We start from the raw sequence: 72,089 nt of genomic DNA, 5'->3' as shown, positions 1-72,089 counted from the left end.
TGTCTTACCCCTTTAACTAATTCTCTCCTAGAAAAGTAGGATAAGGAGATTTGGGTTAGTAATTTATGACATCAGTGATAACAACTTGCTATTGGATTTGCCTTTGTCTTTCTCAGAGCTGTCCTCCTCTCTTGTTCCCCAGTGAGTGAATTCTTTTTGAATTTCTTCTCTTCAGAGTAGCCCTGCTGTGACATCCATGAGGTGTGCCTCTAACCACCTATCTTCCTCCACAAAAACCCACCTTGCGTTTGGAGACAGTTTAGGATTTTGACAAACTGTTCTACAAATATTCCATTTTTCAAGCAACATATAAAAGTATTCTCTATTTTCCACACCACAGACTGCACTCCTGTGACCTGATATAGGCACTTGCCTATAAATTTGGTTTTCTTCTCAGCTCTGACCTTCCACATGGTGAGCACACTAGAGAAGCCTTATTTCTGATCTCCTAATATTCAAGCGATAGAGGGATGTGCTTTCTTTGCCAAGTAAGGTGATATTTGTGATAGTTAATTTTATGAGTAAACTTGGCTGGGCCAAGGGGCTACAGGGTGCCTAGATATTTGGTCAAAAATTATTCTTGGTGTTTCTTTAGGAGTGTTTTGGGTGAAATAAACACTTACACACTTAATTTTGTGGACTTTGAGTAAAGCAGATTGCCCTTATAATGTTGATGATCCTTATGCAATTGGTTTATGGCCTGAATAGAAAAACTACTGGCCTCCCCAAAGAAGGCAGTATTCTCCAGCAGTCTGCTTTTGGATTTCATCTGCAACACCAGCCTTTCCTGGACTGCCTTTAGACTCAAACTGGAACATCAGCTCTGCCGAGTCTCCAGCCTGCCACCGGGCTGGACTTGATTTTGGACTTGCCAGACTCTGAAATCATGTGAACCATTTTCTTAATATATCTCTTTGATCACATATTCTTTAACAGATCATAATATATCTAAAAGTGTCAACAGAGTTCAAGTATTCATGTCACATAGAAAACTACTATATATTATATATTTCCATCTATAAAATTTTTAATATAAAATTTTGTGTTTATTATATTAGGGAAACCACAAATAGGACATATAATAAGTTTTAATTTTATTCATTGGTATTTATTATTCTCTATTTCTCTAAGTTCTCACCTACTCATTTTATTGATTTTTTATAAGTAAAAATAGCATATAGTTGGTTCAATGTGACATTTTGATATATGGTTACATTTGAAATTATTACTAGAAATAAGTTAGTTAACATATCTATCACTTCACATTGTTACTGATTGTTTTGTTGTTGTTGTTGTTTTGATGGTGAGGATATTTGAGATCCACTCTCTTAGCAAACTTCAAGTATACAGCACATTATTGACTGACGATAGTCTGAAGTTTGTACCGATGATTCACATCTTCCTTTTACCCCTACACTTAGCCTTAGTAATTATGTTACCACAGTTACCAAACTCTGTTGCTATGAGTTCATGCAGTGTTTGCCTTTCTGTGTCGGGCTTATTCACTTAGCATAATGGCCTCCAGATTCATCTTGTTGCTCATGGCAGGGTTGCCTTCTTTTTGAAGGATGAATAATATTCTCTCTTCTAATATAATAGAGTATATACATGGAATAGAATGTATGTGTGTGTGTGTATATATATATATATATTTACTACATTTTCTACATTTTCTACATTTACTATATATATGTGTGTGTGTGTGTGTGTGTGTATGTATAGAGTATATACATGGAATAGAATGTGTGTATATATATAATACATATATATATATATATATATATATATATATATATATATGTATTTACTACATTTTCTGTATTCATTCATCTGTTAATAGACACTTAGGTTATTTCCATATCGTGGCTACTGTGAATAATGCTGCAGTGAACTCAGAAGTGCAGATATCTCTTCCAGACAATGATTATATTTACTTTGTGTATTTATCCAGAAATGGAATTGCTGAATCATACAGTAGTTCTATTTTTAAATTTTTGAGGAACTTCCATACTGTTTTCCATAATGGCTGTACCAATCTACATTTCCACCAACACTGAACAAGGATTCCCTCTTCTCTACATCCTTGCTGACACTTACTATTTTATTACTTTTTGATAATAGCCATTCTAACAGATATGAGGGGATGTGTCCTGTGGTTTTGATTTGCATTCCACTGATAATTAGTGATGCTGATCATCTCTTCAAATACCTGTTAGCGATTTGTATGTCTTCTTTGGAAAAATATCTGTTCTTGTACTTTCCCCATTTTTTAATTGGGTTATTTGATTTTGCAAATGAGTCACATAAGTTCCTTAAGTATTCTGGATACTAACTCCTTAACAGACATATGATTTACAAATGTTTTCTTCCATTCCGTAGGTTGTCTTTTCATTTTGTTGATTGTTTCTTTTGCCGTGCAAAAAGTTTTTAGTTTGATGTAGTTCCATTTGTTTATTTTTGCTTCAGTTTGTGTTTCAGTGCCAAATCCAAAAACTCATTGCCAATGCCAGTCAAGGAATTTTGTCTTGTGTTTTCTTCCTGGACTTTTATGGCATTGTGCTTTCAGGTTTTCTTTTTTTTTTTTTTTCAATTTTTTGAAAAATGCCATTGGAATTTAAATAAGGATTGTATAGAATATACAGATCACTTTGGGTACTCTGGATATTTTAACAATATCGATTTTTCCCATCTATGGAATATCTTCTATTTGTTTCTTCTTCAGTTTCTTTAATGATTAAAAAAAAATGTTTACTTATTTATTTTGAGAGAGAAAAAGAGGCAGATATCAAAAGTTACTCGCTTAACTGACTTAGCCACCCAGGTGCCCCTTTAATAAATTTTATATAGCTTTTACTGGATGATCTTTTGCCTCCTTGATTAAATTTATTCCTAAATATTTTATTCTTTTTCAGATCATCATTAATGTATAGAAATGCAACTCTATTTTATATGTTGATTTTGTATCCGGCAATTTTACTGAATTTGTTTATTAGTTTTAATAGTATTTTGGTGGAGTCTTTAGGGTTTTCTATATGTAAGGTCAAGTCATCTACAAACAGACAATTATGCTTTTTCCTTTCCATTTAAAATGCCTTTTATGAGTTTTTCTTGCCTAATTGCTCTGGCTAGGACTTCAATAGCATGATTGAGAGAAGTGATAAGGCTAGACACTCTGTTGTGTTCCTTATCTTAAAGGAAAAGTTTATGATTTTCACCATTGAGTAGGGTATTAATTGTAGGCTGGTCGCACACTCACACACACAGACACACACAGACACACACACACACACACATTCACCTTCCTTATATTTACCTAATTTGTTGAGGGTATTTATCATGATGGATGTTAAATGTTGTCAAATGTTTGTTTGTTTGTTTTTTTCCATACCCACTGAGGCAGTCCTGTGATTTTTTTCCTTCATTTTGTTAAAGTAGTGCCTCACATTTACTGATTCACATGTGTTCAACCACCCTTGCATCCTGGGGATAAATTCTAAATCCACCTTGATCATGATGTACAGTCATTTTAATGTGCTGTGGAAATCAGTTTGCTAGTGTTTTATTGAGGAATTTTGGACTTATCGTCAAGAAAGATACCAGCCTGTCATTTTCTTTTTCTTGTAATGCTGAGATATCTGCTGATATCCTACTGGGGATTCCCTTGTATGTGATGAGTTTATTTTCTCCTGCTGCTTTAGAAATTTTGTCTTAGATTTTTGACAATTTCATTATAATGTGTCTGGGTGAAGTCCTTTTTGGGTTGAATCTGTTTGGAGATTTTATGAGTTTCATATAATTGAATGTCCATGTCTCTCCCCAGATTTGGGAAGTTTTTAGCCATTATTTCTTCAAATATACTTTCTGCTCCATTCTCTCTCTTTTCTCCTTCTGAGACTTCTTTAACTCATCTATTGCTAACTTGATGGTACCAAACTCTTTTTCAGCCTTTTTCTTTCTTTTTGCTCCTCTAAAAGTATAATTTTAAATGAGCTGTCTTTGAGTTCACAGATTCTTTCTTTAGCTTGATTAAGTCTTTTGTTGACACCTCTACCATATTTTTCTTTCTCTTTTCATTTTTTGTATTCTTTTCTTTGGTAATCTTTTTTTAAAAATTTTTTTTTAACGTTTATTTATTTTTGAGACAGAGAGAGACAGAGCATCAACGGGGGAGGGGCAGAGAGAGAGGGAGACACAGAATCGGAAGCAGGCTCCAGGCTCTGAGCCATCAGCCCAGAGCCCGATGTGGGGCTCGAACTCACCGACCATGAGATCGATCGTGACCTGAGCCGAAGTCGGATGCTTAACCGACTGAGCCACCCAGGCACCCCGGTAATCTTTTTTTGTTGTTGTTGTTTTATAATTTTTATCTGTTGAAAATATTTTGTTTGTGTATTGTTTTCCTAATGTTCTTGAATTATTTATTTGTGTTCTCTAGTAGCTCTCTGAGCCCCCTTAAAACAATTATTTTGATACTTGGTTAAGCCGTTCATGGATCTCCATTTCTTTGGGATCAGTTAGTGGAAAACATGTGTTCCTCATGTGGTGTCATGTTTCCTTGGTATTTTATGTTTCTTGTGATTTTTTTTTTTTTTTTTGGTAATATCTGTACATTTGATGAAGTAGTCACCTCTCTTAAGCTTTACAGATTGGTTTTCTACAGGTGAGTGTGAGGGGCTACCTATGTGAAGTGTAGCAGTTCTGGTTCCAGAGAGGGTATAGCAGTGTAACCTCTGTTCAGCTATACCAGCGGATCTTAGCATCAGTGAAAATTGCAGTGGCCTGTGGTGGCCAAGACTGGTGGTATCTGCAGCAGGGGCAAGTGCAGTTAGGTGTTCAGTGGCAAAGCCAGCTGGAGTCCTCCTGATGTCTTTTACTTCCATGGAAGCAGTCATGGCTGGAGCATTCTGTCTTAAACTTGGGTCCAGTTTGCAGGTGCACCTGCAGTGGCAGTGGTAGTAGTGTCTAATGCACAGGCACCTGAGGAGTGGCCACAGAACTAATGTTTGGAACATGAATATCCTTGGAGCAGCCATGTATCTGGGGTCCAGAATGCAGGCACACATTGTTGCTCCAGGGTCAAAGGCATGGGCACTCTCACTGTGGCAGATACTTCAGCATCTAGGTGCAGGGGTTTACAAAACCATGGAAACAAGGGCTAGAATGGGAGCTCGCCTACAGTGGCGGTGGCTCCAGAGTTTAAGATGTAGGAGTGCTTGAAGTGGCTGTGAAGCTGAAGTCTGAAGCCTGGTCATATGGTACTCAAACAGCAACTTCCTTGGTTAGGGGGAGTGGTTCTACAATGTCTTTTTCTTTAGGGGTCAGTAGTGGTGACGACCATTGAAAGCTGCTGGTGTCCTCTACAAAATGAGCTCTTCAGATTCATGCTGGTGAACACTATGTGGGCATTCACTGTGCAAAATGTGCATAATCCAGGGCTGCTATCTGCCATGAGGGTTGTTGAGGTCCTCAGTAAAGGCTGCCAGGGTCTTACAGACAGTAGGCTACTAGGGACCATGGTGGCACCCACTAAATAGGCAGTTCTGATAAACTCTGCCCCTTTCTTTGTTTCTGACCACCCCTGACATCTCAGCTATGCCAGTCTTTCCAGCAATCCTTCATGTGCAGTGGTTCTCTGTTTTTGGCTCCATTGTGTTGCTGCAGGTTCTGAGTGGACTCTTGAGCCCTCCTGGGGGCTATTTTCATTTGTGGATGGCTATCTAATAGTGGTTGGTTTTTATGGGGGGCACAAAGTCTGATATCTCCTATCCCAACATCTTGCTGATATCACCTAAAAATTACACACACACACACACACACACACACACACACAAACACAGGTGTGCGCGCGTGACAATGAAATGCATTTAAAACAGTATCAAAAATATTACCAAGGGGCACCTGGGTGTCTCCGTTGGTTAAGCGTCTGGCTCTTGATATCGGCTCAGGTCATGATCTCATGGTCGTGAAATCTAGCTCCGCATTGTGCTCCGCACTGAGCACAGAACCAGCTTAAGATTCTTTTTCCTTCTGCCTCTGCCCCTCTACTGCTTGCATGCATGCTCACATATACTCTCTCTCCCCCAACCAAAAAAAAAATTTAAAAAATTTAAAAAAATGACCAAAATATCACAATACTCAGAACTCCTATTTTTTATATTTAAGTGTTACTTCATTTATAATTTAAAATATACATTTGAAGTTAGGATGCCAAGGTTTTATGACCGTAAATAGTTCTGTTAAGTTTTTATAACTTCTGATAAATTATTATAAATTTTCCTCTGAGCAACATTTTGGTTATATTTGATAAGTGTTAATACATAGGGATATGATTGGTTATTTGGTAAATAACCTTTTATTAAGGCTTTGATTTTTTTTATCTGGGAGTGTCCTTAATTCTTTTTTTCATTTCCAGTAAAGGGAATTTCTTTGATTCTAGTATTTATTGTGATTTCTAGTTTTGTTGCATTGATTTACTATCTAAAGTACTATCTAATCAATTTTTTAGATATTTAATGAGTGTGTTATACTCTTAACACTAATATTAGGATCATAATAAAACTGAAACCAAAAGTAAATTTGAAAACAAGTGGGAAAACTTTTTAAAAATAAAATAAGCTTAATTATGTTTATATAAATAACATAATAAGTAGAAGTATCAAATATAAAAAAAATGCAAAACTAAGTGGACAGGAATAAGACGTTATACTAGGCATCTTATCTCACCATATAAACTCATGAAACAAGTAGATAGAAAATAAATAATGGTGAGGAGGCTCTAACTGACAGAGCAGTGAAACTTGTAGTGATAATTCACATAAACTATTACTTTTTATAAAGGTAATATTTTAGTTATTTTTGTTACTTTATAATTTGAGACTTAGGCATAACACCATAAAAGTAGTGCCATCAGGCATATAATAATTGATGCCTAGTTATTTTAAAAGTAATATAAATAGTTTGTCTTTGTCAAGCAAAGATTAAATGGCATGCTGATGTGCTGCTTTAGGGAAGGACCTGCAGTCACTCAAATAGAGACCATTTCTTGGGGATTCAGGACACCAGACAGGAAGATGTTATATAACATAGACTTAGGACTGGGTGCTATAATATAGAATTAGAAAACTCGAGCGGAAAGTATGACTAGGATTTTCACAGCAGTGGGTCTGTAGTAACATTTAAACAAGCATAGTACACGGTTCATCTTTTGCACATATCAACATAAAAGAATTTATTAATAAAAAGGTTTAATATTTAATAATAACATGTTCACAAGGAAGAATATTGTGTAAATTATGTATTTAATGTTCAGTATTACATTTAGATTGTGCTCCTTGAAATAAGGCCTATCATTTTAAAAAATATTTACTGTGTGTTTCCTAAATACTGGACTATCTGTAAAACAGACCAAAGCCCTCAACTTTTGGGAATTGTATTTTAAGTTGGGTACGGATGAAGAGATTAAAAATAATAAATATCAAATTTGAAACAAATATTGACTAGGTATATCTTTTTCGTTAAATTAACATGAGTTATTTCTTATACTGTATCTGTTTGAATTATATTTTATTTTTATTTATTAAATCTTCAAATCTTTCAGTTTTAGCCAGTTTCTGAAATCTGGATAATCAATTTCATGAAATTGGTTTATCTCTTAAGTTTTCATGTTAGGGGACACTTTGTCACTTCTAGACCTTTTCCTCTTTCCTCTTTTCTTTCTCTTTAAAAAAATTCAATTCACTGAGCTTTGATACTGGGTATACATTATGATTATGTCAGATATTTCATGAGATTTTTTGAAATGGATTTAGGAGTCTATTTTGAATTCCATGATTTTTCCTAAAGCTCTATGTATTTGGATTTTGATTCCTATTTTGTTTCCACAGGAGACTGCTGTAGCTGAGACCAAAGAAGTGACTTCAGGATCAGCATTTTAGGTAGCAAAACAGGTGAGCTATAATTTCAACATTCTGATGCTTCCCAAACTACACATTAGCACTCTTATCAACACCAAGTATGGACAAAGCAGTTTGTCTTTGTGGTAGTGATGGTTGTCTGTTGGTCACAACAAACACATAATGACACAAGCCTTTGTCGTAATACTGAGCTATGTTCAGTTGCAGTGATTTTGTGAACATGCTGGAGTAAGGAAGAACAAAAACTCCATGTACCACAACCTCTTGTCAAATGCTTTTTTCCTTTATTAAGGTTTCCTGTAAAATGCATTTTGTAGCTGTTTGGTAAAATATGTGGCACGTAAAATTCAAGTACTAAAATATAAATCTTGTCAACTTACTCTGTTTTGATGGGGATTTGTATGTATGTTTACTAAAATATAGGCACAACACAATTTCCATGCTATCTCTAAAATGTTTTATTAATTTTTAGAGATAGCCCAATATTAATTGTTACATTTTATACAAAACTGTTTCTTTACAGTTAAAATTGCATAAATTTCTTGAAATCAATGAATTTACAAAAAAAATTACATTGTAGGACACACAAAAAGTCTGGGAACAAAGTGGTAATAGATATATAATCTAAATTAATATTTTTAATGGGCTTTTAAACTATATTTTTGTTTGCTGATTTTCCTTAGGAATTACATCTCTGCAACTTAGGAAGCTGGAATTTCTTCCCATTAGAGATACAGTAATAACTTTGTAATTAGTGAAATCATTGTCACACGGCATAATCAGCTCATTGAACACATACATTATAGTAAGAAAAAATAATAAAAAATCCTTGATAGTAACATAACTGTCCCATTAAAGTCTTGATTAACTTTATAACAATAATGTAGTATCATTTTACTTTTATAAATTAGCAGACAAATTGGAAATATATCAAACAATGCTTCTGTATCTTTACAGAAGGGAGGGATGCTTAATTAAAATAATATAATGCTGGCAACATTAATTTCTTATTGTGGGGATTTAGCAACTCATTTCAGAATGTGAGGCCAAAATTATATTTCAGCAGTTTTATGTTAAATGTTTCAAGGAAAGCCATACGGCCCCTGGGCACCGCATGACAGACAGTAGTATCAGAAACAATTGATGTGTGTAATGACAATTGCCAGCATCCTTTCCAGATGAGCTGACCCACCCTGATTCCACCCTGCTGCTCCTGTTTGGTCAGCAGGTACCTTTCACCATCTGTTTCTCTCATAGCAGCTGAGTTGTTTCTCTTATTGTGCACCTAGATGGTAAAGCATGTTGAGTATGAAATATAGCTTGTAGGTCATGGGATATTCTAAATATTTGTTTAATTTGGTAAGACTAATTTTAGCTTTGAACGCATTTTCCTTTGGTGGTAGGAAAAGAGTTTTGATTCAGAGCGTAATCAGACCAAGGCATGTAAATTTTTAATAGGGACCGTACATATAATTACAAAGATTGCTATAATTTGCTATTTGTATTATTAACATCCTTAGGACGATATAATAATCATTCCTTCTAACTAAGTACCTTGCATGATTACTAAACTGGTCATGAAAACTATAGAGCCTCTGAGAAAACACGTATATATTCTGTTGGCTTAAAATCTAGACATAATTTTTGCTTTGTTCTTGTATGTCTTCCCAAAAGATCAAAACTTAACATTAAGTTTTTTTTAAATCTTCTATTGAAATGAATTAATACTTCTTATATTTTAATAAAGCCCTGATTTTTAATATTATATTTAAGGGATTTAATTTACGCTTCCTTAAAACAATTCTTTCCTCTTGGTTTGAGTGAATGGGAAATAGGAAATTAAGTCATGCTAGGGGCAAGCCTACATTGGGATTCTTCTCAGGAGGGTAGGGTAGGGGCCCACGGAAGAGATGGGTAGAGGAATAGCTCACTTTTAAAATTTGTTTAAGCTTAGTTATTTATTTTGAGAGAGAGAGGAAGAGCAGGGGAAGGGCAGAGAGAGAGGAAGAGAGAGAATCCCAAAAGGGCTCTGCACTGTCAGCACAGAGACCTTTGCAGGGCTCGAACTCACGAGCTATGAGATCATGACCTGAGCCAAAATCAAGAGCTGGATGAGATCCTGGGTGCCTGAGCCACCCAGGCGCCAGAAATGGTTCATTCCTGAGAGAAGGAGAGTAGCTGAAATCTGAACCTAGTCATTATAATCAGCATTTCCAATAACATTGAATAACCTGACAGGCTAGTATTTTGAAAATGTTATTTTCATCACATTTGTCTTTATTTGTTTAATTATTTTAATATAATGACAATGCAGAGAAAATCAAGAGTGTTGGTTTTGAGTTATTCCATTAAGCTACTTCTATAACTCTGGATTGATAATTCAAACTCCAAAGTATTTACAGTGGCTTTCCAGGTCCGGAATGATTGGGGCTTTAGTAATTCTGTGAAGTTCCCATTACTCTTGTCCTTTTCATTTACTTGGCTCTGTCTTAGTAGCTTCATCACTGTTCCTTGAACTTGGCCAAATACACTCCAGCCCCAGCTTTTGCAGTTTCCTCTGCCCAGATCATACTTACTCCAAGCATTTTCGCTTCCTTCAGTTCTTTGATCTAAAGTAACCTTATGGGGCACCTAGGTAGCTCAGTCGGTTAAGGCTCTGACTTCAGCTCAGGTCATGATCTCACGGCTCATGAGTTTAAGCCCAGTGTAGGGCTCTGTGCTGACAGCTCAGACCTGGGAGCCTGCTATAGATTCTGTGTTCCCTCTCTCTCTGTCCCTCCCCCGCTCACACTGTGCCTCCCTCTCTTTCTCTCTCTCTCTCAAAAATAAGTATTAAATAAATAAATGAAGTAACCTTATCAAGGAGGCTTTCCTTGACCACTGAATGAAAAATTTATTCCATCCACAAGAACTTTTTCTCTCTCTTAAACTCCTTTAATTTTCCTCAAGTCCTTCCCAAGCATCTTGACCAAGTTTACATTTATTTATTTATTTATTTATTTATTTATTTATTTATTTATTTTCTCCTCCTCTTTCCTAGAATATAAACTCTAAGGGGCACAGGCTTTGTCTGCTTTGCCTGTAGTATAACCCCTAGACTTTAGAACAATGCCAGGCATACAGCAGACATTCAATAAATAGTTGTTGCATGAAGTCATTCAGCAACCACTTAATCAATAACCTTTTTGTACAAGCATTATACTACAAGTGGACTAGAGATACAGTGCTGAATAAGACACAGGACTGCCCCTTGTGAAGATAAATTCTTAGATACAAATAATTTATAATCTGTTAAATCTGCACTTTGTTTAATTTTTCTTTATCTATTGCTCATTAATGAAGGGTTTAGTTCAGTAATCACTAACGTTTCTTTTGGTTATAAAGTTTTATAATATTACTATTCTAAGGTCAAGTTAGAGTCCAAATCCTCCTTAATCTATCTTCATTTCACTGTTCTTCTTTATTTCTCTCTAAAGCCTCTGTTGTAAGCAGCAACCACTGTTCCTAAAAGTATGCCCTCAAAATGATCAACTCTGAACTTGTGTGAAAATTCTTCCTTGTACTGAGGGGCACTTGGGTGGCTCAGTTGGTTGTGTCAGACTCTTGATTTTGACTCAGGTCATGATCTCAAGGTTCGTGAGATCGAGCCCTGCATCGGGCTCCACACTGATAGTGTGGGGCCTGCTTAGGATTCTCTCCCTCTCTCTCTCTCTCTGCTCCTCCCCCACTCACATGTTAGCACTCTCTCTCTCTCTCTCAAGATAAATAAACATTAAAAGAAAATTCTTCCTTGTCCTGAGATCATTCTCTTTGCATATCTTTGTCTGTCTGAATTTTTATCTACTTTCAAAGGGGACCCAATTCCCTCTTATGTAGATTTAACTGAACCAACTCACAGTGGTTACAAAAAGAACCTGCTGATTCTTTTATTCAGTCTCACAGTGAAAAAATAAACTGAGAACTTGACACATTACTTCTTACTTAAAATTTATAGCTCATTGAGGACAAATTTTGCCTGTGTCCCCAGGCTTCCAACTCCGAAATCTTTTGCCTAGACCTGAATATCATGTATTCCTTTGTGTTGATGTCTTAGTCCTTTCAGGCTGCCATAAGAGAATACCACAGATGAGGTAACTTATACACAACTAAAATTTATTTCTCACAGTTCTAAAATATGGGAGGCTCCAGATCAAGTCACTGGCAGGTTTGTTGTGTGGCGAGGCTCTACTTCCCGGTTCGTAGATAGTCATCTTCTTGCTCTGGTCTCACATGACCCCTATCAGGGGTCTCATTATAAAGGTTCTAATCTCATTCATGAGGGCAGAGCCCTCGTGACCTATTCATGTCGCAAAGGTCCTACCTCCAAATACCATATATCAGGGACTAGGTTTTAACATAGGAATTTGGGAGGAATATAAACATTCAGTTTATAGCAACTGTTAGCTATCTATTTATTTATAATACCAAGTAAATACAAATTAACTGAAGTATATTTTATATTGGAAGGTGCAAGACTTTTGACTTATGATAATTCTCAGAGCTTTCCAAGCTTTTCAAAAATATATATCTGATCCTTGTGTACCATTTCCTGAAAAAGATGTGTTATTTAATGAGATCTCAGTTTATATAACAAATCACACTACTGTAATTTCTTCTAGAAAAACATATTTACACACCCTTATATGTGTATATATGGGCAAATCTGTGTTTCATCTCTGTTTTTCTAAATGTAAAAAAGAAGACAGTAGAGATACTTCTTAGATCTATGCATTTTTCACAATGCTTTTTGGAGATTTTTTTCATATTATATTCCTTTTTATTATCTAATGCTTGCAGACTATCCCATTATATAGAATATAATAATATAACTTAGTTAACTAAGTATCCAGGTATCTCTTAATAGACCCCTTAGGTATTTTCATTGTTCTGTTTTGCTATTTCTGATAAGTGTAATGAATGGAATATATATATTTATAAATTTTATACACACACTCCACCTAAATATAAATAGTTTCTCATAAATTTATGGGCCATTGACTCTTTTTTGTGAACTACGTGTTCCTATTTTTGGTTGATTTTTGTATTGATCCAGTCATCCGTTCCTTTTAAATTTGTGTGGGTTCTTTGTAAATTGAAGGTATTAGCTCTGTGTCAAGTGTTGTAAATATGTTTTGCCAGTTGTCATTGGTATTCACTTCTTTGAGATTTAAGACAACTCATGAAAGTAAGGCTGTGAAAGCTACTCAAAATTAAGTGGATATCCGAGGCAATTATTCAGCAGAGTCTATCCAAGAAAAAAAATGCTCAATCACTTTAATATTTCAAAAGGAAATGTTAATTTGGCTTATTTTTTAGGAAATAAAATAACTGGCATAGCAAAATAATCTTTTCTTTGGAGTGCAATGGTATAAATAATATTTAATAGCTTCTGCAAGACAGTTCATATATAATTTTAGATATGTTGTAGGTGTCATTTTCTCTTCTCAGTTCTTGGTCATCTCCTGAAAGTAGTTGTCTCTGGTCATAGGGACGTGTATTGTGTCTCTTCAGTGTTACCACGCCATTAATAATTCTAACATAATTTAAAGTAAAAGAAGATTACATCTTGAGAATTAAATATTTAGCAAAGAATGATAGATAGTGACAATAATGTTAACCAAAGCAGTCATTTAAGACACAGGAATAAGTACCAAACACAGGTAGAATCCTCCCCTCTTGCCCAACATTGAGAGGTCTGCCTAATCTCCTGTGTTTCTCTGTCTTCATTTTTCCCACCACATACATGAAAAACCACAGATCTTATTGAGAGAAAGTCAGTTGCATGGTCCCCTTTTCTGATCATTGTGCAGAAATTTTGAATCTTCCCTTTCTTATATAATGTTTTACATATGAAAAAATACTTACATCATCATTATTTTCATTTTCACACTTTCTGGCGTGGTTCAGCAAATATGGTCAGGTTTCCACGTGAGCTCACCTCGTACACTTTTCTTCATTTAAATCATGTTTATTGGTAGCATAGTGGTTTCGATTTTAATTTCTTTCTACTTGTAGTTTAACATAATTCTTCTTCCCATTTATTTGCTACATATGGAGATACCATTTAAAATGGTTTCTGAAAAACATTATTTATACACAGATGTTGTTACATACACATACAAAATCTTTTATCCACAATGCAATAACATAAATAATATCCAATAGCTTTTACCACAAAAGAATTAACTAAGAACACATAAATGTGTTCTAAATAAAAGTGGAATTCTTTTTCATATCTATCAATCATCTGTGTATCTATCCAGCTACATAACTAGATACATATAGATAAAACAAAACCAAGAAATACCTAAAGAGTATATGTATGTGTATTTATGTATATACTTTGTGTGTGTGTGTGTGTGGTGTGTGTGTGTGTGTGTGTGTGTATGTGTGTGTGTGTAAACAGAGAGAGAGACAGAGAATTTCACTTGTATTTGGTACATTTTTCATTATTGAAAATCCATTGAAAACACAGTGTTAGAGAAGCTATTATGTTTAAAAATATAGAGTATCTGGAACAAATCTCACAGTTTTCTATGGAGAATTGAGGTAAAAACAAAAACAGAAGCAAAACAATCTCTTTTAAGGGGTTATTTATTTATTTGGGGAGAGAGAGAGTGGGGGGGGGGGGAAGGAGGAGGACAAAAGAGAAGGAGAGAATCTCCACTCTCACCGCAGAGCTGGATACAGGGCTCAAACTCACAAACCTTGAGATCATGACCTGAGCCAAAATCAAGAGTCAGACGCTTAACTGACTGAGCCACATGGGCCCCCTGAAGACGACTTTCCATTACCTATAGCCAAGGTGTAAGCACTTTCCTGGGGGACGAGGGCCTGAGTGAGAAGTCACATGGTGCAGATGTTAGGAGGGTGGGCTCCTGATGCCTGGTGATTGGGTTCACTAGCAGTGTCTCATTAGCAGTGACATAACTGTTCTTTGTTTTCATACACTCATTTATAATATATGGCTCATAATAATCCCATCCCTTAGAGTGTTGTGAGGATGGAATGAGTTAATATATGTAAAGTTCTCTGAAATGTTTGGCATGTGGTAAATGCTGAATATCTGGTTGTGTTATTACTGTTATTATCCCATCTTAAGCCTGTAGAGAAGAGACTTTTTCCACACCTTCCTCACATGCAGCAGTCACCCCGCTTTATTTGAAGTTCAGCAGTGAGTTGGCTTTTAGAGGAATGCAAACCGAGTGGGAGAGTGAGGAGGGGGCATGCCAATTAGTGGATGGCAGCTGAAAAGCTTGGGCAGAACTGTTGCAATGAGACGGAAGCCTAGGGCACATGGGAGGGTTGGCAGTAAGGTGAGAAAGGTAGGCTGGCATCAAACTGTGACCAGCGTAATTGTCATATTGAAAACATTTAAAAGTCACTGAACCCCAGCTCCAGGGACAATTTCTACAATGTTCCCTGTGATAATAGCTGTCTTTCTTCCTGAACAGTCTCCTGATCAGGTACTATAGATCTTATAATTTTTTCCCCTATTTTTAAGTGAAGAATGTGATAGACAGGGTAGACTCTTGTGAGAATTAAATGAAATTAAATAGTCCGTGGCTATTGTATTGTATTGTATTGTCCCTGGCTTACAGATGTGTTCCATAAATTATAGTTGTTATTATTATTAGCAACATCATTATCGTTATCATTTGTATATGGTTTGCCAAAGGAAATCTAAAGAGTCAAAATTACGTATATAAAGAGCAGGACAAGGAGCAAGGCAACTAGTTTTGTCCTTAAACTACAATAAGACCAAGACTAGATCTGTGTCCCTGTCGGAGTGGCTCACCTTATGTAGACAGAAATATTACCTGTTACTGAATGTTGCATCATTTACCAAAATTTTCCTTGATTAACTTTATTCATAAAAGATTGTAAGTATGAAAAATATCCATGTGGGGACAAAATAAGGAAGCTAAAATGTACCACATCCAAGTGAATAAGATATCACATCAGCATCGTTACTATTTCACAGCCTGAAGACAACTGCAGTGTAGTCAACACAGGGGCAAATACAGGCTGCCAAGGAACCAGATGCTATTGCTGGAAAGAAAATTTTCTCGGCTCAGCATCTGGGTCTTGGAAATGCAATCCAGAAAGAATTAGGGCAGGCTGAGCTTTGCAGAGGGGAACACAGTGTCCTTACCTAAATGCTGTATGTAGTATAAGAAGTAATATTTGTAATGATTTTCTTTTTTATTAATTGACAAACACAAAACCAGACTGGACTTTTACTCAATATTCCTCCTGTTCAGTGATGACATCTATGAAGACATTTACCGGTTATTAGGTTTGCAATAATAATTATTTTTGTCTTTGGAGGAAAGTGAGGTTGTATACAACCATGTTTTCGGTATAACTTCTGTGGATGCAAAGATCATAAATGGAAACCTCTGCTTTCTGCATGACTGTATCTTAGAAAAGTGTAGGACTTGTAGGTTTTGGAATTCTAGTGTTTTCTCCTAATGTAAACTAGTCTCCATAGGGATGAACACTTATACACTGGAAAACATTGACTAAATCAGAGATTCGATGGACGAGGCAGGAGTTAACATTGGCACCAGGTAGAACAATGTGCTTGTTTATCGGAAGTAATCTCATCATCTTTATTTTTTAGTATATTTCTGTTTGGACAAGGATAAAGTATATATAAAATGATACAAGTATTTGCAAAACACACCCATGCATTTCAGATCCTTATATTTTGCTATACAGGACTGTTATAATATTCTACAGGAAAACTTATTTGAACATCTAGGTATCTAAGATTGGTTATAATGTCCTGTCCTTCAACGAATACTCTTAACTTATTTTTAAAATATCATTCAGTGTTTGGTAATGGAAGCATACAATTAAATTTCCTAAAAGCATGTACCTGGCATTTAATAATTTGAAGTTCAGAAAGTTGTGTATTAAAAACTGTGATTTAGAGGTGTCTAGGTGGCTCAGTCGGTTGAACATCCACCTTCGGCTCAGGTCATGATCTCTCAGTTCGTGGGTTCGAGCCTCGCATCAGGCTCTGTTGACAGCTCGGAGCCTAGAGCCTGCTTCAGATTCTGTGTCTCCCTCTCTCTCTGCCCTTCCCTCTCTCACCCTCTGCCTCTTCCTCTCAAAAATAAATATTAAAATTTTTTAAATGTAATTTAAGTCAATAAATCCTAGTTGATAACCTGTTATGTTTAAGGCATTAAAAAACTGCTGGAGCTGACTCAAAGATTTGGAATGGGCTTTTCATGTCCAGAAGTATACCATATTTGACATAATTACAAATATGAGGACAATAGCCAAATACTGACAGATAAATAAAAATTGTGATATTTTTAAAATACAAATGTAGATTTGCTTTATTCCATTTTAGAAGTCTGCAAAATTCCTGTTATTTTAGGTTATCTGCTGAGCAATAGGATTCATTTGGTCATTTGTTTATCTATTTATTTATGTCTTCTAGAACAATTTTCTTTTAATTTGCCAGTGTCTTGATAACTTAAAAATAATGATATGGCTTTCTAATAGTAAAATAGTGATGTAAACTTATGCTGAATGTCATATATACACATTACTTATAAAATCAAATATGTGCTGAAAAAAAATCAAATATGTGCTGGCTTTAGGCCTTCTCCTCTTTTATTTTAAGTGGTTTCAGTTTAGGTGGTTAGAGAAATAGCATCAATGAGACCAGGTCCAGTGATCAAATCCCCCACTTAAACTATTTAATTTCTTGGTCAAGAGCTATGCCACCAAATCTGGAAGGCAGTTTTGGAAAGATGTGACATTGATGATAAGATACACTTGGCGGTCCAGTGTAAATACAAAATTGTTAGGATTTAAAATTAATCCCACACACAAATAAGTCCATAGTGTTTTCACTTTAGGATCATGGATTATATGTGTGTGTTTCTGTATTTGTGTGTGCTTACATGGTAGATGAAAATGACGTGAAATTGAAATATATCTGAAAAAGAAGACAGAAAACAGTATTTCACATGTGGAACATTCCATGAATAGTTTGTTTTCTGTTAAATCAACAGTTCTACTTGCAAACTCTCTAGGGTTTTCAAAGTCACTGAAGAGAGCCCAAATTAGATTACTTGAATCAACAGTCTTGCGGCTACCCATATATCCACCTCCCTGCTTTTTATTGGATAGAAATTGCTCCAAGTTTTCCAGCTGCATAATCTCTGTACTTTGCATACAAACCAAATCTATTAGATGTATAATAAGGATAGGGTCTTTGGCCACGTTGTTTTTTTCTTGGCTGTGTCCAAAACCGTGTTTACACCTTACTCTTGTAATTACCTCAGCATCTAGCATTGTGTATATTGGCATTTACAGAGAATGTCTGTTGAATGCAGGAATAAATGGATGAATAAAAATAAAGAAATAGGACATGAGGAATTTAAGTTTCATAGAGATGAAGAAGCCAATGAGAGAAAAGGTGGAAAAATGTATACAGAGTAAACAACCTCACTTTTTGGCAAGGATACTGTAACATTGGCAAGAGAATTAGCAGTATGCTGGCAATGAAGGATGGGTTTCTAGCTGCAGCTCCGTGGTAGAGTGTTTGATAAATCATATAGCTTCTCCAGGCCACGGTCTCCTCATGAGTTCTGGTAGGTCATGAATTGGAACCAGGACCCTAGTGACTTCAAGTGCCAATAGATTGGCAACTGTTTTCTGAAACTGTGTGTAATTCTAAGACCACCTCTCTATGCAATGAGCAGTCAAGAGCACTGTGGATGGTTGGTTAGTAATGTCTGTCATGGGCCTTATGGGAATGGTGACATCCATGAGCTAGAAGTTTTTGGAGGGTTTTCAGTGTGTTCTCTGGATTCTTTAACCATTGTTTTTTGGGGGCCGAAATGCTTCCCTTACCTGTTTAACCTCTTGCCAATGCCTGTTTCTTACCAGTTTCACTTAAACCTTTTGGAGACAGAGATTCCAAATTCATCACTTGTGTTCCTTGTGCTATGTTGTCTTTTCCTTACTGTTTGGTTATCATGGGTAAGAAGTGCTATTTTAAGTCTCAGATATAAGCAACCTCATGTAAAGCCATTAAAAATTTTAGTGCTATAAAAATGATTTGTTGTTTAGCTACTTAATAAGAAATGCAAAATTATTTGATATCATATAAGCTTCTTTGGTCACATAAAGCTAATGAGTTATTTGACAACATTAAGCAATGGGTGATTCTAAAATAATTCAGAGTTTTCATATAGGACTAAACAGTTACATTCAATTTTTACTATAATTAATTATGTTTTGGGAAGGGTAATCCTAAACTTCCATCTATTATTTCAAGGCACTGATAATCCAAGTACCATGAAATGAAAATGTTATTAACTTTAAACAATTCACTTCAAATTTATATAAGTTTGCATATGCACTTGCTTAAAAAGCTGCCATTAAAAACTGTTTAGTCAATCTTGTTACAAAAATTCTCCTCTGAATAGCACACATAACAATGTATTCGATCTAATGCATTTTAATTTATCAGTTTAATCAACTTCGGTAGCATGTTGCCAATTTTTTTCCTTTAAACAAGAATATATGGCAATTGATCAGAAAGAATATGCTTTCTGTGTGACTTTGAAACTCTGCCGTTCCTGCTGCAGTTGTGTTGCCGCGATGGATGACTTTCACAACAGGAAATCAGGCCAATTTAAAGTCCAGGCACCAAGCAATTTGAGAACCACCAGCTTTATGCAGTAATATAATTATTCCCTCCGAGGCTCTTAATTGTATTCATCACACCATGATTTCTGCACAAATTAAGCATGCATTTACTGCTATATATAACTTGCTTTGCAGTTAACATTCTGGAAACAAATTTCAAGGAGATAGAATTTCGGACTTATTCATGCCCTGAAATCACAAGTTCTAAATGTTCTATATACTTTAAGGTCATATTTTCTACCTTCTAGCTTCTAAATAAATGAGATACCAAATTAAGAAAGAACAAATATCTGGAACTGGACTGGATATCTATATATATTTTTTTTCATTACTCCAAGAATTTGCAGGACTCCAAATTCTAAGTATTTCTTGCATGGATGCTGTTTTCCTGGAAGGAATTTGTAGCTAAATCTCATCTACATGTTAAATCACTCAAAAAAATGTTTGAATGTATACTCTATCAAATGTTAATTAATCACAAAATAGATTGCACACATATAGGACAAAAAATAATCAAAGACAGCCCGATGAGTATGCATAGGTAATCTTTCTGTGTTCAACCTAAATAATTTTGTCTGATATACTTAGAAAATGAACTTATATTCATACATATTTCTTAAAAAATAAACTGGAATAATGAAAGTTCTTTTTTTTTAATTATTTCATTTAAAAAATCTTAGCTATAGAAGCAGTTTGAATTTCTACAGTATTTTCCATTTGATTCTTTTATTGGGTTATCTCTCCTTACCTCTTTTATTTTTAACCATATTACAAACATAGCTTTCTAATATTTGATATGGTTTACTTATTTTCTCTATTCTTCTCATGAGGGCAGGGATCTCTGCCCTCCCCGCCCCACCATCTGGGTATATAGTCTATATGTACCTCTCTACTGCGGTATTACTAGAACTCCAAAAAATGTCTAACACATAGTGGGTATTCAGTAAGTATTTGTTGAATGAAATGCTGAGTAACATTTTCCTCCCTTAGTCTTATCTCATTAGATATATTGTAAACTCCTTGAAGGCAGGTACTCTACGGAGGCAGAATTAGTGCTCTGCATTCTTTCAGTTATTCAAAAACCTTTGTCAAGGAGCAACCATGAGCCAGGCAGCAAACTAATAAAAGACCTATATGGTGTTTGTATTCATAAACTGCAGTGGTTCAGAATGTGGGCTTTCAATTACGTGTATATCTTTCTCATTCTTTCTAATTGCTGCATACTCTTGTATAGTTTGATGTATTATAATTTATCTAGTCCTTTCAAATGTGGTGGTTATTTAGGTTGTTCCTGTATATTTATATTTAAAAGCAGAGTAAAAGAAAAGATTTTATCTGGAAAAAAAAACAGAATGTGGGCTTTCAAATGGCTTTGACCTGCTTTTGTTGAATAACATAATTTATTTAAAGCCACTAATATTCAGTTTGTCTATTTGTAAAAACAGGCTAATGACAGCTGTTTAAAAAATTGTTGGAAATTAGATCCTTTGCATACTGTTGGTGGGAAGACAAAATAGTGCAGTCATTATGGAAAACACTATAGAAGTTGTTAAAAAATAAATAAACTAAAAATAGAGCTCACATATGATCCAGCAATCCCACTTCTAGTTATATGTCCATAAGAATGAAATCAGGATCTCAAAGAAATATTAGCAATGTCATGTTTATTATAGCAGTATTCATAGTAGCCAAGATGTGAAATAATCTAAATGTTCATTGATAGATGGATAGAAAGAAAATATGGTATATGCATACATGAGAATGCTGTTCAGCCTTTAAAAAGAATGAAATTCTGCAGTATTCAGTGACATGGATGGACTTTGAGGACATTAAGCTAAATGAAATAAGGAAGAGAATGACAAATAATGCATGATTCCACTTACATGATGTATCCAAATAGTCAAATACATAAAATCAAAGACTAGTATAGTACTTAACAGGGACTGAGGGAGGAGGGGGAAATAGGGAGTTATTAAACAACAGGCACAAAGCTTTAGTTAATTAAAATGAATAAGCTCTAGATGTCTAAGGTACAGCATTGCATGTATAGTCAACTATAAAGTATTGTAAACTTAACATTTTTAAGAGGTTAGATCTCAGGTTAAGTGTTCTTATCATAATAAAAAATATAATTCCTATTTCCATATTGACTTTTACATTTCTCTTTTACATATTCTTTTACATAATTTACATAATTCTTTTACATAATTCTTTTACATAAAGAATTAATAAATTACTTTAGAAGCAAAAAATAATGTTGGAACACAACGCAGTACTGAGTGTATATTGCAGGGAACATAGGTCTGGCAGAAAGAAAGCACTTAGTGGATGGCAACTTACTTCAGAAGAATTTTTCTCTTCTGTATTTTTTACCTAGTATTAAACATACTAGATGGGTAATAGATATTTTTGAAAGGTTGATTGATTTTTTTTTCTAGAGCCCATCATCCAGTCAGTTATCCTTAGATCATGGGCTTCTGGAAAAAGAAGGGGTGTCCTAATTTTAATTATAGCTCTGGGGGCAGCTATGAGAAATTGTCTTTGTCAGAGTGGGGGCACAAGCCACAGAGACATGAGAGCAGCTGAGCAGACGTGGGGTCTCAGTATTATAGGAAGGTTGAGGTTTCTTGTTAGGGCAGGCAGCTAGCTACAAATCTATGATAGATGTCTAAGGCAAGATAGAAAATACCCAGAGGTATTAAAAAATTAGATTAGAAAAAACTTGGTGACCAAAAATCCAATTGTAAGACTTCTTACTAATGCAGGTGTGAAATAGTGGAACACTCTATGAGAGCAATTGTAAAATGATAGTTAAAAAAAGCAGGCAAGAGAAATACTCACAAGAACTGGAGAACTGAGTGGTAGGGCTTACAGATAAGGTATAAAAAGCAATCAAATATATGGGCTCCTGGGTGGCTCAGTGGATTAAGTGCCTGATTCTTGATTTTGGCTAAGGTCATGACCTCACAGTCTTTTTTTTTTTTTTTTTTAATTTTTTTTAATGTGTATTTATTTTTGAGACAGAGGGAAACAGAGCGTGAGTGGGGGAGGGGCAGAGAGAGAGGGAGACACAGAATCCGAAACAGGCTCCAGGCTCTGAGCTGTCAGCGCAGAGCCCGACGCTGGTCTTGAACCCACAAACTGTGGGATCATGACCTGGGCCGAAGTCGGACGCTCAATGGGCTGAGCTACCCAGGTGATCTTGGGGTGATGACTACATTGAGCCCTGTGTGTGCTCCACACTGAACGTGGTGCCTGCTTAACTTTCTCTCCCTTGCTCTCCCTCTGCCCTTCCCCTGCCTTCACTCTCTCTCTAAAAAAAAAAAAAAAATAATAATAATAATAGTAATAAGAGTAATAAATAAAAAATGAAAACAAAAAAATAAATTACTTACAGAAAAGTAATCAACTATAAAATACAGATATCTAAGTGAATATTTGTGCCATTTACAAAGGAAAGAGATATAGGATGAGGAATAAGTATCCTTTGGACATATTTCAACCATGTATTTTAAGCAGAAATAATATGCTACATAATTATTGGACAATATATTAATGTTCCCTTCCTATCTCTCACCTAAATTTAAGCTTTCTTCTGCTTACAGATTAAAACTTAAGGCTAAAAATTCTTAGATATTTTCTCTGTTGTTATCTTTTAAAAAATAGTCTATAAATTTAACTAATATTTTTGTTCAGGTAGAGAATACACTTATGCTGCTGTGGAAGGATTAGGAAGTCCAAACTGTAAAAGTAACATAACAATTGGTGGAAACTAAGCCTTCTCATCTATGGCATTTCATTTTTACATTAATGTTTGAAAGCTGATGATTAGAATAATTGATTCTCTGTATATACACTTAATTGCAATATTTGCTACCATATTATTGAGCTGAATATTAGATTGGCATTTTGCAAAATCTTTCATTTGCAGATTGTAAGCTTTTAAATGCTGTGCTCCCATCTGTCAACTTCAAGTCCATGCCGTCTATATCCTTTTAAAGTGGTGTTAACACAACTTCATTACATAGTGATGTATACTATACAAATGTTAATTATGTGTTTGCCCTTGTTAATGACATGGCAATGTTACAATTTTGATTTGCTTTTAAAAACTATAGATAAGACAAATTATGTAAAAGGATATAGAAAAGAATCATTAATGTAATTAGATCCAAACCCATTTAAACACATAAGCATAAAATGTCCCTAACATGTTATTAATTTATTCAATCTATTTTTAGGAGGAAGCAATAACATTTGTGATACATTGTTAATTTTTTTTATTTCATATACTATCATTCTTATGTGCTAATTAAGGGAAAAAACTAATATAATAACATGACATTGTTTCAAGGTACATCAAAAATAATGTCACGTGTTTTACTAAGTAAAATTCATTCTTCATATGTATTCCCTTTTTGTGGAAAGGATAGTAAGCACAATACTTTGAAATTGATTATTATCAGAGTTGTGCCTATTTTTATTAAAATATAACAGCCAATACATTCTGCACACTTCTAGATTTATGCTATTCACATGTCTTGTCATATAATAATTGACATAATGATAATGTAAGAAGAATCAGAGCTAGAGAAAGAAAGAACCAGAAACTGCTAGGTAGCAATTTTCCCAGTAAAAAAAAGAAATCAACTGGAATAGATTCACTGGTGTTTTATGTGCCATCTCCTTTAATAAGATCACATTTTCAGAAAATCAAATCTGCATAGATATGGTAAAATACAGAGCTATTAAAATCACTAAGCTCCAGCCTTCCTGAATGACCAACACAGATAAAGAGCAAACACATGAACAAAAAAGGCTAAGGAATCAGTCGTCTGCAGCAGGAGAAACTGAATCATTACAAAACAAAAAAAGCATTCTGTGGAAGTATCAGGAAAGCAGAAATTACTGGCAGAGCATAAACTACGTACAAGGAACATTTATTGTCACGAATATTCATGCCACTTGTATTCCATTTGCAAGAAAACCTTAGTAAGAGTGCCTTGAGGCTTGTGGCACTGTAACCAGCAAGGTGAGTCCTGAGAAGAAAACCTCAAGCAAAAACTTTGCACTGAGGAAAGAGGAGAGTTGGGGGAGAAAGGAGGATGTATTTGTGACCAGTGACACAGATCAGCGTGTTTTGTCCTCTAATAATGGGAATTGTGATGGACAGTTCATTGTGCCTTGCATATGCCCAGTTCAGTGCAGAGTGTGTTCGCGCTGAGGGAGACAAGTAGAGCCCCAAGTGAGCTGGTATCAGCTCTATTACTCCTACACTCAGTGCAGTGCTGAACTTATGCTAGAAACATGTCTGTAGTAAATTTTAAAACAATTCACAACACCTCCTTCTGGAAGATAACTTGCTTTGAATACTGCTGTATATATTTCAGTAGGCAGGTAGTGAAAGTTTAAATTAAAGAAACCCAGATAAAATGATTCTCAAGAATAACTATTACATAAACAAGCAATATTTGACTCTTAAATTTTTTTTATGCTATGACAATTTGTTAATTGGGAAACCTATCTCCTGTTTTTCTTTTTATGCAGAAAAACACACTAGTTTCTTTTATTTTATATGATTTTTATACCTCCTGTGATGCTTATATTTTAAATAATAGCCACTTTAATTCTCAGTTATATTAGCTTATAAAATGACCAAGTATTCTTTGATTGTTTATGAAAAGGATAAAAGTTAAACTTTGTGGTTTTGAGAATATGCTGTAAATGTGCATAAACCAACCTTTTTTTCAACTGGTCCTTATATACCTTTAAAATAATACCGATATATCCTAGAATTTTGTAATATATATACAGACAAGTTTTAATTAATTATAGAATAAAGACATGAACCATGAACTTAAAGATTATTTGTTCAAGAAAGAGAAACTTTTCATATTAAGAGCCACCACTGTATTAGGAGCTGAGAATAGAATCATAAATAAAATGCTGACCCTGCCTTTGGGAATCTCAAATCAGCTTAATAGCTAAACACAACACAACATATTTCTGGCTTCAGTAACCTGGATGAAACACACATCTTACAAAATTGGTGAGAACTTTCATTGATGGAAGAGAGAGAGGTTCTGTGTATATACAGGATAGAAGGATTAAACCTTTTAAAAGAAAACAGTAAGCCCATAAAGATGATGCATTACAAAAACCCTTGAATGTGAGGTATAGAAATCACATTAGAGGCATAACAGTGCAGATGTGCGAATTGAAGTACAAAGAAAAAAAAACATTAATTACAAAATGATACATATTATATATGGTATAATAGTTTATGTGGCTCTTACTCTGAATTTTAGATTATGTACTTTAGAAGATTATAATACTAAGGATAATATTAAAAACAAACAGGTGTGTGCACACAATCCTTTACCTTTTACAAGAACCAAGAATCTCTACATGGGCAAGTTTGCAAGGAATTGGAAATGATGAAGTGCTAGTGAGGGAAAATGAATCTTAGAAGCATATCATAAAAATGTGCCCCACTTATGAAGGACCGAGAGTCTTACCTTAGGTCATCACTAAGAGCTTTTCTTCCCATCTGATATTCAAGTTATTGACTGGGCCATGAACTAGAAAATATTCTGAAGATTAAGTAGGGTTTTCTTATTCTTCCATAATATAATAATTTATCTTGTCCTCAGGACTGTTGGCACAAAGAAGTTACAAACATATTTAGTATTGGAATTAGAAAAAAAAATAGAAAACAAAGGAGTGAACAATGAAGAGAAAACAAAGGGGCAGATGAGAGAATGTAAAACAAAAGCTAAAAACTCAAACTCAAAGCTCAAAACAAAATTTCAAAAAGCTCAAAATAGAGCACTGGCGATTCTGTCAAAATGGTCATGATGGTTTGATTTTGAGTAAGCATCAGTAAGATCCTGATTTAGGACAGTGAACATAAAAATGTGGACTTTAAAATGAAAAGAGATTTATGCCATGAACAAGGGCAGTAGTGGGCATCATTGGTTTACTTACCGCAACCTCAGTTTGCAAAAAATCACATTAAAAAATAAATATATGTGTGCTTCCTTGTATATTTACTGTGTTTACTCTCCATAATGAAGGTATTTCCAATTGTACTATTAATGTTTGCTCCCTAAATAGATGTAAAATATTAGTAAGAGCAGGAATCTTAGAAAATCTGGGTTCTGGAGCTGACTATCATGTAATCTGACACTATATGATACTAATAAAATTACTTAACTTCTCTAGGTTTTTTTTCTCTCAACAGTCTGTTGGACATTAAATAACATCCTTATTTAGCTCATAAGCTTTCCCTGAAATTTCTTTGTAAACTAGGAATAACGATGTTCCTAGAATTGTATATATAAGTGGTTTGTGAGCTCTAAAGAACTGTACAACTGTTTGGTATGATAATGATAATATGCTTTAGATAATGTTGATTTGCATCAATATAAGTGTATCTTCTCCATGTAGAGTAATTATTGACTAATTGTAGATATTTGTGTGTATGCATAAAAAACAATCACGTTAGAGAGGGAGGGACCCAAATCATAAGAGACTCTTAAAAACTGAGAACAATCTGAGGGTTGATGGGGGTGGGAGGGAGGGAAGGGTGGGTGATGGGCATTGAGGAGGGCACCTGTTGGGATGAGCACTGGGGGTTGTATGGAAACCAATTTGACAATAAATTTCATATTAAAAAAATAAAAATGAAAATACGAGTATCTCTCTCTCTAAAATTAAAAAAAAAAGCAATCACGATCAAGGGGTGCCTGGATGGTTCAGTCTGTTGAGTGTCTGACTTCAGCTCAGGTCATGATCTCACAGCTTGTGAGTTCGAGCCCCACGTGGACTCTGTGCTGACAGCCCAGAGCCTGGAGCCTGCTTCCGATTCTGTCTTCGTCTCTCTCTGCCCTCCCTAATTATGCTCTGTCTCTCTCTCTCTCAAATATAAATAAACATCAAAAATTTTATAATTATTTTTTAAAAACAGTAAGTATGATCAGGCATATACATTTTCTTTCTTTTTTCTTCTTAACAGCTTTCGACACATGACAGAAATGTATGTGGGTGTGGGGCGCCTGGGTGGCTCAGTCGGTTAAGTGTCTGACTTCAGCTCAGGTCATGATCTAAGGGTTCGTGGGTTCGAGCTTCATGTTGGGCTCTGTGCTGACAGCTCAGAGCCTGCAGCCTGCTTCGGATTCTGTGCCTCTCTCTCTCTCTCTGCCCCTCCCCCGCTCTCACTCTCTCTGTCTCTCAAAAATAAATAAGCATTAAAATAATTTTTTTTTAAATAGAAGAAATATATGTGGAGGAAAATCACCCTTTCATGATCTCTAGTGCTTTGTCTTCTGAAATAATTTATTTTAAAGAGTATTTACAAAAAAAAAAAAAACAAAAAACAAAACATAGAATCAGCAGTGAGTGGAGAGAATTTTTGAATTATTTTCCATGATGTAATCACTCACAGAAGTTTGGTTTAGGTTACTGTCATACAAAATATCTAACTTTGTATAATGCTCCCAGAAAAACATTTTTGAAGGTCAAGGTAGTTCATGTAACTAAACGATAGAAATCATGATGAATTACATTCCAGTCTTTCGTTACACCTTAAAGAGAAAAAGAACTAGAAAGATGTTGCTAAAAAAAAAAAAAAAAAAAGTCAAATTTCTCTAAAAGCATAAAAGGAGAAAAATCGTAACAGAAATCTAAGGATTTTTCAAAATGTTATTGATGATCTCAAGAGGAAGATTCTTTGTTTTGGCTATTGAAATTTAAAAGAAGTAATGCTTTAAGAGTGTGTACTACTCATAGAGATTTGGGAACTTTTTTTAGTGAGCAAAAAATTTGAAGGAAAAGGACGTTTTCTAAGAGAATGAATTGATCTAAAAATGTTTTTTTTTTTCCCTAGAGTAATTTGGAAATATGTATGAAGAATTCTAAAGAAATTCAAACCATTTACTCTAGGATGTTAAGAAAACAATTTAGAATTGCATGGGGAAATAAACAACTACATATATTGAGGTTATAGTTTTAATAGGGAAATTTGGCTATAACGCATATATTCATTACCATCTTGCTTTTAAAGAATATTTAAGGTTAGAGAAAAACATTTCTAATTCTGTATGATTAATAGATGCAAAATTTTAAACTATTTGTAATACAAAAATATTTCTATATATAACATGAAAGATTGGAAAAATACACACCAATGTGATAACAAGGTTCTGTTTAAATGACAGCATGGTGGGTTATGGATAATTCAAGTTTTCTTATTCATACTTTTTCACATTTTTAAGATTTCCTATATTTTACAAATTCAATTATTTTTTATTGAGTGCTTATTAAATGCCTAGCAAAGTGCCGGGAATGTCAGTTAAAATGGTGAAACGGAGCTAATTATATTTGGGATGAAAATGTACCACTTTTAAATATTATATTAACAATTATCTTTGGGTATAACTAAAATCTGGTTTGTATTTCAAAGGTGTATGTATGTGTTGCTCTTAGGTTTTCTGCAATAATTGACCTGAATTCAATTAATGGTGACAGAGTCTAGTGCTTTTTTTAAAGAATGATTGATGTAGAGTGTAAGAAATGACCTCACATTTGCAGAAGTGGTATTGTTGTGAAATAACTGAAAGCAATCCCCAAAATGCATAGAAATTTGGTATTATAGAAAGCAGCCCAAGTAAAATAAATGTTTGAGGTCTTTGTTTTGTTTTGTTGTTTGTTTAGTTATAAAGCTAAGGCTTTAGGAGAAGCTGAGTGTTAGCAATTTTAAAAGCTTCTTTTTTATTATTTTGATAATTTAAATCTTATTTTTTTTGTAATAAAAGACATATCCTTCTAAATAAGCCGTCTTTTGTGAAACACAGTTTAGTTCTGCACAATAATCTGAACCTAGCAAAGCACACATGTAAAAACACCTTTATGCATTTCCCCTACTTGCCTCATTAGACTCGGCGTTCAAAAGAGATCAATGACTTGGCTGAATTGACAAAATATGCTTTTTCCCTTTTGCTGATGTGCTGTCTAAGACAGAAAATATTGCTTTCTTTTTTTCCCCCCATTCCTCTAAAGCATTTCAACTTTCATTTCTGTAAGTGTTATCACATTCGACGACTTCAACACACTCTCCATTTCACTAGCAATCTGTTAGTGATCTGCCCCTTTCATCTCTCCACAGATTTGTCCTAATGAAATCATTATGGCTGAACTGTTGTTTTTCATCCGCCTTTATTCCATCTCTATACAGTAATAATGATCTCATTTTATTTTCAGAAACACTGACACGCAGCCATAGTTTTGAGTCATTATTTTTATGTTTCTTAAAAGAAAAGTAATTGATTCTCTAAATATTTTGTTTTGTGTATTTACCGAAGGTGAATACAAGACAGTAATGCTGCATTTATTCTGAAAGGTGTTGGAACGGAGCGGATTCAGAATGAACTGGGTTCAAATCTTCTGTCTGCTATTTAGAACTACATGATCTTAAACAGGTAGCTTATTTCATTAAACTTTTGCTATTTCTAGGTTTACTCTGAGTATTAAATGAAAAACTTCGTATGGAATAATTAGCTGAGCCTCCAGTAGATAGATGCCAAACTAGATACTTTTCAGGAATAGAGCCTGCTTTTATGACTTAAGGTCACTTCATGTATGCATCTAAGTCATGCTGCACTAACTAGGAGAGGTGCGTGCATGCATTTAACTCATCTTTATCTGTCACTATCAAGTTATTCTTTTTTATATCTTCACCCACCATTGATCTTTAGTAAACTTAAAAACAGAAAATCATGTTTACATAAAGTCTCCTTGAAACAAATATGAATAGAATGTTAAAAATGAGCTTAACGATATGGTTTAAGGATGGAGGTATCAAGATGTTTCTAATCCCCTTTCATGTAAATGTAATTTTTTCCTCTTCGTCATCCTCCCAGATTTTCTACTGCCCCTTTGTAATCTGTCCCTACCCGTCTCCACCTTACTCCAATCCATTTCCCAGACATTCACTGAAGGGTTGTCTGTCAAAATAGATCAGTTTTCATATCTAGAATTTTATATAAATGGAATCATAATAGTATCTACCATTTGTCTGACTTATTTTGCGTGACTATTTTGAAATTCATCCGTGTGTGATGATATATCAATAGTTCATTTTAAGGCCAACTCATATTTTTCCATGGGATATAACATAATTTTTTTATTCACTTATCTGTTAGTGAAGATTTGGCTTGTTTTGGTTATTGCAGTTTTGGTTACTGCATTTTGATCAGCTGCTATGAAAATTTGCATACCAGTCTTTGTATAAACATTTGTTTTCATCTCTCTTGAATTAAAAAAAAATGAAATGGAATGGCTGATAATGGAATGGCCAGATTCTACGGTAATTCTTAAGAAACTATCAAATTGTTTTTGTAGTGGTTTTACCATTTTACATTCCCACCAGCAGTGTTTTGTATAGAATTGGCAATATTTCTTTCTTAAATTTGTAGAATTTACCAGTCAAGCTTCCTCATGATGGAGATTTTTTTTTTATGGAAAGGATTTTAACTATATACCAAATTTTTTAATAGTTAAAGGATTCGTCACGTATTGAATGACGTTTGGTCGTGTTTGTGTTTCAAGGATTTGTCCTTTTTGTGTAAGTTCATAGAGTTGTTGATGATATTTTCTTACTATGCTTTTAATACCTGGGCCACCTCTCTATTTATTATATTGAAAATTTGTTGTTTTCTCTCTTTTATTTTGAAGATCAATCTGACTAGAGATTTATGAATTTAATTGGTCTTCTACAATAACCAGCTTTGATCTCATTGATGTTTTTTCCCTGATTTTCTGTTTTCTTTGTCATGGGTTTTCATTCTACACTTTATTTTTTCTTTTGTCAGCTTATTTTAGATTTACTTTGTTCTTTTTCCTGTTGCTTTAAAAATTTTTTTTAATGTTTATTTATTTTTGAGAGACAGAGAGAGACAGAGCATGAGCAGGGGAGGGGCAGAGAGAGAGGGAGACACAGAATCCGAAGCAGGCTCCAGGCTCTGAACTGTCAGCACAGAGCCTGACACGGGCTCGAACTCACGAACTACGAGATCATGACCTGAGCCCAGGTCAGACGCTTAACTGACTGAGCCCCCCAGGCGCCCCACTTTTTCCTGATTCTTAAGGTGAAAACTAAAGTGGTTGAATTTGATTGTCTTTTCTCATGTAAATATTTAGTGCTGTCAGTTTGCCTGGAAGTACTACTTTAGGAGCTCATCCCACAATTTTGATACATTTTTTCATCTTCATTCAGTTCAAAGTACTCTGTGATTTATTTCTTCTTTTGCCAGTGGGTTATTTATGAGTGGGTTTTATTTCTTTGTTTTTAGTTTGCACTCTCCATTGCTGCCCACCGCTCTACTCTCATCTCATTTGCGTTGTGTATAATGCAGTATCTGCTGTTCTTCTACACTTTATTCCTCTTGCTGTAACATGCATTTTTTCCTCTGGTTGCTTTTAATGTGTTCTTTTTTCACTGGTTTGAAGTAACTTTATTATGGTGTACATTGATTTTTTTTTGTCACGTTTCTTGTGCTTGGAGTTCGTGGAGCTTCTTGGATCTGTGCGTTTATTTTTTTCTGAAAGTTGGAAAATCTAAATATTATCTTTAAAAATACTTTTCTGTTTTCTCTCTCCCTTCTGTTTGGTATTCCAATTATTTGCACAGTAGACTGCTTTTAAAATTCTCTCACAACTCACTGATTCTCTTTCTGTTATCTTTTTTTCTCTGTTTTAGTTTGGATATTTTCCATTGCTGTGTATTCACTTTGCTCTGTGTAATCTGCCATCAATCTTATCCAGTGTACTTCTCTTTTCTTTTTATTATTATTTTTTTAATGTTTATTTATTTTTGAGAGACAGAGCATGAGTGGGAAAGAGGCAGAGAGAGAGTGAGACACAGAATCTGAAGCAGGCTCCAGAATCTGAACTGTCAACACAGAGCCCAGCTCATGAGCCGTGAGATCATGACCTGAGCCAAATCGGCTGAACTGGTTGAGCCACCAGGCGCCCCTCTGGTGTGCTTTTCTTTTTCTTTCTTTCTTTTTTTTTTAATATGACATTTATTGTCAAATTGGCTTCCATACAACACCCAGTGCTCATCCCATCAGGTGCCCTCCTCAATGCCCATCACCCACTTTCCCCTCCCTCCCACCCCCCATCAACCCTCAGTTCATTCTCAGTTTTTAAGAGTCTCTTATGTTTTGGCTCCCTCCCTCTCTAACTTTTTTTCTAGTGTGCTTTTCAATGCAAATGTTTTGGTCTTCCTCTCCAGAAGTTTGATTTAGGTCTTTGTAAATCTTCCATCTTAACTTTTGGACATATGCAGTTCATAATGTCTGTTTTATGCCCTTGTTCATTAAGTCTGTTATCTGTGTCAGTTCTGAATTGGTTAGGACTCATTGGTCTCCTCATTGTGGATTGCGTTTTTCTACTTCATTGTGTTTTTGGTTATGTTTGGTTGGAAACCAACCAATTCATCTTGATAGGTGATAGGTATTTTTGTGTGCTGGATATTTTTGTGTTTCCATTAACATTCTTTATCATTGTTCTTGCTCATAATTACATTACTTGGACACAGGTTGATCATTTTCTGTCCTGCTTTTATGATTTGTCAGGTGGGACAAGAGCAGTGTTTAGTCTAAGGCTAAGTATTTCTCACTACTAAGGTAAAATGATTTGGAGTACCATGAATGCTTTGTGAATCAAGTTTCCCATTCACCTGGTGAGAAAAGGCAGGATTCTTAGCCTTGAGTGACTGCTGTGAACTGTTTCTTCTAATCTTTTCTCACCTTATTTCTCAATATTCTCCTCAATATTCTGACCTTATTTCTCTTATATTCTCAATCTTATTTCCTTGGCCTTAGGCAGTTTGGTTACACACATGCACTGAGAAGTACTCACTTGAATACTCCAGAGGATTGCTTTGCATCCAGTTCCTATCTTTGTGCCTTGCTCTCCTCTGATTCTCTGGCCTACACACTCTAGCCCCATTGATCTCCTCAGATCTCAATTTAGACAGTCCAGTGGCTCCATTTGGATGGGGCTCCTTAGCATGGAAATTGTTTCAAGGCACTAAGCTGTCGCAATCATAGGACTCAATTAGTTTGTTTCCTTTTTCTCAGGGTTCATTGTCCATTAGTGTATTCCAAATCACTGTTTTATATATTTTGTTGAGTTTTTGGTTGTTTCAGGTGGGAAATTATGCCCAGTTTGTGTTACTGCCATCATCTAGACTTGGTTTTGATTCTGTTGTTTGCTTGTTCATTTTTTTGTTGCATTTGAAGCTAAGACAAGTGGGATTTTATTATATTCCACTTTGTTGGTCATTGGCATATGTTGTAAATATTAGCATCTTCTAGTCATGTTGTAGGCATTAGATTGTTTTTTGTTATTTGAAGTGTGGGCAGTACTTATGTTTTAACCTTATGAGGGGCAATTTTTATAAATTAATGAATAAATATACAGTAAGATGTGAATAGTATTAGGGAACCTTAAATTACACACAGTATGTAAATAGAATTAGAATTTTTAAAAATTAACTTTTTCAAAGAGTGCCTTCGTGGCTCAGTCGGTTAAGATTCAACTCTTGCTATCGGCTCAGGTCACGGTCTCACGGTGTATGAGATGGAGGCCCGCATTGGGCTCTACACTAATAGTGTGGAGCCTGCTTGGGATTATCTTCCCTCCCTTGCTCTCTGCCTCTCTCTCTCTCTCTCTCTCTCTCTTCTCTGCCCCTCCCCCACTCATTCACAAATTTCTCTCTCAACATAAATAAACTTAAAAAATAAATTTTAATTAAGTTTTAATGCCATAAAAATATGAACCTGGAATTTTAAATGTAGTAAATATGTAGAAATAATGGAAACTGCATTCAAATCTTGTGATTCTTCTAATGACCTAGACATACTACATGATATAAAAATGTGTACATAATTTACCAAATGTTCCATTTCTATTGAGAAATTTGATATTAGCCACTGACAGAATAATCCTCAAGAAAATATAGAAAATAATCCACACCAACTGAGTTACTCATAGTAAACATACTCATTCTTTGATGCAGAAAAACATGTTTGACTCTGGAACTGAAGTTTAAGACAGTGGTGGAAAATTTATAAATAGTGAACAAAATCACAAAGTACAAAACAGTCTTTACATAGACCCAATAACATTTTTAAAAAATTAAATAGAGATAAATAATAGCTCTAACTATAGTATTTTAAGATACAGAAAATGTGAGGGAATATATATGACCAAATTTTCAAAAAAAAATGGCCTTTCCTTAAAAAGAAAACTCTTGAGCCATGTTATCTATTTTTACTCAGTTCGCTTGCTAAAAAACAAGTATTCATCTGTATTTCTTTAGTGTATTATTTTAGAAAAGCACAGATGATGTTTGGCCCTCTAAATTTTCTAAGCCAAGAAGTAGTCTACTTAAAACTGGCTTCAGGTTTCTTTTCTGTTGTATATTTTTACTACATTTTCATAGCATGTTCTGCTTAAAATACAAACACACAGATGGCAAGATACTGTTACCAGCCATAAGGTTGAAGTATGTTTGTGTGTGTTGGTTGGAAAATATCTATAAAATGAAGTACTTGTAGACACTAAACAAAATCCACTCTCTCTAGATATTTTATAATATAGCTACATATGGAGCACTTTAATGACCACAATATATGCTTCTAAAATTAGGCTTGTTTACTTCAGTGAAAAATTATACAGCCTTTGGAGAACAAACCCAAGTTGCCTCCACTTTTTCAGCAAGATGAAAGAAAGGAGTTTGCTAACTGTAACCTAAGGAAATGAAAGAAAAGAAAAAGGGGGAGAGGTTTCAGAATTGAAGCTATTTGAAATCATTTGTGATGGATATTAAAGTATTTGGTATTATTCATGCATTTACATTATGTAAATGTAGTGACTTTTAGACAGATGCCTATATTTGAAAAAAAATCAATTTTTTAAAGCCTGATAACAATAAAACATGACAAAAATCTACTACCTTATTTTACCTATTCCTTTATAAGTCAATATTAATTATGATCATGAAAACAGAGAAGGTTGTAATGAAGAAGGTATATTTGTTCCAAAAACAGAAAATTAACTAATCTAAGCATTTTTGTTGCAAGATTCTAAACGTATGGGTTGTTCCAAAATAATTTAACCAAAAGAGTAGAGAGAAAACTATACCATATAAAAGACCTGGCTAACTTCCAGAGTAATCTATCAGGATAAAATTTGTCCTCCAGATTCAATATATTGGTAAATTAGATCTAGAGAGATAAGTGACTTAATGGCAATAGAGAGACTAAACTAAGAAATTCAGTGGAAATATCAGATGCAGTCATTATAGGTGTAACACTGAAACATGAAGAAAAAAATCATATCAGTTGTATTTGTAAAAATATTAATAATAACAGTTTGCATTAAAACATCGTATTTGGTATGGTATTTAAAAATATTCTAAGAGTCAACTTTTCATTTTTAATCCAAATATTTCTCTTTGTCTCAACAACAAACAATACTAAACTAAACTAATCATTGAGATTTTGACAATGGTTTCAATGTCTTTGATTATATCACTTATGTCTATGTTAAGGAAAAGTTTCATTCAAGAAATAGGAAATTATTTATGTCTTTATACTTAAATCCTTCCTTGTTTATCTATTTTATCTCGGATATTAGTTATTTACAATACATTGCATTTTAGCTGGTTTCCAGTAACTAAAACTAGTTAATATGGGAATAACTAGATTTATTTTAGAACAAAAAAAATAATAATAAATGCTATGTTATTTTGATGGAGTCAATGGACAATTGCTTAATTGTACCTAGAGATTCTATTTGTTAAAATGCATGTTATTCCTTTTTTTTTTCTTCAAGTTACTTTATGTATTATATTAATCTTTGGGATCTTGGAAAAATATATATATTAAACCTACTAATTGCTACTTATCCCGCATGTCTTTTCTCTTAAACTAAGTAAATGACTGAAAATTAGCTTGCAATTTAAATGATATATTGATATTTAATAATAATTCAATGATAAATGTTAATTGGGAACAAAAATCAAAATCAAAAATCATGAATTTGTTTTTGCTTACTTTGGCTTATTTGTGTCCTCTCAGAATTAGAGAAGTAGAGGGGCGCCTGGGTGGCGCAGTCGGTTAAGCGTCTGACTTCAGCCAGGTCACGATCTCGCGGTCCGTGAGTTCGAGCCCCGCGTCAGGCTCTGGGCTGATGGCTCGGAGCCTGGAGCCTGTTTCCGATTCTGTGTTTCCCTCTCTCTCTGCCCCTCCCCCGTTCATGCTCTGTCTCTCTCTGTCCCAAAAATAAATAAAAAACGTTGAAAAAAAAAATTAAAAAATATAAAAATAAAAAAAAAAAAAAGAATTAGAGAAGTAGATAGGACACATCATTCTGACATTGCATTGGTTTTTTTTCTTTTCCTTAAGTCACTCATCAGACTCAGTCAGTATAATCCAACTCAGGAATCAGACAGATAGAGGGGCTCAAAATGTAATAATAAACTTATAAGTAAGTGAAATAGAAAGTTTTGAATATGAAGGGATTTGAAGAACATTAAGGAATTTCCCGGGCAGCTCCTGAAATTTTATCATTAGACATTCATTGCTTTGGGTAAGTCACTGCCTCTCCCCACCTCCTTTCCCTAGGACTTTCCTTACAGGATTCCACTCAATGAGATTAGTTTTACTTTAGAATGAATTTATCATACTATTTTCTTTGTGAAAAGGAACCAAGAGAGCGTGGCAAATGTAGATTCATTATGAGACAAAAGGAGATACTGATACCTGGAAAGAATAGGCAAGCTTTGCTTTTTCAAAATTTTGTGAAATCACCTTTCTTATATGACTTCAGTTACCATTATGTATAATCTTGTCCTACCTTGATGCTGTAAAACTGAGATTAATTTGTGGATGCAGTGAGGCTGTAAGGAAAGGCAGAAATCCTATTCAAGAGGAGAGGGGATCTCCTTCCTTGGAGCTAGTGAACAGTTTCTTATTCTTCTTACTTTCTATAATTCTGATTCAAAAAAGAAAAAATGATTATTATATAACTTATAAATATGAATATATTTACTGAGTTTGTATCATTCAAAATAACCTTAAATTCACTATTTTATCCTCACAAATACATGAGTGGGCTCCTTTAAATAAGTCTGTGCATCATTATTTTTATCATCACAATCAACCTCATAATAGTGAATTTTGCATCAATTTTTGGGACAACACTCATTGATTAGTCAGCCTTTGTACAGATCCATGGAGGTAGGCAGCCTCTCTGACAATGACCATAAACCTCATAATACCCCTAGCCAATTGTGCAGGAAGTCATTCCCTCCCAATTTCTGCAATGAGCAACTTATTCCCTAAAGTGTGAGATTTGATTACCTTTTCTCAGCATGCATTCAGACAAATGTTATTATTGGTCATAAAATTATCCAGCCCAGTGACCTATGGTGACAGTGAATTTCACAAGGTGACTGCCTGCTGAGTGAAGCATCTCCTTTTATTTGTTCTAAATATTTTATATTATGGAGCTTGAAAATAAAGGGAGTAACTTCAGATGTTTAAATACAGTGATACTGGCATTCTAGTTTGGCCAGATTTTAACATATATTTTTCTCATTTGCCTTCACTGATTGTCAAATTTTGCAAATAAAAATACAGGATTTTTCCAGTTAAATTTGAACTTATGATAAAAATTATCTTATTGTAAGTATACTCCAGACAATATTTGGGACATCTTTATGCTAAAATTTGAAATGTGTTGTTTATCTGAAATTAAAACTCAACAGGGTATTCTGTATTTTATCTGCCAACCTGCTATTGAGTGATTCATTTTCACCTTCTCTTCGCCAAAACCATCTGTATTGCGATAGGTTGTCTGTATTTAAATTGTTGATTCAATTAACTTCCTTTAGGTGTTATGTACAAAGAAATGTGACAGTGTGTCTAAAATTCTTCTTTGAATTTCTCAGATGGTAACTGAGATGGAATGCTTGATGGAAGTATGTTCAGTTCAAACCCCAAATCTATCTGTTAAAAAGGGGAAGAGAATGAGCAAGAACAAGTCAAATTAAGATTTTTTTTTTCTTTCGATAGACTCTTTTAGACAGGCATTGAAACACTAGCTCTGAATAAAAACACCCATTTCCTTTTTCTCCCCTCTTGGAACTATTTTCATGCATGAAATTGTACGTAAGATTCATAGATGCCTGCTGAACTGTGCCTTGTTGCATCACTGAATCTAGATTTCACTGTTGTCTGAATGCAATTGTCACCATAGGGAAATCTGTGTAGCACTGGAAAGGTCACAAGAGCACCTGCCCAGATGTTAGCACATTATGATTCTCTATGCTGGAACTGTGGTTGGTAGAGATTATTTGTGGAGAAGTACAGTATTCCCCCCTTACCCACAAGGGCTACATTCCAAGACCTCCAGTGGATGTTTGAAACCATGGATAGTACCAAGCCCTATATATAATGTCTTTTTTCCTGTACATACCTACCTATGATTGACAGCAACAATAATAAAATATAACAATTATAACAATATACTGAAATAAAAGCTATGTGAATATGGTCTCTCTGCCTCAAAATGTACTGCACTCAACTTTCTTTTTGTGATGAAGTGAGCTGATAAAATACCTATGAGATGAGATGGAGTGAGGAGAATGACACAGGTATTGTGACTTAGCTTTAGGCTACCGTTAACCTTCTGACATATCATCAGAAGGGAGATCACCTGCTTCCGGTCTACAGTTAAATGCAGGTAACTGAAACCATGGCAAGTGAAATGACAGGTGAGGGGGGACTTCTGTATATACTCTGAGAGGAAGTTGCTGAGCAAGGCAGTTCACTGGGTTGGTACCCTGCTACAGTGAATAAACCAGTGTACAAACATTTCCTGCTTCACCAGAAAAAGATGGAAATTTTATTCTACTTGAGAACAATTCTGACGCAGAACACTTGGAGTGATGGAATTCCGTCCGTACCTATGTGGGAGAAAATGTATTTCAATGGCTGACCATAAACCCTTTGAAACATGGCTAGAGATCTTTCGATAGTGACTGCCAGACTACTGTAATTGTTTATGACATTGTCAGTGTAAAGTAAGAGGCACTATATAGAGCCTCTTTGGAACATGGCAATGCAGATATTCTTAAAATTCTCTAGAGAAATCCAGATGCCTCAGTGTAATTTTTGTCGGGTGTGTTCTTTATATCAACTTTAGCTATAACTGAAGAGAACAATAATTACCCTGAGCAGAGGATGCCGACTACTTCATAAACATACAACACAGTAGTGACTCAAAGTTAGACCCAAGGGAAGGCACAGTTGGGTCCCTGATCACATCTTTTGTGTGAGACTCAGGAATCCTATTTTGCTTTGAAACTATAGAATTCTATTCCAGAATGAAAAAAATAGTTATAAAAATGAACAATGTATCATGCATGTCGTGGTGGGTGTTATTGGAAAGAGATGAAAAGCAGACTGACACCATTGCTATCAGTGTAGCTGATGTTATGAAGAGGCCCAGGCACCTATGATGCTGTACAGAACTGTGTGCAAAAAAATTTTAAATAATCCTACTTCTCTTGTACAGGAGATCAGAATCTAAAACCAGAGTGTGGGGAATTGCATAGTCAAAAGGAGGCCTTAGAAAAAGATAACTAAACACCTCAAAAGTTTCAGAACAAATGAAGAAGGGGAAAATTTTTGACTTGGCATATATTGCCCTTATTTACAAATCACAATGATGACAGCCACTCTTTATTACGGGCATGCTTCAGTCTTTGTCTACTGGCCCTATCACTGTTGGAGATGATGCAGATAGAGATGAAATATCAGACTGCAGTTCCTTTTTCACAAAGAGGTCTTGTTTGAGTTCATGTATCACATTCCAGGATCAAGAACAAAAGAAAGACTGGAGTAACAAAAAAGAACCAGACCAAACCAAGTGAAAAACATGCATTCCTTACTATACCCTCCAACCGGTTTCTGTACTGGGGGAGATTTTATCCCTCAAAGTGTATTTGACAATGTTTGGAGATATTCTTGGCTGCCACAACTGTGGGGAAGGGGAGAGGAAGAGTATTAGGCATTTAGTGGGTAGAGAGGCCTGGAGGTTGCTGAACATCCTACGATGAGCAGGAACATGCCCACAACACAAAATTATTGGACCCAATTGCCAAGGATGAGTAACATTGATTTAGAATAAGCAGGCTACTAAACTACTCTGGTACATATGTTAGCTTTCTTCTTCTTTTTTCTTAAAATTATTTTTAATATTTATTTATTTTTGAGAGAGAGAGAGAGAGAAAGCAGGGGAGGAGCAGAGAGAGAGGGAGACACAGAATCCAAAGCAGGCTCCAGGCTCTGAGCTGTCAGCCTAGAGCCCAATGTGGAGGTCTAACTCACATACTGTGACCTGAGCTGAAGTCCGACAGTCCCCCAACTGAGTCACGCCAATGCCCCAGCTTTCTTCTTTAAATGAGAAAATTCTCTGTTATACTCCAGAATTACTTAGGTAATGGGCCACAGTAACAAGAGCTCAAGTATCCCTGCTATTCTACCTGGTAGGTAGGTAGGTGGATTTGTATAAACCTTCCTAAGGTACAGATTTGGTTATATTGTAATTCAACCATTTTTATGATCCAGTTGCTTTTTCCAAGGAGACAGGTGAATTGTAATACATAAAATTATTGAGATTCTAAGAGCCATCCTGGTCAGGTCAAATACACACACATGTACACACACATGTACACACAAGCACACACGTGCACAAATCATCCTTTTCTCAAACTTAGAGGCTTCAGTATTATTCTAGACACCTAGACTCAAAATCATACAGTTATCTCTCGGGCATGAACTTTGTTGTCAATAGTCTTGTTTTAGAGTCGTATTCTATCTTACCTGTGTTTTTTCAAAAGCTTCTCCTTTTATCCGCTCCTGTCTATGCACACAAAACCTTAACGATGTCATCCCTGGTTTAATAGGACAAACATACAAACAAAAAGCAATTTGTCTCTGTATTAGTTGCAACTGTCAGTGACCCACAATGCAACACAATAATGGCTACAGCAGTTCAGAGCTCTGGCCCATAAAGATCTTAGGAATCCAGACTACTTCCAGATCACTATTTTGTCATTCCTACAGCACAGGCTTAATCTCATGGTCCAAGATGAATAGTCCAGGTCCAGACTTCTGATCCATGTATAGGCTACAAGGAGGAGGGGACGGAAGGCAGGCCATGGACTCCTTCTCTGAGGACACTTCTTGGAATTTCTGCCTTTTTATCATTCCTAGTAACTGAGTCAGATGAGGGCACACTGCTGAAAAGGAGGCTAGGAAATGTTTTCATTTTGGGTAGCCAAACTACAGGGGTTCAGTTGCCAAGGGAGCATGCTTAAGGAAAGACAGCCATCATTCCCTGTGACAAGACAGTGGGTATCAAGTTATTCATTCTAACAATTGAGGCTTCTAATATAAGCCTTGACTTAGCTTTTCAGCCTCCTTTTCCACAGTTTATGATCTCTGCCACTGCCAAAGCTTCTTTTTTTTATTTATTTTTAATTTTTTTATTTTTTTTGTGAGAGCAAGGGTTTCAGTTTATTACAGATAAGTACCTCAGCACAAATAACACATTGCAAATACTCTTTTTATTCATAGAAATAAAATATTCTTTTTTTTAATATATGAAATTTATTGTCAAATTGGTTTCCATACAACACCCAGTGCTCATCCCAAAAGGTGCCCTCCTCAATACCCATCACCCACCCTCCCCTCCCTCCCACCCCCATCAACCCTCAGTTTTTTCTCAGTTTTTAACAGTCTCTTATAAAGCTTCTTTTTTTTTAATTTTATTTTTTATTATTTATTTTTTCAAAGCTCCTTTAAAGATGCTATTAGTTTTTAAAAGTTTTTATTTATTTATTTTGAGAGAGAGAGAGAAAGAGAAAGTGGGGGTGGGGGAGCAGAGAGAGAGGGAGAGGGAGAATCCCAAGGAGGCCCCATACTGTCATCACAGAGCCCAATGTGGGGCTTGAACCCACGAATTGTGAGATCGTGACCTGAGCTGAAATCAAGAATCAGACGCTTAACAGACTGAGCCACCCAGGCACCCCTAAGCATGCTAATATTGACTGTAGATTTTTCTTCCTTGTCCTCTATTGTCATTGTTTTCCAGTGACAAAACTATCCATATTTTGAGGCTGAGCTTCGATTTTTACCATCACCCCACAATCCTTACTGTTACTTCAAACAGCATCCCTGTCTGCTACTGAGACTGGAGGCAGGCACCTTCCGACCTGCTGGATCAAATGGCTCAAGCAGCAGAGCCCCCTGCACAGCAGCTTGGACCCTTTGCAGAGCATTCTCTTGGTCTGGGCCCCCCTCAAAACTAGCAGCTTTTTGGGTAGTTTGGTAAATGGGTGAGGGTGACATAGCCATAATAGAAATATGCTGCCTTTGAATTCCAAGGAGATCTTTTCCAACACATACATAATAGCTTTCTGGTCATTGGTGCAGTGTTTGAGCTGAGAAGTGTGGTCTGTACTTTCTCCAGTAATATTAGGAGCAACCAGTCAATCTTATTATATTCATTATTTTATCCTGTTTGGACATATTATATACACTATCACCTAGATCCTTGCTTTTTAGAGTTGGTTGATTAGTAGAAGTGTTCAATGGTGATATTTTGAGAATCTCTATCACCAGATTACACCATGGACTATCAGTGCCCTCTTTACTGCTGGGAATAGAGTCATTAGCATCCTTAAATTTTATCATATTAGAGAGATCCAGAACCCTAGAAAGAATTCAGAAAACTTATCCTTAACATTCCATTTCTGTAGAACCACTTTCAGTACCAAATAGGGTTCTCCACAGACACAGGACCAATAGAATACACATTGAACCCTTTAACAATGTAGGGGTTAGGGCTGGTTGAAAATCCATTTATAACTTTGGACACCCCCGAAACTTAACCACTGATAACCTACTATTGACCAGAAGCCTTACTGATAACATAAACAGTTGATTAACACACAGTTTACATGTCATATGTATTACATACTATATTCTTACAAGTAAAGTAAGAAGTACATTTACAATATAGTACTGTATTTATAAAAGAAAAATCTGCATGTAAGTGGACCCACACAGTTAAAATCTGTATCATTCAAGGGCCAACTGTATACATATGCACATACATATTTATATAGTGATTTATTATAAGAAATTGGTTCCCATAATTATGGATACTAGCAAGTCCCGAGATCCACAGTCAGCAATCTGGAGACCCAGGAGAGCCATGGCTGTAGTTCTAGTCTGAATCCTGCTTGAGACCCACGAAGAGCTGATGTTTCAGTATGAATCCAAAGGCAGGAAAAAAAACCTGATGTCCCAGCTCCCAGGCAGTCAGGCTGAAGGAGTTTTCCTTGCCCCAGAGAGGTTCAGCTTTTTTAAATTTTATTCATGCTTTCAACTATTTGGATGAGGCCCACCCACATTAATGAGAGCAATTTGTTTTACTCAGTTTAGGGATCTAGATATTAATCTCATTCAGAAACACCCTCACAGACACACCCAGAATATTGTTTGACCAAATGACCAAATAAGCATTCTGTGGCCCATTCAAGTTGACACATAAAATGAACCAGCTCACTCCCGTTGTAAAATTCTCTACTATGAACCTTTAATTTATTGGCTGTACCTACTAGTACTCATTGACTGAGTTTATTATTTCATTAAAGGGCACAAAATATTTACTTGTTTATTTCAACATGCCTTCTCTGAAGAAGAGAATTTTTCATATCAACTAGTGCCATTAGGTTATTCTGAAATGCCCATCACTTGGAAAATAGAGGATAGATGTTTAATTTTTTCTTCTATTTGCTTTGTTTCAGCATATGGAGTTAGTTCCCTAGTTATTTCCGGTGGGGTTCAGTGAGTTGTTTTTGCCTTTATTTTGCTTTCTCTCTTTTAAAAGCAATATATTTTAAAACTCCTAGGTATCATTAATCAGTGTTTAAATTAGTTGTATTTATTACTGTTTTTTTCTGCTTACATTGTTTTATCTTTGCCTAGAGTCCCTTAATATTGGCTCCTGTGGTTTTTTGTTTGTTTGTTGTTTGTTTGTTTGTTTTGCATAGCCAATTGGTCTTTGAAAATGTTCCATGTTTTCTGGGGCAACAGTAGTTACAAATTTTGTATATTTCCTGTGTCAGACCTAGAATCAGCTCAAGGAGCTTTGGTTTCTTGGTAGTTAAGGACAAAATGAGGGTTCATTCCTATTAAATACTCATAGCTTTTAAGTTTTAAGTATACACATATTTTTGAAAAGAAACAAATAGGTTCATATTTATATTTCCAGTTCAATATGGCCATATATGAGTATGCATAAGAAAAAAATAGAGTTGTAAAATATCTTAAAACTAATTCGATGTGTTACCGGTGGCAGAATCTGTTGTGTGAATGGAGGTCTCTGTCCTTGGACTCCTCACAAGAGATTTACGTGGGGATCCATGCTGGAATAGACAGCCAGAAAGAAAGGAGAAAGCCCAAAGCAGTTTATTAAAGCAAAAGTATACTCTCAAGGTGGAGAGCCAGCAGGTTCCAGGAGACAGAGCCAGCCCCTAGGTTGTTTGGGAATTGGATGTTATTGAGTGTCTCTGAGCTGGGAGGAGATGTGATGTACAGAGGGGTGGTCTCTAAGGGAGGCTGCTCCCAGTCATTCGGGGGACTCCTCCCACTGGTAGGGACAGGAAGCTTTTGACCCTATAGGGTTTGTGCCTTAACCTGTGGTGGTAGCCTTTCTCCATGGGCTGAGAGCTATAACTGCAGTGTGGATGTATTACAATGAGTCCAGGGGGCTTCTGTGGGACAGAGATGGAAGATGAGAGTGTATGCTCTGCACTTGTGTCTCTTGATTTGTCAGCCCCAAGGTCTTAGAAGCTACAAGGTCAGGATGTTGTGCCCTGGGCTTTTTATGCATAGCTTATTTGTTACCATCCTTGTCTCAGCTCATGTTTCTATTATTCCCCTTCAAGGACTTGGGACTCTACCTCCAGCATTCCTTCCACTGCTCAGGTCTAGCTTCTACCTAATGTATGGTCTCATTTGTAGTAATAATATTGGTGTTGATCCTTAAGACTAATTCATATATGGTAAGATAATCCTTTTTTGAAACTAAATTCAAGTGTTATTTCCTGCTACAAAACCACCTCATGATCCTTGAAGCTTGTCTTTTCTCAGAGTACACCCAAAAGCTATGGGGTCAGCCTATTTGGGTAAACTTCTAAGTATGCTATCTATAAGATGAACAGTCTTGGAAAAACAACTTACACATTTGAGTCCCAGTCACTTTAGCTGGCAACATACGAAGAATAATAATAATATCTGTCTACCTTCCATAATTGAAGTAAGGATTAAGTGAGATAATAAATATTAAAATAATTGGAACAGTGCCTGACAAATAATAGACATTTGGTAAATGTTAGTAATTTACAAATAAATCATGGAACATTCTAAATGGAATTATATTCTAACTAGAATTATTTATGTGCATTAAAAATTCTTAGTATACTTTAAGTTTCTTGAGGGCAGAATCTACATTTAAATCAACCATTACATTCTTATTTATATCCAAAAAAAATAATTGTCTGAGTTACTTTGCAGAATGCACAAAGTGCATACACAGTAGTAGTTAATGTGGGAAAGTGTGTCTTTGTGTGCTTATGTGTGTTTATTTGGGAAGAGACAAGAGAGAGACAGACAAATAAGATAGAGAGAGAGATGTGGGGGAAGAGAAGGAAGGAGGGAGGGAGAAAAGGAAGCAGAAAAAAAAAGATAAAATTTGAGATTTCCCCCTTCATTCTTGTTGAACTTCTAAAAGAAAGTTCACTAGGTTTGTTATCCAATATTTGTATAGAGATTGATCCACATACAAATGTAGAATTTCGAAACCATCTTTTGTATTGTTCCTTCAAATACTTTGGTAGAATGTCTGGCTTACCTGCTGAGCAAACAAGGCCAAGTTCTCAGTCAGTTCCCACACCCGACCTTGTGGAACAATATTCACTAGGGATAACCCGAGAAGAAGGGATTCCTCTTGTCCATCATGCTCTCGAGGGATCTCACAGTAATTGGTCAGGTCTGTATGTCAGACTGTAGTGGCACCCTGACAATTGAGTTCCCGGTTTTCAACTTGCATGATGATGGAAAAACCAGCCCTTCTGCTGGTGTGATTAGAGGAGGGGATATAGAAGACCTGAAATGGCAGAAGTTTGTTTTTAGACCTATGCTGTCAGTTCAGCACTATAACTGGGGAAAACATCAACTCCTCCCCTTGTGTGATCAGGGATCTCAACGTTTCAGTTGTATAACAGCATGGGAATGGCAAGATTTGCCACATTAGCGATCATAGTTGAAGAATAGTGCACCCTTCCCTGCTAAGAAAGTATGTATGTGTGTAGGGCAGGTGGGAGAGTGTGGTGCTTGGAAGGAGGCTGTGAGGTGTGTAATTTATCATTATTATTGTCTGGAAAGAGAAATCCATAATAAGGGTACACTTGTGAGCTTCTTCCTAACTCTTCCTGTTCTCATCTCAATCTTCTTTGCATGCTCTTCATTCTTTACTCTGACTCTAAATGTTGGCACTTTAAATATCATTTATAGTCCAACAAATCCCACATTTATATTTCCAGCCTAGATATCTCCTCTGAATTAAAGTCTTATGAGCTGATTTACTCATTGCTTTATTCATTTTTTCACTATTGAAATCCTCCTCTGTGCTAGACCTTGTTATAAGCTCTGGGGATGTAGCAGGGAACACAAACATATCATTCTTTTATTCTTATCCATATTTTTATCTTTTTCATATATTTATATCTTTTTATGTTTTGAATTCTGGGTAATTTTCTTATATGTATTTCCCACTATTTCTATGAAATAATATTTGAAACACTTAGACATTTTTTTCATGCATTTTGACTCTCACTAGCAGTAGTTTATGTTTCCCAAGTGTTTCATGATTTTGGATTTTGCACTCATCTGCAGCACTGCCTGCAGAGAAGGCTGTCATTGCAGAGCAGTTATACATTATCTGTGGGACCTGTGCATCACAAATGAGTGACAGAGCTGCCACCAATGTTTCTTGCAAGTAGCAAGGCGGCTACTAACTTTCAAAATTGAATGGCCAATTTCCCTAAAATGCAGGACTGAGTTTTCAATTTTTCTGAAAACCGTTTTTTTAATACAGATATTAGCTTGAAACAGAAAAGGTCTGTTTATGTTCACTTCAGATTCAAGTTTAAGCCATATAAAAAGTATAGACGATAAGGCAATGAAGACCCGAAATGCCACATGTAGAGATTAAACATAAAATAGTATTGATAGAATTAAAGTTTTTTTGTGAAAAATAACCCAATCCGGTTCCCTCTCCTCTTGCTTCAGCTGTAAACTTGATTCTGAAGTTGAAATTCATAAATTCCATGGAGATTTTTATGCTTTTATCACATATCTATCCATGAGCCCCCAAATATGCATGTTTCTATAATATTAACATACAGTATATATCTTTCTGCAACTTTAATTTGGCAAAAAAAAAAATAAAAGCTGTGAGATTAAATCATGTTGATATATGTAGCATTAGCCATTCATTTTCTATATTGCATTTCATTGTATAAATATGCCACAATTTATCAATCCATTTATTTTCTGTTTGTAGACATTTAGGGTATTACCACATTTTGATATTAAAAGCAATTCTCCAAGGAATATTCTTATATGTCTCTTTGTATGTAAGAGTTACTCTTAGTATTTATACCTAGTAATTGCTGAGTAGTAGAATACATAAATTTTAAACTTTAGTTTTTCTAGATTAATTACTAAGGTTGTGTTTAAAATCAATTTATAACTACAAGCCAACAGTATATAAAGTTTTCTATAATTCTACATAGTCAATACAATATTGTCAGTTTTAAATTTTTACCAATTAATGAAACTAAAATATTTTATTGTGATTAACTTGTATTTCCCTAATTAACATGAGGCTGAACATCTTGCATATTTATTAATTTTTTTGTTTTATATATTTTTCATTGCCAACTCATATATTTTATTTTCCATTGGAATGCCTATCTTTGTTTAAATTATAAGAGTTCCTTATAAATTCAGATAATGATCTTTTACACATTGCGAATATTTGTCTCTGATCCCTTTTGTAATTTTATTTTTGTATGATTTGATAACTAGAATTTTTTAAATTTCAAAGCATCCAAATTTATCAATTTTTTCAATGGTTTGCACCTTTTATATCTTGTTCAAGAATTTTTTCCTATCCTGAGATCATTAAGATATTTTCCTGTTCTTTATAACAAAAGTTATAAAGTTTAAGTTCCTGTTCAGGTGTTATAATCTGCATTTTTATCTATGGCTGGAAACAAGATTTCAAATTTATTTAGGCCATATGGATAGCTAACTATTATTGATGAGTACATAATTTTTCCACTGATCTCTAAGACTAAGTCTTCTATTTGTCAAGTTTGCATGTGAGCAAACACAAATGATCACAATGGCAAATCAGGCCCATACAAATTATAGATCTGACCTAATATCAAACTTTACCAATAATTTTAAACACACCCAAAATTGAGAAATCCACGTACAACACAATAGTGATATGTAGAAGTACTGTGGCCCTGATTAACTGAGCTCTTTCAGGGAGATTTGCAGTCACATCCCTTACAAAGATGAGAGCTATATTAGTCATGAACAATCTCCTTTTTATATTCTAGTAGTTACATTTCCTTGGGAGCTGTGCCCCTAGGAATTCATAGATTCCAAATTGGTTGTTCATAAGACAGCCTAGGCACACTAGAAAATGGCATTTCCTCTCCCATGAGCTAATATCACTAATGCATTCGCTAGAAAATCATTAAAATGTCTATGAGGCAATTTGATCAGGGTGCCTTCTTTCTTCCTTTTGTGGGGCATCTTCCTCTTAAGGTTGACAATGGATCTCAATCTTGCTGGTAACTATTTCCTTCCTACCATGTATAAATGGATAGAGTTCTGGGTCCCTATTATCTTCTAGCATTCTGCAAATTCCTATTCCAAAGTTACATTGAATTAATAAGGACACAAGAAAGTATAGCACCATAGTGAAGAATGCAAGCTAGACTGATTATATTTATATATTTTGTATATTTATATAATTTGTACTCCCTCACTAATATTAGTTATTCTACCTATTATATAGTTTTATAATAGTAAAAACTGTTATAAACTGTTGATATCTAGTAGAGTGATTTCCCAGCTGCCTCCTCGCACCACCAGACATACAACTACTTGTCACATGTTTCATTATTCTTCTTCAAAATTATATTCGCTGTTTTTAGCCTTTAGATCATCTCTATATGTTAGAGAATCAGATTTTCAGGAATTTTGAGATAAGAGTGATTATGATAAATAGATATCTTCTATAATGTGTCTTCCTAGCTTTGATTATAGAATATTTTTTTCTATTTGTTATGATCTTTTATGACTTTAATGTTTAAGATTTTCTCCGTAAAGTCATATGTATTTTCTATAGATTATTGTACTAAGTACTATGTTTTCTTGGATGATATGACTAAATGTATTTATTTTTAGAAAAGTGTATTTCTAATTTATTCTTGGTGCATAGGAATTAAATTTATTTTTATACATTATTATATCCACTGACTATTGAATTCTAATTAATTTCTGAATTGGTCTATTTGATTTTTCTATAAAGATGAACTTATTTGTGAAAAATGATTTTTCTTCCATCTTTTCCAATTATTTTACATGTTAGATATTTTCCTTGTTTAGCTGAGTTTATCCAAGACTTATAGTACTTGATGAATAGAAGCTCTTTCTTCTTGACTATAAGGACAATTCTTATATTGTTTCACTCTTAAGTATGTAGTCTGGATTTGTTTGTTAAGTGCTTCTGTCAGATTAAAGAAGTTCTTTTTACTCACAGTTTGTAATGAGTTATCTTGAATATATTTTAAATTATTTCAAATACATTTTCTGATATTATTATATTTTTTCTTTAACTTGTTAATGTAATGGGTTGCAATAATAGATTTTTTAATTAGATACTGTTATACTTCCAGGAGAAACCAAAATTAGTCATGTTATAATATTAATTTTTGAATACATAATGGATTCTGTTTGTTAATATTTACATAGGACTTTTTTAATCTATAGTTATAATTTTATGTCTTAAGTTTATTATTTACATAGTGTCCATCTCTGATTTGGTATCATGTGTACTAATTTCATAAAATGGGGAACAATGTGTTTAAATATGACACCGTAACTTGTAAGTGAGGTAGAGCTTGTAAAAATCCTTGACTGTTAAGAGCGCATATAAAGTGAGTACATTATTGATTCAACATTTAAGATTTTCTTAAGCTAATTCTAGTAATTTTTATAGTGTTCTCACATTTGATCATTTCCTGCAAGTTTAAAATTTACTGATAGAAAATCCTTCAGAGAATTTCTCTAATTATGAACCATTTTCACTGTTAATGTTATTTATTGCTGCAATCTCTTTCCTTAATCTACTCTGGTATGTGATTGTTTTTTATAAACTTTCATTTATGCTTGAATCAAGGCACATTCTTGAGTCATTTTGGCTGGATTTTCATAGACCATAAATATGTTTTCACTTTTTTAATCTTCATTTATCAACTTTTAGTGTGACTTATTTACAAATATATAAGAAATTTATATTAATGTGGATACCATAATTATGGCTTTAAAATTTTTTCTTCATAATTTTCTTGAGTTTTGGTTTTGCCTTACATTTTATAGAGTTGTTATTAGGTGTACAAAAGTTCAGGCCCATTTTATATAGTCAGTTCTTCCTTTTATCAGGCTGAAGTAACTGTCTTCATTTCTAATAACACATTATGCCTTAATATGTATATAGTTTGATGTCTGCCTGTATATCTTATTTGCCTGTTATATATTTTCAAATTCCTTAATGTACTTTTGAATTTCCTTAAATTGTAGGGCTGTCCTTATATATAATTTGTGTCTATTGTAACTACTATATAGATTTTTACTTGTTTTTTTTTCTGAAGTCTTTTTTATTTAACTGGATTAATTAATTAATTTATGCTTTTGTACCTGGGCTTTTGAATGCAATATAAATACATATTTCCTTTCTTATATGGGCCAAAGGCTAGTAAGAGAATTGTGGTAAATATTTCACAGTTTTTTTTTTTTCTCAAGGAAAAAAGAAAGAAAGAAAGAAAGAAAGAAAGAAAGAAAGAAAGAAAGAAAGAAAAGAGAAGTCCCAATTTGTAGCATTTGCCATATACTGGGATATAAATACTCCCGCATGGCTGACTTCAAACTACCATCACTGAAAAGATAAATACTACTGGTTTTGTCCACAACCATAAATCTAGTGTCTAGGTATCTTGCACAGTACCAGACATACACTACGTTCTTGGTAAAAAAAGAAAAAAAAGGTTGAACAGTGGAAAAACCTGTGGCATGATGTAAGAAGGAAGATAAAAGTATGAAAGTACTTACTGGTAGGCTTACTTCCCTTGCGTATCCTCAAATTGCATTCCAAAGCAGTGTCATAAAACATACTGTTTACAAAGCATCAATAATTATTTTAAAAAATGATTACATATTTACTCATTTAATATCTCCTCCCCCTCAAGGGCCTGTGATATAATTCCCACATAATGAACAAACTAAACTTTGTTATCAGAATGGTATGTGATCATTTAAGCCCTTTTCAAACTTTATGTACTACCTAGATTATCTCTCTTAGCTTCTGTTTCATTACCTGTAGAATGGGTTTTTTAGCAACTACTTCACATAATTGTGGCAAGGAGTAAATGGAGTAAAAATGAAATTACCTAGCACCTTACTGAGCCTATTGCAGATGTTCAAAGAAGCCAGCTTCCTTCAGTTATTATTTCCAACTAGTTTATGAATGTGTTATCTAGAGTTATCTAGAAGCTATCTAGAGTTATCTAGAAGTTATCTAGATAGAGTGTATTATCTAGAAGCATTATCTAGAGTTACTCATTAAGTGTTGAACCTGTGCAGGGTACTGTAAGGTTGCTGTGTTTTAGGTTCTAGGGATAGTGTATCAGTTTTCTAATTAATGGCATAATAATTTTATATGTCAACACTAAGTGGCTCAAAACAAGTATTTATTTGGCTTACCATCTGGCAGTAGGCTTGCTATAGAATAGAGATCCTTGGTTCTGCATGCAGATCCTTCCAGCAGGCTAGATAGGTAAGTTCTTGGAGACAGCAAGAACCCCATATGATGCAATTACGTTATTGGCTACTGCCGCATTGGTCAAAGTAAGCTACATGCCCAAGTCCTGAGTTGGTGGGGGGTTGGGGGGGGGGCAGTGGCTAGTGGAAGGCTTGGATACAGGTAGGTGTGACCCGTTGTGGCCATTAATGCAATCTGTATAGCAAAAGTAAGATTTAACAATAAGGTGTTATCTCTAACCTTTAAGAATTCAAATATCCTTAATATGTAGGAGACATATAGATAACTCAATCACAAAAGAGTATAAAAATGGAGAAAAATAATCACTTCACCCAGAAATAATCAAGAAAACCATTTAATAGGATTTGCAGCTTGACAAGGAAAATGGCAGAAGGGAGCAAGCTCATTGGGGAAGAAGGGTAAATAAACAAGAAGAAGCAAGAATGAGTATGGTATCTGGAGGAGAGGGTGGGAAGCCAGGCTGCAGGGGGTTTGTGTTAGAGTATGTTCAAATACGGCTTCAGACTGCTTTGGACTCTGGTACCTAAATGCCTTATATCAGACCATAATTTATTGCTTTTCCTTTCAAGATAAATAGAAATATGTAGGACATACTTCAGGTACCTAAGCATTGAGGTTGAGATGTTTAAGGAAGGTAAGAAAATAAACAACAAAAAAGTATTTGGGAATGGAACTATAATCAAATTATTTATGACACATGAATAAATGCTTCAGATAATTAATAAGCAAATAGGGTCATGAAGCTAAAGTTATAAAATCTCAAAGTGTATTAAAATGTTGAAATATACCTAGATGCTATTTTTATTAGAGTATATTAAATAGTAGATATCATAATTTGTGATATCAAAATCATTATGAATCAGATCAATATTATTTTCTGAGTTAAGTACTCAACATAAAGATGGATTAAGGACACTGTTTACCTTGACTATTTTATTTTATTTTTTAATATAGATACACTACTAGCAAAGAATGTGTTGGGATACTTTGTTATTTTATTTCAGTGCATGCTTTAGAATCATTTTAATACGTTTTATTAGAAATTCCCTGAGATTGGTAAATTTTTCAGTTGAGAGATACTTTCTTGTCACTCAGCTAGGTAATTTTTGCCTTGTGAAGACAGAAAGAGACAGAGGGAGAACGATATCAAAATGTATTACATAAATTTGTTTCCAAAGTCATTTGTATTGCCCAGTGTATCTCACAAGTATAGAATTTATACAGTTTATTTTTAAGAGCAGTCTGATATAAATTAGAGACTATCTAAAGGCTCAAGGTTTAATTTGAACAAAATTATCAATTCTATTTTCTCAAATAGATTGGCAAACCCAAATATTGCAATATTTCACTCTAATAGTAAATTTCATTTATTTTATGCTAATTCATTCCCTCTCTAATATACAGATTAGTTTCTCTTGTGCTATGTGTTCACATAAAGAGTCACTGGTAAAGTAATAGATTGCTACCTATACGGTGATCACATTTTTATTAGGTCAGTGCTCTAGGGCAAAGGAAGCAGTTTGAAGTTTTGAGGAACCAAGCTCAAGACTACCCAACAATAAAATTCAGCTGGAAGTACCACATCATTTATGCCAATGTGAATTGCAAAGATAAACTTCATTCTGAAATAAAACAAATATATGTGTGTGTGTGTGTGTGTATATATATATATATATAATTTTCTTATACCAATTTATTAGATCTACCTAAAACACTTGCATATTTTTGCATGTATTTAGATCACCCTAAATATAGTCTTATATAGCAAAGGACACTGGAGACAGAAATGCAATGCTACAATCAGGGATGACATTTCAGGGTCAGTGAATAAATTCCATTAAATCCCAAATATTTGTTCTACCGTTACTTCATGTACATTGACCTTGACTCTACACAACCGCCTAGGTTTGCTTGTGTATATAATCATACAGTTTGGTATGATTATAAAATTAATCGAAGCCCTTTGAAGTGTATTTTTTCCCTTCATTTCTATTGTTTTAAACCAATTGGTCCCTGTTTTTAAAAATTTTATGGTAGCATTTCTCAAACTTGATCTGAGGATCGCTTTACACTGGTAAAATTTATCAAGAACCTAAAGAACTGTTTTTTTATATGATTTATGTCTATTGATATTTACCATGGGAGAAATTAAAACTGAAATTTTTAAATATATATTCATTATTTTTGAACACAAATATAAACCCACCAGACATTAACATAAATAATAGGCACTAATAAAAATAATACTTTTCTCATAAAAGTTAGTAAGAAAAATTGCACTGTTTGGCAAATCCATTTAAAATCTGGCTTAATACAAGACAGCTGGATTTTTATACCTCCTCCTTTCCATTTATTGAAATCTGTTTGGCTGGTTGGTTGGTTGGTTGGTTGAAAGATATGAAGATAATCCAACCTTACAACAGATATGTATTTGGAGAAGGGAGACTTAATTTGTCTTTTCCGACAACTGTGGCTTCTCTTTCTTGCTAGAACACCAAATTTAGTAAATGGTAACTTATTCATGTTGGTTTGCAGTGTGGAATATGCAACCATGTTAATGACCTTTATGTACTTAAATTGATGTTACGGGTCCGTTTTGCATTTCGAACAGATTTTTTCCTAAGCATGATTTGTTAACTATGCTTTGTTGTTTTGGAAAGTGTTGGATTATGGAGTTACGCAGATCTCTTAAATGTTAAAAATATATATTCAATTATGTGATTTGTGTCAATTTTTTTTTGAACTTCTTTGAATTTTGCACCTGGTCATGTGCCTCAGTAGCTCATCCTTGTCTCAGCCCTGCTGAGAGAAAAGTAATATTTTAGGCATTGGAAAGTGCATGTGCAAAAGTTGGGAAACAAAAGAGAACACAGAGCTGGTAGTATTTTCATTAAGAGTTGTGACCAAATATTTCAAAGGATACTGTAGGTACTGACCACATTCTGTTACTAGTATTCTGTTATAGTAACTGGAATTATTGTGATGTAGGCGAAAGAAAAGTCTATATAAATCCTGGATTTCCTACTTGTGAATTTATGATCTTCGACAAGTACTTAAGCTCTTTCAACCCTAGTTTTTTGAAAGGTGAGAACCATAATGCTTATGTCACAGGTTGTTATCAAGTGAAGTAGGATAATGAACATGATACCACCTCGTTCATTAGAGGTAGGTCAGCATTTAATTAATAATAGTTCAGTTAGTGACTGTTGGCTTGACCCTTTGGGCTATTATATTTGAGAGCTGAATACAGTATCTTTGCGTTAGAAAATAGTTTGGTTCTTCTGTTGTAAATTATTTTCCAAACCATGGTCTATATATTTTTATCTTCACAGACAATGTAATAAAGCTCTCTTGTGACTTGTTCTATATTAAATAAAAACAACTTGAGTAATACTATGAAAGGTAAAAAGTTGACATTAGTTCCTGCTCTTTGCATTCCAACCACAGTAGTTATTAGCACATTAAAGACACTTCATTTCATTCAGAAGACAGGTATTGTCATTACCCTATTATACAGCTGTGAAAACTGAGGTCTTGAGAGTTTAATAGATGACCTAGGGTTGTGCAGCTAGTACATGACAGAACTTGGATTTTCATACAGGCTTTCTGAGTTGGAGAGACTCAAATCTACCACTCTCGGTTCACTGCCTCCCAACATTTACGTATGCACCCACTTTTCCATTTGGTTTAGAAAGCTCTTAATAACGTACTCTGAGTTCATCAAGGAAATGCTTGATTTTGTTTACTTTTTAAAGTCAGTTCTTTTACCATCTCAGATTTTCCCCTGTAATTAATTCTGTTAAGTCACGTTTTAAAGTCTTTTGGAAGAAACCTCATCAAAGACCTTAACATTTATAAATATGTGAAATGTATTGGTTGTTCATTATCGTTAATACCATTGGTTGTTCATTAGTATCATTAGTCACTTAGCCCAAGAAATTGATTAGATTTATAAGGCATGTTTGCTGATTACAAGGAAAAAAAAACCTTTTAGATATTTGCAAAAATGGACAATACAGAATAGCACACAGGCTGTTGAGTGATATGTTCAGCTATTCTCTGTGGTGATAGTCTGGTCTGTAATGTTCTGGCCATTTTCGTTTAAACTAAATTCAGCAAAATTTTCTTTATTATAGTATCAAAGATAATTAATTTGGATATGTTGAATTTTAAAATAACTCTCTCATTGTATCATTTCTGCTTTCCTTAGGTCTACTTCTCATTATAAATATATATGTATATATATGCATGTATATATACAGACATACAGAAATATGTAAGTACTTGTATGTATATATACATATATATACACACATATATATACAGATATTTGCATATTTCTATAGATACATCTTTATTCAAAATTTTTAAATTATAATTTTGTGTTTAGAGTTTCTGCTTAAATTAGCAAAGCTGCATTAATTTTTCATTACATACTATCTTGAAACCATTCAGTGATTTATATATTGCACTAAAATGCTGTCAAAAGAATATATCTTTGGTTTACAACATAGTGTAACTGTTGACCTGGGCTATGTTCAGCTGGTGACCTAGGATTGATGTGCTCCACATGTTGTTACCAGAATAATTAATCACAAATATGTGAACATAAAGAGACTTTAGAGAAATTGGCATCTTCCTAATTATCAAGAGTACTTGCTGTTATCACTGTTATAAATATTTGGGAGGGGGGACTTGATTAATTTCAATTTGTATTTACTCTTACTTTTTTTTAAAGAAATTGTCTTTCCTTACACTTGGATTTAAGTTATATTGAATAAATTTTAAACCCTTCAAAAATATCATTAATAGCCATGATTTCTTTTTCTTTATTGCTTTAAAAATTTTTTCAATTGTTATCTGCAACCATTTTTATTAATCAGGCAATTTCAAAGTTTTCTGTATTCCTATAAAAATTTAACTGTTAACGTCTGTAACTAACTTTCTTAACAGACCTTATCAATTTTGGTTACAATACATTGCATTTTCCCTAGAGCAGTAATGCCCTTTTGTGGAGTGGTAGCTAGTACTGTACTATGGTGAATGAGGAAAACTGATTAATTGCTTTTAGAATAGTAAATGAAGCCTTTTAATTTAATGAATATTTCAACAGAATCAATTCACTTTGTCTCTCTAAAGGCAAAATCCCATAGGGAGAATTTCTTTGGGGTGACCTAGAGAGCAAATTGGAACCTCTGTGAGGTTGGCATACAATATGTTTTTCACAAGCACTTAGATTTTCTGAATACCTCTAATATATTACCCCTAACCTAAAATGCATTCAATTTGAAGAGTTTAGATTTACAAATTATCCCTGGGTATTGTGAGTTGTGAGGCCAGGGCATGAGTTCTCTCTATCAGAGATCTGTCTATTCTAAGTATACTGCTGAAGTTGGATCTCTTAAAAGGCTGAAGAGTGTAATGGATATGTTGGTTGACTAAGAGCATGTCTATGTGTGGTAAAGGGAATGAACTGCATCTTAAATCCTGTGAGCATGACACAATACAACTCATTTATATGACATAGCCAGTTAGATCTTTGAACTAGCTTGATCTTATAGTCTTAGATTATAAGCCAAAAATCAAGGCAATTTTTTCTACTTTAACAAAATCATTTACTTATTTCATTTACTTCCTCTGTTCCATTCATTTGAAAATGTAGCAACCACATTGATTATTAAGTAGATTTCTCTGGACATTCTTTTTCTGTGATGGAAAATTTCACAATAATTGTTGATAATTTTTTATTTAATTTGAATAAACTATTGTGTCTTCATTAATGTATATACATAAATATGTATGAAGGAAAATTTAAGACATTATTACCCTTAGAAGTATGGTCAGTATTTATGAAAAACATATGCACAGTTTGATCTTTTACCTGTTCTTAGCAATTTAATTTTGCTGATTTTTACAGAAATTTCAGACACATGTCTCATGACTGCTTAATACAAATGTACTAAGAGTAACATGGAACAATTTAAAAATTGTAAGATGATGAATGTTAGTATTCTACCACTCAATAAACGATAAGCCATTTTATATCCACAGCCATGTTAAAATAGATTGCAATTTCTTTATTTGCATCTATTTTTTTAAATTTACTTTTGATTATATATCTCCCTTGGCTGTTTGGTTTGAAATTAACTGATACATCTATTCTTCAATCGAATAAGATGTTTTAATATATTCATTAAATTCACCTCAATGTGCATTCAATAAAATATACCAAGGTACAAAAATTAAGAGGACTAGTCCACACGACATAAAGTTGAATGATACAATAAAGGAGACAAATAAATTACAAAAGCTGTCTTCAGAAGTCTTGTTTTTATATAAAGCAAGCCACAAAGATGTGAAAACTAGAAAGACATCAGAAACATCTCATTAGCCATTTGATTCCTTCTGTACTACCGTCAACAAAACTGGAAAGTAATAAAATTTTATTTATAATATTTAGGTATTCAAAATTAGAAATTCAGATAAATATTTGTTTCAGGATAAGTGTAAACAATATTTTTCAAAAATTTTAGACCCAGAGCTTATATTTAGAAATAATTGTATAATGAATCTCAGAATAGAACATAAATCGATAAAACTGGATTTCCTGTTTAAACCTTAAGTGGAATATCAGATCCTGTGTATGTGTATTCCCTTCATCTTTACTGTCTCTCCCCAACAATCTTTGGGAGGTTTCTGAGGCTTTCAGCTGAGGACACCTGAGAAAATTTGCTTAATAGAGACAGAGGAAATGAAAATTCCCAATGAGTATTGCTCCCCAAATCAAGCTTATTTTCTATGTAACAGTAACATGACATTAGGAAATTTTGATTCTTCACTGAGCGGCTTTACATTTGATGTCATCTCAAAATCTCTCTATATTCTTTCAAAGCACTTTCAAAATCTCATTTTAGAAGTCATCATTATCCATGAACTGTTTTAAGTTGGACAACTCATATTTTCTCTTTGGAAGGTAATTTGAACAGCTTGGAGGAGAAGATTTATGGAAGACATGAATATACGAAGATCCTGAAGAAGACTAATGCACCCCATTTATGTAGTCTGAAGTTTATAGCTGCTCTCATTAAACAGCTGGCCGGGACTAAGCTGCAAGAGTTTTTGGTACTGCTATGAAAATGTGTTTGACCCATTAGGGTTGCTCCCAAAACTGGCCAGGAAGCATCATTCTATGTCACTGTTTCTCATTTAATAATGAACAGAACTCACTTGAAAATGAATAGCTTCTGCAGTGTTGAATATCTTCGTTTGGGCTGCTGTAACAAAATATAAAGTAGGTAGGCTTATAAACAACATGGCCTTCTCTGTCTCTCATTTCTTCATTAATATAGCTAGGGGTATATTAATTTTGTTGATATTTTCAAATAAATAACTTTAGCTTTGGGTTTTATTGATTTTCTTTATTGCTTATCCCTTTTCTATTTAATTGATTTTCACTTATTTTTTTCTTTCCCCATACTTATCTTGGTCTTAAACTGCTCTTCTTTTTCTAGATTCCTGAAGTATGGGGATATATTTTTGGTGTTGGACAATTTTCCTTTTCTAATAAGAGCATTTACAATTGTGACTTACTCCTCAACAATTGCTTCAGCTTCATACCACAAATTCTGATATGTTCTGGGCTTTTATTATCATTCAGGATATTGTCTAATTTTCCTTCTTATTTTGTATTTGGCTCATGAGTTGTTTGGGAGTGTCTTGTTTAATTCCCAATTATTTAGAGCTCTTTTCAAATATTTAATTTCAAAATTAATCCTGTTCTGCTGAGAGAACATACTTCATATGATTTTGAACCTTTTAAATGTATTAAAACTTATTTATGGACTAAAATATGGTCTATATTGGTTAATATCCCAGATCACTTAAAAAGAGTGCATATCATACAATTTGTGTAGCAGTTAGTTGAAGGTGGTTTGTATATTACTATGGATTTTTTTCTGGTCTAGTTTTTCTATTAATTACTGAACCAAGTGTGTTAACACTTCCAGTTGCAATTATGTATATGTTCCTTAAGTTTTATTGGTTTTTGAGTATTTTAAAGCTCAGTGATAATGTATATCTATGTTGATAATTATTATATCTTTAGGAAATGTATAAATTTTATCATGACCAGGTGTTTTTTATTATTGTCTCTAATAATATTCCTTGTATTTAAGTTTTATTTTTCTGATATCAATTTAACTACTCCAAAATTTTTTATGTATTTTTTTCAAGAATTGTTTTCCCTTTTCCCATTCAATGTTTTGAAGTGTTTATTCTGTAGACAGCATAGATTGTCACTATTTGTTTTTTGTTGTGGTGGTTGTGGTTGTCTTTTACCTCATCTCAGCCTTTTGATTTGAATCTCATTCTTTTGGTTAGAATGTCTGGTCAACTTATATTTAATGTAATTAGTGACATAGTTGTATTTATTGTATCTTTTTAATAAGTATTTTTTTTTTGCAAGAGAGAGAGAAAGAAGTAAGTGGAGGAGAGGGGCAGAAGGAAAAAGAGAGAGAGAGAGAGGGAAGGAGTATCTTAAGCAGACTACATGCTCAGCATACTGTCTGATGTGGGATTTGATCCCATGACCCTGGGATCGTGATCTGAGCTGAAATCAAGAGTCAGGGGCTGAACTGACTGAACCACCTAGGTGCCCCTCTTCTACTGTTTCTGATCTCTGTCAAAACAATCTGATAAGTATTTTATTTCAGTTATTGTATTGATTAACTTTTGCATTTCCATTTTTTACAGTTTCTACATCTCTTTTTAGATCATCTGTCTCTCTCCTCTTTATGGCTTTTCTTTTCCTTTGAGTATTTGAATACATTTGTAAGAACTGTTTTGAAGTCTTGCTTTGTTAGGTCCAACATCTTTGCTGATTTGAATCAGTTTCTATAGACTGCTTTTTACTCTCAATATAGGTCTTACTTCCATTTCTTTGAATGACTCTAAAATATTGGTTGAAAATGATCATTGCAAATAAGATGTAATAGTGACTGAAATTCTATTATCCTTTTCGAAGGATTCTTCATTTTTCTTCTTCCTTGCTGCTTATTTTAGCCCACCCCCTGCTTACTAATCTGCCTTCTAGAGTATTCCTCTGCAGCAGCATACTTTGGTGGTCAGTCAAGTATATGGGTATGGTATATATATACAAGCTTTGAGCTCACCCTTTTTGTTTCTATGAAATGCCTAATAAATTTCTAGTTATTTACCTGTCTTGGTCTTTGTCTTCTCAGACCTGAAATAGTGAGACTTTAGCTTCCTGCTGCCCAAGATGTGCAGAGATTGGAAATGCACTCAGTTAAAAACAATAGCAACAACCACCTCAAAAAATCTCCAACTCAAGCTTTGTCTCTAAGGAGTACATTCTTCTCTGGTTCCTGCTATGAAGGAAGGCCTTCATAGTTCATAGTTAAAATATTTCAAGCCTATAGTTGTACGACAGGGTGGTTTATTTATTAAATGTAAGGTTATCACAATAACATTTTCAGACGTGCAAGATCATAAAAGTTGGGCATCGCGTGTACCCTATTCAGAAAGCTTCTAGTACAGATTCTTCCCTAAATTGGAGTGATTCCGGGACAAATTAATTAATTAATTAATTTAATTTAAATAAAAATGTACCATGAGAGTTTATCTAGGAAAAAGGGAATCTAAAGAAAGTGGCAAAATCTAAGAAAATTCGTAAAAGCCCAGAGTGATAATGAAGGAAGCATCTGTGTTTATGCTATGCATCCAAAGTAGCAAAGAAGAAACATTTCTAAGAAACAGAAAGTGATTGTCTCAAAGATAAACATTAAAAAAAATTTTTAAAGGGCACCTGGGTGGCTCAGTTGGTTAAGTGTCCAACTTCAGCTCAGGTCATGATCTCGCGGTCCATGAGTTCGAGCCCCATGTTGGGCTGTGTGCTGACAGCTCAGAGCCTGAAACCTGCTTCAGATTCTGTGTCTCCCTCTCTCTCTGCATCTCCCCTGCTCACATTCTCTCTCTCTCTCTCTCTCTCTCTCTCTCTCTCAAAAATAATCAGTAAAAAAAAAATAGAAAGTTATGGAATACTCGGGGCATGTGAGGGAACCAAGAGAAGATTTGGGCTATTAAGAAAAATTTTGGCTATAAACTAGGTTTAATATCTATACAAATTAACAAGTTTAAGAGAAAGATTCCAAAGAAAACAAAAGATTGTGCCAGGAAGGTTACAATAATCATTGTAAATATAAAGGCTCATCTGTGAATAGTTTACAGGATCATAGTCATGTCCCCAATGACTGATGCTCTCATCAAATGCTTACATAAAGATATTGAAAGATTGGAGAGGAAGAGGGCTGCCAAGTAAAATACAGGCTGCGCAGTTAAATTTGAATTTCAGGCAAACAGCAGTTTTTTTGTGTGTAAGTAAACACGGTTTAAAACATTTCTATACTAAAAAATATTCAGTTTTCTATGTCAAATTCAAATGTAAGGCTGTCCTATGTTTTACTTGATATATCTGACAACTGTAGGGCTGGGAGGTGCTGAGGTGGGGGTACATGAAGGAGAGCTAAAGTCTCACTTTACTCAGTGGAAGATAATGAAGAAAAATTCAAGTTTGAAATAAAAAATAGACAATACACTTACATTTTAGGAGACACGGAGGTAAATGCCAAAGAAATAGCTATAATAGTTGAAATTCATCGCCTCTAGGAGGTAGAAAATGTGTGGGAGGTGGCAGGAAATTATTTTTCTTTAGAAACATTCTAGAACCATCTGCATAAAAAAATGTATTGAAAATAGAAACAAAATAAATAAGCAATTTAAATGCAACCAAAAGTACAGAAAGATAAAAATTAGAAAAAAATAATTTACTGAAAAACAAGTGTTTAGGGTTGAAACTGAAACCTCATTCAAACTATAAATATGGTATAACTCCCATAGCCATATTCTTTGGAGTTTGGCATGCCTGTACTACTATATTCCAGGTGTTCACTCTAAATGCATTATTTTACCACTTCTATTTTAACCATTACAGAACTTTATTGTTGCATATCAAGATATCACTTTGCTTTCATTTTATAATAATTTGTATTTATGTATTGAATATTCCTGTCACTTTCTCATTAACAAACATGAAAAATATTATGAGATGGTACTAATGAGATCATGAACATAAAGACAGGAATGCTGGAGTGCCTGGGTGGCTCAGTTGGGTAAGCGTCTGACTTGGGCTCAGGCCGTGATCTCATGGTTCGTGAGGTCAAGCGCCTCATTGGGTTCTGTGCTGAAGGCTCGGATCCTGGAACCTGCTTCGATTCTGTGTCTCCCTCTTTCCTTGTTCCTCTCCCACTGCCACTCTGTCTCTTTCTCTCTCAAAAATAAAGATTAAAAAAAATTTTTAAATAGAAAAAGACAAGAATGTAAACATTATTTACTAATGCTTAGATTTAAGTAATTTTCCAGCTAACAATATTTTATGCTAACATTAATTTTCAGTTTAATATTAAAATCAAAACATGAAAGTAAGATATACTTATGGAAATCTCAAATATCCCTTAGATAACTTTCAAGGATACCTAAAATTCATATATGCCACTTTGGAAAATGATCACTGCATTAACTGGAAGGATCCCTTCCTTCTTTCCTTCCTTCCTTCCTTCCTTCCTTCCTTCCCTTTTCTTCTTTCCTAGATAAGAAAAATGACAAATTAAAATATTCAAGTTGTACCTCTAAACTATTACTGAATTGTCAATTGAAATGAAAAATATAAATGACTTAGCAAGATTCAAATGAGAAATGCCTTTTAGGGGCATCTGGGTGGCTCAGTCAGTTAAGCATCTAACTCTTCATTTCAGATCAGTTCATGATCTCCTGGTTGGTGATATGGAATGCTGCCCCCCCCGCCTTAGGGTTCTGTGCTAACCATGCGGAGCCTGTTTGGGATTCTCTCTCTCCCTCTGTCTCTGCCCCTTTCTGACTTGCCTGTGCTCTCTCTCTCAAAATAAATAAACATTTTTTTAAAAATAAAAGAAATACCTTTTAGATTCATAGAATTTGTATACAATCCTATTAAATAGGTTTCATTTTGCCCCTTTTAACAGATGGGAAAACAAAGCCAGAGAATTTAAGTATCCCGTAGTTAAGTAATCTAAAGAGGCTTTCAGTTTAACTGCACATCTCTAATCACTTTTGAGCAAAAGCCTATCATTGCCATTTTTTTGTTCAGTGTCAGTATTCATTTCAATGCATTCATTAATATTTTTAATAAAACTTGGTTCTATGAAATTCATAATAATAAAATATTTTCATAATAATATATAGTGAAACATAGGTTTAATGTTCATTGTCTAGTCAGATCATTATTATCAATTCAAGTATCCTAATAGAGTACAAAGTTTGGGGCCAATCTCTACCAATTATGTTTGTTTTGAATCTAATATGATTCCAGAAACTATTTCTTAAAGATGATTTTTTCTTATTTCCATTTAAATTTCTGCAGCTTGTAGCTTACACAGGAGAGAATGTGGGAAGGTTAACTGCATAAACATTTATCTTTTTTAAAACAAAATCATATACTGCAAAAGACGTGTAGGGAAGTACCAACTTCAACATACCATGAGATTATCCACTTCTAGGATGAGAACCCAAAATGGATCAGGGTTGTATGTTTGGTTTACATCTGCCTTTTTATGTATTAGGAAATACTTACTTCTCTCAACCACTCCTATTTACTTCATCTTTTCAGATGGGAAAACACTTTTCTCTGAATTGATGACTACTTATTTTTCAGCTAAAGTAAATACAGGTCTATATCTCTTTTCATTTGTGTGAGAAGCTGACACATTCTGTCACAACATCGCTTGAGTAAATGGGAAAGTGACAGCTTCCTGGCAAAATTTTAAAGAGATAAACATCTATTTTTGTTTAAACAGCCACTAAAAAAATCAGATGGAAGCTTTCCAGGTTGAAAGGATAAAGAATGCATGAGTAGTGCAAATTGGTAAATGAATGCACGTTAGAAAACTTCTGATGTTTGCCTCTGCGATTTTAACCACAGCTCAGTATTTTGCGGGATTAAATAATAAGTCTTCAAAGAATAAATTCTATCTAGATGATAGAATCATCCAAAAAGTAGATTAACAGTATGTTTTTAAAAAATCAAACAATAAAATCCTTAGAAACAATTCTAAATTGAAATATCAAATATTTGCTTTTGAAATTTGTTTTAGTTAAATGCTGTAGTACTAGAAATTATATTACTGGTTTGAAAATGGCTCTAAGAAAACTACTGTTACTTAGTCTTTACATAGCACTTCTAGAATAGTATGTTTTTGAAGTGTTTTTCCTTTATAGGTATTTTACTGTTATATAAGCATTACTGCTTTTTAGCCCAGCTTCTCTTAGAATCTGTGCACATAGTATGTCAAATTTTTCTCTCAGGAAACAGTGTTACTTACAAAACTTACAGTTTTTCTTCTTTATGCAAGTGAGCCTTTAAAGCAGGATTTTGCAATTCACTATCATTTTGTAAAATATAGGGGGAGTGAATGCTTTATATTTAGTGTAAAGAATTTACTAAATAAGAAAATTTTTGTTAATTATTGAGATGTAAGATCACATGAATGTCAGTCACTGATAGCTATTAAATGTGTCATTATTGGATTTTATAGCTCTCACATTTATAATTCCTATTGATAATAATCTTTATATCACTGCATGACTCTTCAGAATTTCCCAGAGCAAGTAAACTGATGTTTAATCTTGCGGATCCTATATTGTTCCAGTAACATTCAGTGAGCCTTGCACTGAAACAACCATAAGGTACTTCTGTGCTCCTGTCTCATCTCATTCCACATCTCTCCAGCCAATTCACAATTCTTAGAAGATGAGAATGGCAGGAGATTTTAATTTTCAGTTACAAAACAGAGGTTGAGAGTACTAAACTTTTTTTCTATATACTGTTCCTGGTTAAGTAGAATCATATACTGATAATTTTCAGTTGTATGATTGACACAATGATTGGCAAATAAACCAAACAAGTACAGTGTTCAAACTATTCCTACACCTAAACTGACATGAATTTTTGTAGAAGATGATTGGAGAAGAGTAGTCAGAGATTATGAAATGTAATCTGGGCCAACGGTGCAAGAGTGCCTGGCTCTGAGGGTCCCAAACCAAATTTCACCAGTTGTTATTGACAAAATCCAAAGGCAGGAAGACAACCATAGTGAAATGAGAAAGGAGTATGTTTCAGTGAGGTCAACATCAGGAAGTCACTGAACTACTATCCCAAAGCTGTCTCCAAAGTGCTGAAAATATTTCTGGGCTTATATAAGGACTATAAGGGACAAAGGTTAGTGGGTCCATGCAGGGAGAAGTAAAGGTCAGGTCCATCATTTTCTTGGCATCAAACATGTAGGGTCTTGCTGACATCAGGGCAGTCGTTATTGCTTGAGGTGGCAGTTTTGGTTTCCATCACGGGATGCTTTGTCCTTGGAGTCTTTTGCTTCAGTTAAAAGATAAGCTGGAAAGAAGAAACTAATAAGTTAGAAAGTACAAACTGAGGTCAAAGTGCAAGTAAAATCCCCTATCATGGTTACTTTACCAAAAATTATTTTAATGAAATATCAAGTAAATTTGAAATACTTTATTCCTGTCTTAAAAAAAAAATCTCTAGGGGTGCCTCAGTGACACAGTCTGTTAAGCATCTGGCTCTTGACTTTGGCTCAGTTCATGATCTCAACGGTTCATGAGTTCAATCAGGCTCTGCACTGACAGTGTGGAGCCTCCTTGGGATTCTCTCTCTCCCTCTCTCTCTCTCTCTCTGCCCCTCCCTGACTTGTGTGCTCTCTTTCTCTCAAAATAAATAAATAAACTTTAAAAAACCATAAGAAAAATTTAAAAATTCTAAAATATTCACTAATTTCCTTTGAATCTTCTTGTTTAGAAACTTTTGTAACATGTATTGTTAAGGTTTATATGTGAGAAAAAAATTTACTAATGTACATATTTATAGATACATCTAATCTTGCACTTCATCACGGACTTTGTCCTTTGCCTCTTCTCTGACAGTCTTTCTGATTCACATACACAGGGGAAGTTGGGATTGCAGTCAAGATGTTTGGCAAAAAGCAGAAGTGCAGCAGCTGAAATACTACTGACTCTATGATGACCAGAATCTCCATTTCTCTGACCTTAGTAGTGAACTACTCTGAAACAAGGAGCGAGAAAGGTGGGTTGGCATTTAAATAAACAGCACATTCATTTTACATTGAAGTCTCTTGATTAACAGTAGAAGACATCACTCCTGAAAGCATCTGCGGTGTCAGTAATTCCATTAACAAAGAAGCCACTTTATTATCAACATACTGTAGATTCATTTTAATGTGTCATTTGCACTTCAAAGTCACATAACTTTTATTATGGTAAATCAATTAAAACTATTTCTCATGATAATTTATCTTCTGCAGAGTTTATCATCTCAGAGAATGCAATATTTCCCAATTTAACTTCCAAGACAAAAGTGATGTAATTTGAATGCCTTTTACTGAGCTTATTAAGCATAAAGATCACAGAAATTTCAAACCCTGAAAGATAACTGTTTCATCTATGTGATAAAATGGAAGCCACGTTTTTTTTGTAGCCTACTATAGGTAGTGGAGACAATATGCTAATTAGTAATATAACCTCATTTACTGATTTTCTATGTCTCCCATTCTAAAAGATAATCTAGTAAAAGCGGATAGTTTTCTCTGATATTACTTTTAAAGAGAACGTAAAGACTTATATAAAAACATTTTATTGAAGATTTGCAAAAGAACTGAATTTGAGGATGATACAGTCACCTGTTTTGTTACTTTTAACGACTTTGTGAGAGCATGCTTCAAAGATTTAATCCATATCTTATCTTTGAAAACTGCCAGTATTCTTTAACGTTCTTGAATATTTCTAAAATAAAGTTTTAATATCCATTTGCAGCCTGCAAAATATTTGTGTGGAAATGAGGAATTTTATGTTTTTCTAAGTTGAGTAATCTTCAAGGATATTTTCAAACACTTACCCATTTTATTGTAGTTTTATTGTACAATTGAATTGAACTAAAAATTCTATCAATAGAGATAGAAGATAAGATATTCATAATTTCTTTATGAGTGGCAATCAGAATATGTTAGCTAAGTACTGTATCAAGTACAGGGTATTTTACTTATTAATGCAATTTTAGTAAGGTGTGCTTTATTTTATGATAAAAATAAACAATTTAAATGACTTTTTTCTTCTGAGATATTTAAATTTCTTGAAAAACCTCATTAGAAATTGATGCATCATGCATTTCTTATCGTTGTCTCTAAATTCTCATTTTGGTTCTAAATGTTAAGAAATTTGTGCCTTACAAATCTATCTTTATCCATTCATTTAATCCCTGCAAGGAGATTGTTTATAGCATCTACAGGAGGAGTAGTACTTACAAAAATTAAGTTACTATACACTGTCAGAAACAGATAGTATCCTTAATTTCAGCATTTGTGATGGAAAATTAGAATCTAATATAAAAGAGAATTTTGCTTATAAAAATGAACAGAGAGTTTAATTAAGTTAATTATAATAACTCAATGCCTCCCACCATCCGAACAGTGCCTGAAGGACCCTTGGGTCTTGGCAGAATAATTTAGGCTCTGCTGATATTGTTGAAAATTATGAGGATTGAAACTGGAAAGGCCTAGTCTAAAACCTGATATATGCCCTGTGTTTGTTTTACTTAAAAATTTTACAATACCCCATAGCCGTTTGTTGTTTTTGGTGGTGGTGGTAGTAATGGTGAAATGATATTAATGTCAATTATTTTAAGGATATGATCTGTAAAGCATTTGGAATCCAGTAGTGTGCAAATCAAAAGAATTCTGCAAGTTTGACTATGATCCCTTACCCAGTCTTTGCCACTAACCTAGAGACTTATAACATCCCTGAACCTCATGGCTATGTATTCCAAATGAATTAGGATTCCACACCTAAGTGATCTTGAATTTGATCAGTCCATCCTTCTTTTTCTCTAACTACCATACAGTGTGACTGCAAAAATAGGCACATAGCATCCAGAGGAAGATTTTCAAATGAACTAAATTTCAAGATAATGCAGTTATCTATTCTGATAGTTTTTAATGACTTTGTAAGAAATTACTTTGAGGACTCACATCTATTTTTTATCTTTGGAAACTGCCAGGATTTTTTCCTCCTTCATTATTGAATCTTTCTCAAATAAGAACTGAAAAGGTTTGTGTGGAAATGACAACTTTTGTGCTTTTGTAAATTGAATCCAAATATTCTGAATTGGTATCCACACTTTTACATAACATACCTCCAATATATTATATGTATATTTATTGATGTATAGAGCATATATATGAACTTTTATACTATGAACTTTTATACTAACATATTTAGAAAATTACATTGATATGAGCCACTAATAATAGTGGCTTAATATTATCAATAATTAATATCTCAAGGGAAAATATACACTTAAGGCAAGGCTACTAATACCTGTGGGTGTAAATCTACTTTTCAATTTGCTTTTCAGTTGCAAATCCTTTGAACTGATAACTTTGAATTATTTTGAACAGCTTGTTAGATATGGTCATGTCACAAATGTGTTGCCTCAAAATGAGGCAGACGAAGAGAGCTTTGAGCAATAAACTAACCAACTCTGCTATAACCTTGTTGCCCTTCTGTACTTAAATCATTGGGACTATCATCGATCCATATTTTGTAGACATCTTGTTTAGCTCACTTGTCCATCTTGTATGGGTTAGTTTAGTTAAAACTGGTTGATGATTAAGTAGCAAATCCATTTAATTATGGAAATACACATGGACTGTTGAGCAGTACACCAAACCCATGAGGATAGCTCCTTCATTGTGGAAATCCTGCTCTTCCAAACCTTCCATTATAAACACAACAGACATGAAATAAGACCTGAGAAAGCTTCCCATGTCAATTAATGCATGAAAAACTTAAACACCTTAGGGATTATCATTTTTAAAATAAAAATTAAAGATAAGTCGAGTGCTTGCTTCGGCAGCATGTGGACTAAAATCAGAATGATACAGAAAAGATTAGCATGGCCCCTACACAAAAATAACATGCCTGTCATTTGTGAAGTGTTTCATCCTTTTTCTCTTTCAAAAATAACTAAACATTAAAAAATAAAGATAAATAGAAATTGTAACATTTCTTCATATATCTATGTAGTTTATCTTGCACAACTCCTGGTGTGCTTTAGTTCTATTTTAGAGCTAAACCCTCAGATGCTGCTGTTTGAATGTTGTGATTTAGTTTTCTTCCTCCAGATACCAGCATACACATTATACACGTTCTCCCTTCCCCTGGGAGAATGATTTAACTTCTCTTTGTTAAACTTGGTCGAGAGTCATGATTTCAGTTTCTTGTGTTGAGCTCCATCTGTTTCCAATGCAAACATCTTCCAGAGAGACTCCCAACCAGAGGAGCTCTAAGGTGGAAGTGGCTACTATTTGAAACCTTAAAAGTTTCCCTCTCTTCTTTTGAGAACCACACTGAAATCTTTCACAAGTTTTACTTTAACACCAGGGAAAAAGAGAGAGACCAAGATGGCAGAGCAGCGTGGAAGATTAGTGCAACAATCTGCATAATTTGAGCCACAGAACTCAGCAGGTACGTGGCAGGGAGAGGTGAACTGGGGGAGAGAGAAGCACTGGAGGGTAGGGAACTGTTTTTGTTTGTGGAGAGAGGACAGAGACATGGGGGAGAGTACAGGAAAAGCACTCCTGAAAGCAGCTGGAGAGAAAGAGAAAGAGTGGAAGCACCTACAAGGGTCTGAACAAGAAAAGTAAAATGAAGAAAGGAGAGGGTTTCAATACCATTAGGACTCTATAAACAGGGGGTGGCTCAGTCAGTTAAGTGTCCGACTTGGGCTCAGGTCATGATCTCACAGTCCATGAGTTCTAGCCCCACGTCAGGCTCTGTGCTGACAGCTCAGAGCCTGGAGCCTGCTTCGGATTCTGTGTCTCCTTCGGAGCCTGTGTCTCCCTCTCTCTCTGCCCCTCCCCTGCTCATGTTCTGTCTCTCTCTGTCTCAAAAATAAATAAAAACATT

General features: G+C 34.4%; 1 non-coding gene across 1 annotated transcript; it reads left to right on the top strand.

The window, feature by feature from the left end:
- The first annotated feature begins 71,021 nt into the window (after window positions 1-71,021).
- LOC122202709 lies at window positions 71,022-71,131 on the top strand. The gene has a single exon (XR_006194828.1). It is a non-coding gene; the product is annotated as a U6 spliceosomal RNA (small nuclear RNA).
- Window positions 71,132-72,089: the final 958 nt, after the last annotated feature.

This window comes from Panthera leo, chromosome A1, assembly GCF_018350215.1.
Source record: "Panthera leo isolate Ple1 chromosome A1, P.leo_Ple1_pat1.1, whole genome shotgun sequence".
In the NCBI taxonomy this organism is placed as follows: domain Eukaryota; kingdom Metazoa; phylum Chordata; class Mammalia; order Carnivora; family Felidae; genus Panthera; species Panthera leo.
Note: the sequence above shows the minus strand (reverse complement) of the source record. Positions and strands in the feature narration are given on the sequence as shown.